The following is a 71,698-nucleotide window of genomic DNA, read 5'->3' as shown; positions in this document are numbered from 1 at the left end:
AAAATGGATTTGAATTATCTGCACTTTTCCAGACACTCAAAGGGCCTACAATGTGTCCATTATTCATTCACTCCTTATTCATACTTGGTGATGACAGACGCGTGGCTGCCAGTTCGCGCCTACTCCCCCTCTGACCATCACAGGGACATTCATGCACACTCACACACCAGTGGAGCCACACTGGAGGCAGGAAGGGTGAATTGTTGCCCAAGGACACAACAACGATTGAATGGGCGCAGCGGGGATCGAACCTTTGATAGACCTGCTCAACCACCTGAGCCACTGCCACCCTTTCCCTTTAACCCTTCCTCTGGGTCCGTACAGCCAATAATAAAGTTCAGCACTGGTCGCACGTATTTGGAGAATGAATGTCAATAGTTACTTTCTTTCTAGCATTTCATTTTATTTGCTGTGCAAGGTAATTTAACAATCTGCATGTGCTAGCATCACATCAGTTCTGAGCCACAGCCAGTGCTGCTTGCTGCTGCAATGTGGCCGAAATTCTAATGTAATTCAAAGCATTTTTCATGTTCTTAGTTCTTTTTGGTGTGTAATTTTATTAAACAGCAGGGTCTGGTACACACACGTGTTTTGTCATTCCACACATTGCTCAAAAAGTGTCAATTTGGAACCAAAATATAAAAGTTTTCACCTTTTCTTTATTGATAAAGAGAAACTTTGGAGAATCGAGACCGTCAGTCTGTGTCGTCTGTGTCCCCCCCCCTTGTGTCAAGCTCTTCACTCATTCTAGACGGAGCTTGCTTAAAAGGGGGGGTCAAGGACGGGGCTACTCAGCTCAGCACCAATGGCCAGCCCATGTAGAGAAGATTTTGGAAACAGAGGCTTCAGATAAACATGAAATATGGCTTTTTAGGACATTTAGGTTGTGGGATTTTGGTTTAAAATGTCATAATCATAATTAAAACACCAATGGTAACATTTTTATTAAACAAAATGGTCATAGGGGGAGTGTTAGCATTTTTGTCTATCTCTGCATTACATGTTCAAATACACAGCTTAGCCGGACTAAAGTGTTTTTTAGATGAAGTCACGATTATTTATTGAAAATATTTATTTTTATTGGATTTTAATGTTAAAGTTAAAACTGACAATAAAGCTGTGCAGTAAAAGAAAAAATACAATTCAATAGGAAAAAAAAAGATTTTATGTGAGCTTTATTAAAATCCAGTAAATGAAAAAGCATTCAGTCATCCGATGAAAAACCCTGCAGAATTTTCTGAGATAAAAATAAACTAAATTATGATGCTTTTGCTGTTAATGTGTGTTAAAAATTTGCACCACAACCCATCTTTGTCCAATATCCTTCACATATAGGCTAACCAGATTCACGTGGAAGGAGGACACCAAAGGGTTCAGGGCCGTGTTCCATTGTTCTAAGGTTTAAATTTTAAGATAAAACTGAAGTTAATTAAAAATGACTCCAGGTGTAAACTCACAGCAAAGCTCCAATGATCTAAATTTCAGGAGGTCGGATGAAAAGGTCAAAGAGCACATGTCCTTTACACAAGTGGACATGATGTCTGAGCATTTGAGGTGACAAACCAGTTCCAAGTGTGTGTCCAATTGAACGAACATGCCGTAGCATGTCTTCTTGCTTGTCAGACAAAGAGCGTGAGAGCCGATGTGCATGCAGCTCAGCCTGGCACTCTGTGGTATAAACTAGGGCACGCTCTTGCACAGATGTCTGCAAACCTCAAGAAACAGGATCTGAAGAATTTCAAGAATTACAGTGAAAATTTTGTTTTTTAGAGCTGCACAGTGGAGTAGTAGTGGTTGGCACTCTCTCCTCACATTGCGAATTTCCTGGTTCAAATCCCAACTGGGTCCTTTCCGTGTGAAGTTTGCATGTTCTCCTCATTCATGCGTGGGAGTCCTCTGGTTTCCTCCCACAGTTCAAAAACATGCTTCACAACTGTGTCTTTAGCAAAGAATCCTGTGCTAAGAATGCAAGTGTGTGGGCCTGCAACAGACTGGTGACCTGTTCAGTTTAAACTCTACCTTCACCCAACACTAGCTACGTTGGCTCCAGCAACCCCATGACCCTGAAAGGGATTCAGCGGTTGTGGAGATTTGTTTTGTTACAATGAAGTCAGCAAACTAAAGTCACCACTGAATCCTCAGAAGGACCTCCGGTGATGTTCAGAGGTCCTCTGTCGTCTCTGGCTGAACCTGTCTGCACCTGGTTCCAAATGGATTTAGCAATTGGACAAGGTCAGTTCCATCACTGCTGGCAGGTTACTCTGTTCCACCCTGAGAACTGAGATGGTTAACCCACCACCTCAAAGAGCAAAGAACCGCATCGGTTAACATTCCTGGTGTGTTAAAAACAGCAACAGGCTTCGCCTTTAATCCCAATAACCTGGACAGAAGCATCTGAAAATGAAACACATCAATCCAATAATATTCTAACTCACTGTAATCCAAATGAGTCAGGCTTGGTTGTGAAGCTTCCTGGTGTGTTGCTATGTGTGTGAGTGGCTTGAGAAACGCTGCCAGCACAGAAGATGGGCAGGAAAGAAACTCATCAGCTGCAGAGTTCAGACTTTTGAAAAGCCTTTGTGTGGTCCATGATAAATAAGCTCAGTCTACACTTCCTTCAAAAAGTCATAACAAAACGGAATTTCAAGAAATAAGTATATTTAATCATTTTTGTGTAAAGCACTACGCGTTACCATTGTACTTTTGACCCCGAACGATGGGCTGGAAGGATCACACGAAGGTGTTTATTAAAGGAAGAATCCATATGTTTCTTACACGCGAAACAATGCTGTGGGAGCATAGGACATTTGGAGGTGCCTTAAAATAAATATGGTGACATCTTCACACAATGAGACAAACAGTCAGAAGCCTTAATGTCTTCCTGCTGCAGTGTACGGTTTGTTTATTTTGCATTTAGTAGTTTCCCCGTATCTTCACTGAGGAGAAATGAGCGTCCACCACTAAGACATGACATTTAACTCTAAGACAAAGCGGTGAAAAACTACTGAGCTGGCATGCAAAAGCTGCAGCCATTGTTCTACGTCTTGGAAAGGCATCAGAGTTTTCCAGGGAAAGTCGTGCTCTGCTGTTCCATCAGGGAGGGGCAGAGGAAAAAAGCTATTAATGGCCAGTGATCCAGGTCAATTTTCAACAATCTAGGCTGGTTGTTCTGACGTAAAAACCAGCAGTGAGGCAGGGAGCTCATCACCACCAAAAAGAGGAAGTGGTTGAAAGAGGATAAAGAAAAAGATAGCATTATATTCAGCATCTCACAGCCTTTGAACAGACTTTCTAGGAAAACAGATCTTTCATGTTGTGTTTTTAGAAATTCACAGAAACCCCAGGTCTGGTACCACTGCCAGCTGAGCAAACTGGTTTTGCTGGTCTGTGTAGTTGCACTGGCTGGATACCGTCCCCTCCCAAAGCTGGACACAGATACTGTAGATCAAACAGGAATTAATCCATCACCAAGCGCTGCTCTCTCAGCAGTATTCATCGGTTCATCTGTCAATCCACAACTGTATCTTTAAACTAAGAAGCCTCCTGTGTTTCCAGCTGTATGGGCATCCCTATTGTGAAGCCCATTTTTCCCTGTAGTGAACTTCCAGACTAGTCATTGTAGAGGAGGTTTAATTAAAAAGAGAACTGGGTACCTCTGATCTAAAGTCAGAGCTGAACATTGGCCCAGTGTTTGGCTGTTCACCTTCAGCTTTGGTTAAAGTGGTTAAAGAGGTCAGGGCGGCCTCTGGGCCAGGGGAAATGAGCACTTCCCCTCCACAGCAGTGAGGTTTTGGGTATCACCAAAATACATCAAGCATTGTAGGATACATCACATCCCAAGTTCTTTCTTTGTGGTTCTGTGTTCACGTGTGTGAACAGACACTAGAGAGCTGTGTCCATTCCCCTTTGCCTTTGGCCTACCTAACACAGCTGCAGGGGCCTCCTGTTCCCAGAACTCCTGCTGTTTAACTATAAATGTCAGGTATATATTTAAGGAACCAGTCATGGCACTTGCTCTGAGAACGGCTGTACTAATGTGCTGATTCTGTCAAAACAATGGGCTCAGAATGTTTGTGAAAACCATTTTCACCTGAACACCTGAACTTTGCAAAGGGGTGCACTGGGTTCTTTCTGTCTGGAGTTTGTTCTCTCTGTACACGTGTGGCTTTGCGCCTGGATCTCCAGCATCCTCCCACAGTCCCAAAACATGCCTTGTAGATGTCTGAAAGTTTTCCCTAAGTGTGACTGTGAGTGTGTGTGTGTGTGTGTGGGTGGGTGGGGGGCTGCAACAGACTGGGATAGGCTCCAGCAACCATATGACCCTGAAAAGCATTGAGTGGCTTCTGATGGACTGAAGGATGGAAGGATGGATGGATGGATGGATAATCCATTTAAAAACTTCCCTTTTTAAATTTCTGAAAGTTTTTTGGAAAGAAGATCTTTTAGGTCCTGTGCAGCCTAACCTTCACCTGCGCAGCCTCACCTGCGCAGCCTCACCTGCGCAGCTTCACCTGCGCAGCCTAACCTGCGCAGCCTCACCTGTGCCGACAGGGAGGTGTCAAATCCTGATCCAGGTTTCCATCCGCGTTGACAGAGCCTTCTGTGTGTGAGGAACAGCCCAAATTTCAGGTTACTCCAAGCTAATTAGGAATGAAACTTCACTTTTTGTTATTATTCTTTTTAGTTTCAGTTATTCTTTTTTTTAATGGATTATACTTCGTTGCACTTTCATTTTTTATCCAGTGTCGTATTTTACTTACAATGTTTAGAATTATTCAGCACTGTTTCTGTTGTTAACTGTTTACTTCTCCTTATTCTGCTTTGACTTTGGACAGCTGTGTTCTTCTTTTATCAGGATAACTGTACAGAATTTTCATCAACTAAGGGGGATTTCAAAAACACCATATAAAATTGTAGTGAACTGATTGAAGATGCTGTGTTTGGATAGATTGGGTCTCAGGATTAGACTTCAAAGCTGTCCCTTTTGATAAATCTCCCATTAAGGACTCTAGGGACTGACCCAAAACCATCTCTTAAAAAAGCTGAAATGTTGTGGAGAGAAAACACTAAAAAGATTCTTTTCATGGCCTTGGATGTGGAGGTTGTCTTTCATGCATGTTTGTAGAACCTGTAAATGCAAAGATCCGGAGCATCATAATGAAGCAGTATCAGACATGCAAAAGCATCCGGCTACTTCCACTTATACTGAGTCCACTCTATGATAAGAAAATGGAGCAAACTACACAAAACAAAGAATGCAGACAGTCCAGACCAGTGATCTCAGATCAGAACCAAACCAGTGTGAGAAACAAACCAGACTGCGTCAGTATCACTTTATCACTGTCACTCTACTCACTGCACCAAAATGCCTTTCCTTTCCCATCTTCCTGTTTATTGCTGAGACTAGCAAGAGAACTGTATGGGCAAAGGGCCGAGCTGTCAGAGCGGGAGCATAGCTGCCAAATAAGACTGAGTGGACAAAGTTGAGAACATCTAAAGCTGGTTGGATGGAGATTCTACAATCCAACCTTTTTCAATCAAAACTGAATGAGTTTCTCTGAAAAAGATGTGACCCGCAGTTTTCAGTGACGTGCGGTGAGGTTGATTGCTGATGAGGCACTGACTCCTCTGGAGTCAGATTTACAATTGCAAGAACTGGATATTTTACTATTCATCCACTAGCAAGTAACAGCTTATTATGGAAGCAATGCTGTGGCATAATTAAAAATAAAAGTCAAAATCAGAAATGCTTTTTCATTTTCAAAATGAAGCTGGATTTTTTGACTCAAAATTAAAATGAAAATCAGTCCGTCAAAATGCTTTTTCCTTTTATACTTCAACACCGCTTATTCTGTCTCTTAATTAAAATGATAATGAAAATGGTATTTGATATTTCATTTTCAAAAAGTTCTCTGGTAACTGTGTAGCAAAATTCATTTAGAAATGTCTAATTTGAACATTAAAATGGATTAAAAGAAATGCCTTTTAATTTTTAAAATGAAGCTGCATCAGATGACTCAAAATTAAAATGAAAAATTAATACTTCAAAATGCTTTTTCCTTTTCTACTTAAAAACCGCTTATTCTGCGTCATAATTAAAACGAAAAAGCCAAGAGGGGATATCATTTTCATTTCAACATCCACCCTGCGAATAATGTTGCATATCTCAATTCGACTTAGCATTTTCAGAGGGGAGGCGGGGCGAGGACATCAGTGCTATCTCTGTGTGTCCGGCTGCTGGGAGAAAAATGCTAGGAGCAGTGTAGCTTTGTGTTAGCGGCAGAGAAGAGGGCTTTGTGATGGTTGTGAACTTCTGATGATTTTACGAAGCTTCTCAGGACAACATAGCAGCATTTACGCCTTCTGAGGTCCTCCTTCGAAAAACCAGAAATGAAAAAGCATTTCTGGTTTTGACTTTTATTTCTTATTATGCTACGGAATCGCTTCCATAGCTTATAAGATACACATGCAAGAAGATGTTTGTCCTACAGAGAATATTTCTTTTATACACATTAATAGAACACTCTTATAAATTATCCATATATAATGTAAACAAATTAAAGTATACAGATGTGTTCAGCACACATTTAATTTTGACCCTCAGTAACTATTTCTGGTATTTTTCCAACTTCAAATTCTGGTGCTTTAATCAGTGTTATCAAATGTATGTGAAAATGATCATTAAAAAAACTTATTTTAGGCCTAAAATTTGGTTTTCAAAAACTTACATTTTTTTCCACTAACTCCCATGTTATTTCTAAAAAACAAAAATTGAAAACCATGTTTGGCCTTACCTTTTAAATCCATTCTCCAATCTTTTCCCACATAAAGCTCTATGATCTGTTGTAAAAGTCTTCCTTATTTTCCTTTAGTTTAATGAGCATCTCCCTCTCAATGGAGAAAGACGTCCTTGGTCTGTTCTGTTTCTACTGCATCAGAACAGCTACAAAGCTAAAACATGACCCCAACCTTACATTGACGTGTTATCCCTACCTTGACAAAATTGGATAAAGGTGAAGATGATTTTTCATGTAATCCATGGACACCAGTGATGAACACAAATCATTGATGAAAAAAGGTTCAGCGCACTGTCTTGTGGGGTCCAGATGACCCCACTCCCAAAGTTAAAGTGCCTTGTTATATGGAGTGATATTTATGCCACCACATTACCCACCAAACTTCCTAAGTTGCAAATGAAAATATTAAATATTTGCTTTCAATTTTTTTTGCTGTCAATTTGTTTTTGCTTTCATTTTTTTTCCTCTCAATTTTTTTTGCTTTCAATTTTATTTACTTTTTTGCTTTTAAATTTTTTTATTTTTGCTTTAAAAAACATTTTTTCTTTAAAATATATTTTTGCGTTTGCTAAACAAATGTGTTGTGTGTCATCCTTCCTTTGTCCTATCTTTGATTTTGCTCTCATAAGTTTCAGTTTAGTGTGACAAAGCTGGCATCAAACAGCCTGCCGATTGTTCTAGATTCTAACCAATCAAATCGCCATATTTATCTAACACGGTATGCTACAGAGGCTCAGATGCTTGATTTGGTCTCTTTGGCTGAAAAATACTTCATATTTAATAATTTTAACAATAATTCATATTTTCTTTCTTTGTTTTTTTTCTCTTTTTAGCATTGGTTAATTTTTATTTAGTCAGATTTGTGAATTTATAGCTGAGGATCTCCTGAACCTGTAAAATATTTTTTTTAATTTTATCTACTGACATTATGGCAAATCAACAGGCCTGTGTGTAATCTGTGAATCCTGCAGAGCAAATTATTGGTAAAAAGTTGGATTTTCTTTAAGATCTGTTTGTTAATACAAAACAATAAAAGATTTAAAGCTTTTTAAGAACTCCCGTGCTTTTGTCCAAAGTAAAAAAAAAAAAAACAATTACTCATGAAAAAATGCTATTTTCTCTTTATATTTCAACATTTACTGATGAAAATAAAACAATAGTTTAGATACAATTCTAAATCGTAATAAAATGTAAAGTCCGTCTGGACGGAGTCAGAGCTCGGACGTTTTTTTCTGCTACAGACATATTAAACACGTTGGTCACTACATTAACATAAATAAATACAAAACCGTTTTATTTTAGTGGCTTTTGTGCTCCTGGGTTTTACTCTGAGAGAAACGCGCCAGAATGGTTGAAAACGGGAACCGACACAAAGACAAAGTCCATGTCTGCCTCCAAGCACCGTAACTATGAGACAGAGACACCTGATTGGTGATTGGTTAGAATCTAGACCAATCAGCAGGTTGTTTGATGGCAGCTTTGTCACAGTAAACTGAAACCTATGTGAGCAAAATCAAAGATAGGAAAAAAGCGAGACGACACACGACGCATGTGAAAACATTTGTTTTGCAAACGTAACAAATCTTTTTGAAAACAAAACAAAAAATTTTAGAGCAAAAACAAAATTTGGAAAGAAAAAGTTATTGAAAGCAAAAATAAAAATTTTTAAAGCAAAAATAAAAACATTTAAAGCAAAAAGGAAATTTTAAAGCAGAAAAAAAAATTGAAAGCAAAAAAGCAGATATTTAATATTTTCATTTGCAACTTAGAAAGTTTTGTGTGCAACGTGGTGGCATAAATATCACTCCATACACTTACAGTCAGCGCTCTGACTGCACGTCACTGTTAAAATTGAGACCCGCAGTCAGACATGAGGCGAAATGCGCCGGAGCCTCACCCGGAGCATTTCCCCTCCGTGTGTGATTGCACAATACTCAAATTCTGCAATTTAACCTCAGAAAATGTGGGAAACGTGTCAAGTCAACTGAAAATGTAACTTTAACACGGATCAGTGGAAAATAATACTTACTTAATGAACGTTTTCCTATTTTATCACAATGACAGGTGAGGCCGAGCCTCACTAGCTTCATCTGACTGCACGTCACTGGTAGTTTTCCCCTCCATTACCCACGCCCTGCTGAAGTTTTGTTTCACCTCATGTTGAATGCCAAGCAGCCCATATTCTTCCTGCCAACTTACTCCATCCTCCAGGCTGCTTCACAAAGCGGTCTGCGGCTTACCTCTGACCACACCCCCAAACATCACATAACCCCCCCAAGTTTTCTGTGACTGAGATCACTTTTGTCAACCAAAAAAGAAATGCAAGAAATGTCTCATTGCAGGGTTTCCATTAAAATCCATGCTATTTGTTTCTTTCTAAACATGTTTCCTACTCTTTCAAAAATGGATGCTGAAGTGATAAAGTGCAGGTGTATGCTCCCTAAACTGACCGAAACATGAGAGGAGGCCGCAAAGAAACAGAGAGCAACAGAGGACGCCGTGGAAGTACGCAGGACAAACCTCCAGGTGTCTGCAGGTGTGTGGGAACGGAGACACTGACTGGAAGAGCCAGGTGTCCTGTGGAGTTCTTTTCAGGTGAACTGCAGTACATCCCTGTCCTTTAGACAGAAACGGCTGAGTTCTTTCCAGATCAAAACACAGATAATCCATTTGTGATAATAATTTGATTTTATTTTATTTAACCTTTATTTACCCAGGAAATGTCCCATTGAGATTAAGAACTTCTTTTTCAAGGAAGTTCTGGCTGGGAGGAAACAATAAATTAAATTTACAATAAAAATGTAAACATTTAAAACGAGTCGAGGCCTAACAGTTTGTTACAAACCTCGAAACAGCATGATACACAGAATCAATCTTACTCAAACATTGAGCTGTAGCATTTATTCATAAAAGGTCTCCATAATCTAAAATGGGTAAAAAAGTTGTGGAGATAAATCGCTTTTTAATCCCAAAAGAAAAACAACATTTTTTTCGGAATAAAAAACCCAGTTTCAATTTCCGTTTTCTCACAAGATTTTCAATAGCCGCGGTTACATGGGCAAAATATCTTGATCGGATCAATGATCGGATTAAAATTCAATCGTGCACATTCGATCAGAAAAACGTTTTCCAATTAGAACAAATGTTCGCATGCGTCTCACTTTCGGTCGAATTAAATCATTTGGGCATGCGCAGTAGTGTTGAAAATACCGTAAGCGGAAATGAGTCCCACAGTAAACAAACCTTGCTGTATACATTTATGCAGCAGCTCGGTAATATACGAGACGATCTTCCAAACGTGCTTTTATTAATGTTATGAATATTATGAAGCGCCTGTTCGCTCATCATTTTATTTTTAAGAGATGTGTGCTGTACCATGTCAAAAGCTTTTTGCTGAGATTTAACAGCAGGGGCAGGGGATGGGACAAAGCAGTAAATAATTGTGTCATCGGCATAAAAATGCATATTTGCATCAGACGCGTTTTGACCTTATCAATAATATACATGACAAAAAGAAGGGGTCCTAATACAGAACCCTGTGGCACGCCCTTGTGTACATTTAAGAATGCAGAGCACAAACCATCATGTTTAACACATTGGGTTCTGTTACTCAAGTAAATTGTGAGCCAGGAGTCTACATCAGCGGTCTCCAACTCCTGGGTCGCAGACTGGTACCGGTCCGTGGGTCATTTGGTACCGGGTCGCACAGAAAGAACAAATGACTTTTATTACTTACGTTTTATTTATTTCGGAATCTGAAAGATGTTTTATTTTGAAAAATTGCCCGATTCTCTGTTACATCTTTCCATGTCACTCTTGACGCAGGCCAAGGCGCTTTTCTCAGTCACGTGATAGGTTACCGCTAAAAATAAACCCAGGAGCTAGCAAAATGAGTAAGTAACAAACGTCTTTGGAAAGTTTCTTTGCCAAGGGGAAACCGCCCAGCCAGGACAGTACTGCTTTTTGTCAAGAGCAACAAGAATGTCATTTATCACTTTTGTAGCAGCCGAAATGGTACTGTGCCTTTTCCTAAAGCCTGACTGCAATGTTGAGTATAAAATTTGAGTTTAAAAACTCGTTCAGTTGATCGCAAACAAGAGACTCAAGAATTTTTGACAAGACACACATTGGGGATTGGCCTGTGGTTGGTTAAAACCGCTGGATCACTTCCTTTTAGACAATAAAAAGTTTGAAAAACAACTAGAGCGTTTTAACACAAACTTCAGTCCACTCATCGATCCATACAAGCTCCAGCCACCTTACAACACTGAGGAAGAAAAAGATCTATGAAGGTTTATTTACCGGCTGTTTGCCTTTGAGATGACTGCCCATCTGTCTTGTTCAGAAGTGTTTCTTGTCTTCGTCATTAGTCGATGTGCGCAGATGTGCGTCGGAGGTCTCAGCCAACAGGTTTTTAATTGAATTTGGTTTTGACTTTTTTGGTCGGTTGAGAATTACACAGTTTATGCGTGTTTTACTTAGTTTATACGCAATTATTATGTCAATCTTACGCAATTGTGCGTGATTTTGCAAACAGCAAAACAAAGAAAACTAGATCACTTAAAATGTTAAAACATATCAGGAGTTTTTTTTCTATCAGCACAAATGAAGTGGTCCCATTTTCTCTCTGCAATGTGTTCCCCCGCTCATTACTATTAGTGCTATGAAAAAAATCAATATACTGGTGATATTTTATAGACTTTTTTTTTAAGTCAGTCAGTATTTATTTGTTTAATCAGTGTTTGAATCTAAATAAGTAACAATACAGTCTTCACAATAAACCCCAACAAGAAGCAGCAGAAAGGCTCATGTTTGGTGGTAGTTTTGCTGTACGACACTGATGTGAAACCTCTTTTTCTTCAGCGCCTTTCAGATGGAAAGCCTTCTCTCTGCACACTGACTGTTTTTAGGAGCTCATCTTGACCTATCCATCTTTCATCTCAGCAGAAGAACCTGAGTTTGCTGAAGAAACGTTGGTGATCAAAGCTGCTCTGAACTCTGTTTTGGGAGGACAAGCAGCCAGTAAAGGTGATGAAGTCATGGTGAAAGTGACTGGGGTGATTTGGCTCGGGGTTTCAGCAGGCAAAGCTCTGGGCAAACAACAGCCGGTGTCACTACTTTCAAACTAAGCAGAGGGTAAACACGTTTCATAATCGAGTGTGCAGGAACTAATCCTGCTGAGCCACAGACTCATTTTGACCTCATCTGTTTACAACAGATCCGGCAGGAGATGTGGTGATGACTCCTCCGTCAACGAGGAGCTGATGGCTCATTACTTTCTTTGTTTCTGTCATACTTGTTGGTCTGACGGTGGTTTTCCTGCCTCTCTCTCTCCCCCTCTGCAGCATGGTGATGTCTGCTGCTTTGCTGCTTCAGCCCTCCTCTCCCTCCTGCGTCACTTCCCCTTCTATCACATAAACACAAGTACACCCTTATTCATAGGCATGCTCTGACGTACACACACACACACACACCCAGACACACGAAAGATGCTAATTATGACCACATAAAACCAGCCGAAACACAACTTTTACAGCTGACTGCTCGAGCTTCTCTCATACTTACAGAATTCACATGCAGACAGATGCACCGCTTACCTTAATTATTCAGCAAACCCGACAAAAATTAAAGTAAAGGGTTAATTTTTTGCTCCAGTGCTGTGGCTGCAAATAGGAAGAGGTTATGCTGAGGGAGAGAAAAACCAGTCGCAGACTGAGTGAGAAAGATGGAGGTAGGACGCTGTGAAAAACTGGTTTAAGCTGTTCACACAAGAAAACAACACATTTATAGCCAAATGAAAGCCATCTATTTGCTGAAACAGCATAAACATCACGCACAGCCTGTGACGCAGAATGGAAAGTCTGCCTTCAGCTAGAAAAAGCACGTCCCAGATAAACAGAAGAGGTACAGGCAAACGGGTTTTCACCTCTGAACTCCTCTGACAGGCTCCTGCCATGCCAAGCAGCCTCCGAGCGTAGGATTAAGCTCACTAGTGAAATTCTGTACATCCAACGTGAACAAGTACGGCTCTTGTGAGCAGAACCACAGCTTAGAGCTGCTAACGTTTCTTCAACAGATTTGATTTAGTCAATAATACCAAAGATTTTTCAAGAGAAAGTCAAAGCTCCAGTTCAACACTGCCTGCATTTGTTAGGTTAGAGAATGAAACAAATAATTGTCAGTTTGCTGTAAAGTAAAAGTGTAGGAGCCGCGGCAGAGGGGCAAGTTCAGAGGGGATGGAAAGTTCTGAGGCAACAAATGATAAGATGGATCATCCAAGTTCCAGGGTAGTGTCCTCATGTCAATGAGTCAAATCACCGTCTCAGTCTACTGTAGAGTGTGTAACTGTAACACTGCTGTTGCTTCACGCTGCATCACGGAGCCTCTGTGTTGCTGTCATGCAACGCTGGTTCCAAAGCTCAGCCAGCAGATTTCCCTGTTCAAAAGACTTTTAGCTAAGTAGACACATTAGCACCAGCTGGAAACCTGCTGACTATGAATTCAAGCAAAGCTAACCTCACAGGTCCATTATACAGGAAGCCTGTTCCAACCAAAAGATTTCTTACATACATCATGCTCTTCAGTGACAGCACTCTGGGTGGGTGGTTGGCCCAAAATACCTACAAGTGAGCTGTTGACTCTGGAAGAGAAGAGCTACCTGAACCTATCACAGCAAAGAGGATCTCTCCAGCATATCCAGTCTGGCAACGGGTCTCACATGTGTTGGATATGTACATAGCAACCCACCATCCATGGAACATTATCACCAAGTTCAAACCACTTCCACTGGGTCCTCTTTATGAGGAGGAGTAGATCTCCTCTTCACACCTTATCTTTAAGGGAGACTGCAACCACCCTGTAATAGATGTTCATATCCACTGCCTGTTTCCATGATCTTACCTGACCAGCAAATTCCGGGCTTTGCCTCCTGACTCACCTTTCCATCTCCTCCAAATAGAATGGTGGTCATCATTCCCTACCTTTCCAAAAATTCCAGCATGATGTTATATTGGAAGTGAGGATTAAAAGTTTACCAGTCAATCAAACGGCTACGGCCCTCAGTAAGCAATGTATTCATCTTGAACAGAGAACAAAAGGATATAAAACAATCCTTTGATAATAAATGTAGCCAGAGAAGCAAGAAAGGCTTTTGAAACCAGACTGTGTGTTGGTGTTGTGAAGTAGTGCTGTTGTACATTGGCATAAATTGAGAACTCATGAATTAAATAGCAGGTAACAGATTACCTGGTTACCTCATGAACTGACCTGGGGGGGGTATTCCAGAAAGCAGGTTATGCTAGCTCCCACGGTAAGTTTGAGGCTAAAGAAGTTTTCAACCACTGCTTTCGGTTCCAAAAACAGAGGTATGTTTCAGGGTATGCTTAGTTCCCCTGGCAACTCATGCTCTGAACATAACCTGGTCTGGAGCAGGTTAAGTGGAAGGTTAGTTTGTTTTCAGAGAGGTGAAGCAGCATGGCGTGTCCATTTGAAGATGATTTAGTGGATGAAGAAGCTCAGATAATATTTTTTCCACCGTGAGAGGGTGATAAGAACACATATGAATGTTGAAAAGATAAACCTTTTTACTTTGATCTAACTTAATTATTTGCTTTAATTATTTGCTTTAGTTAAGATAAATTCTTTTTAGTTAAGTGGGCTTAAAAATAACATGTAGTAATCAGACATTTATTTTACTTTCATTTAAATTAATTCAATTAAGTAGGTGTAACTTTGGTGCTGCTGTTAGATCGGCACCGCAAGGAATTGTGGGATACCATTCCCTTTGTCTGTCTGGACGGATTTGGGTTTAAGTGTGGGTTTTTGACCAAATGTGTTTAGTTGTTTAGCTGTTTTACTGTGTTTTGCCAGGTTATTTGTCCTACTATGTTTAATTCCTTCTGCACCATGAGTGAGAGGCAGGGAGAGGATGACGAGTTTATTTAGCACCCCTTTTGTGCAGTGGTGTAAGGATAAATTCAGAGAAATGGTGTATGGTTATGTGATTCAAATCCATTTTTTTTCATTCATTTTATTGTTATAAAAATTAGTATATCTGCAGGCTCAAATTTAGACAAATGAGAGTTCAAGAATTACAATAAATTAAGATGGAAAAACTTTAATTGAATTGGAGTAATATGACATTTAGTTAGATAAATATGTAAATTTGAGATGTAAAAAAAACTGAGTTAGATAGACGTAAGAAATTAAGTTGAATAAATTTAACTCAATCACTTGTTAATTTAAGTTGGATAAGTTATATATATATATATATATATATATATATATAATAAAGTTATATATATATATATATGTGTGTGTCACAATGAAAATAAGATCAGAAACTCTTGCGTTTACTTTTTCTCCAAGCAGAAACTCTTTCTTTTGCTGATGATGCAGCCGTATTACTTTTTTGATGGACGTATAATCTTCATATGCCGTCATTAAAATCTCCGACTCCATCTCACTGAAGTATAGCGCTCTCTTTCTTTCTCCACGCGTTTCCATGGTGACTCCAGAAATCGGCGATCTATTGAGAATGTCTTTATGTAATTGCTGTGCCCGTGCATTAACCGTTGTGCTATCTTAGATGATCCCCACCCTTACATTGGCGTGTTCTCCCTACCATGACAAAGGTGGATAAAGGTGGAAAGATTTCATGTAATCCATGGACACCAGTGAAGATCACAAAGTAGTGGGTCTAGATGACCCAACTCCCAATGGTAAAGTGCCTAGGATAGCACAAGGGTTACCCTAGGGTTATCAAGTTGAGCGTAATCACGCTAACTTATATCCGGTCTTTTGGAACCGACATACCCAGAGTAAGCAAGTTCAGACAGATTTCAGCCAGAGTTCAGGATTAAAGTCGGGGTAGTTAAAACATGCTTCCTGGAATATCCCCCTGGTTCCTGCTACTTTTTGATTTCCAACCAGCCTCATGTGAGGACAGGACAGGGTTCCCCTTTGCTTCTGTTAGCTCTAACAACACAGTCAACTCTGTGTCGAAAACTTTGATTCCATCTGTTTTGTTTCAAATCTAACTAGTGCAGTGTGGCTAGGTATTGACTCACCTGTATTGTTTCCATTCCAACTGAAACTAAAAAACACAAGTCTGCTAGATATTTTACTATAAATACACAAACCTATGACAAGTGTCTTCACAGAAATGTGACTGTAAAGTACCAGAACAGAAGGCACACTGCCATCTAGTGTTTGGGAGTGTCGTGAAAAAATCTATGTAAACATCACAGGAGTCTGAAAGTCTACATAGGTGTGCACAGTCCAGGAACCAAAGCAAGCACCTTCCAGAGCTGTAACCCCTGGATTAGGCCCAAATACATCTGCTATCAAGGAGATATCATCAAACCTTCTTCCCACAAACAAAACAAAAGGACCAGAGCAGGGGCAGATGGTCCAACCAACAGAACCTACGGTTTCTCCAGACTTGTACGTTTCCCAAGACTCCTCCAAACAGATCAGACCAAACCTCTGTGCTATTCACCATAACCCAGGCTAAATACAAACACCTTCAGCAAGAGTGTTTTGTAGTTTCATGAATGTCTGGTTTTGAACACAGCAACCTTTCAGTCTGTTCTGTCGCTTTTGTGTAGCTCCTTGAGACAACTTCGTTATTGCTCCTTCATCAAATCTGAAGTGAGACTGCTTTCACGACATGAGACTGATTCCCACCCAAGTGCAGGTATTTACAGTTGATTGGGGAGAATCGGTCTGCAGTTGCGCCATGCAACTTTCCTGTCATGAATCAGCTAAATGCTGGCTGGTGTGTGCGTTGGCGCCACATCTGGAGTGACTGGCAGCCTGTTGGTGAGACAAAACTGAGGGAAACGCGCAGTCACTAGCGTCCTGCAGGAAAACGGGCACCAGTATTCTCAGCGTATTGATTGAACTTTAACCTCAAACAAGGAGAAGATAGGTGCTTTAAGGCTCTGACGTAGTTTTGATACTAAAAAAAAGGCCCAAAAATTTGGGGATCAAACGGCCCGAGATTAAAATTGAATTAGAAAGAGAAATGACATAAACACCCCCACCCCCCTCTGCGTGACATCCCGCGGAACTGCCATCATCGTCCTCCTGTGTTGCCAACAACTTCAAAAGGTCCTGTTGGCGATACGGGGGCTTCAGGTTGGTTCGTAAAGAGGGGCGGGATGTCCCAAAGCTCCTCCGGTTGTTTACTTCCAAGTTCTATTTCTATGTGCGCAACAGCACCTGGAATGCGGACACTAGCGACCACGGAGGGGGAGACAACACTCACGAGCACGGCTCCCCCCGGTTTGATGAAATAAAACAAACAGTTTGTTCTTCTCATCCTCCTCTCGCTGGGATGAGGCGCAAAGGCACCTGCGACACCGCCGATCGACACCAGCGAAATAACGAACTTCACTCACGCGGAGGGGCACTCCTCCTTTCTGATGCTCTTCTGCGAGGGGAAATTTGAGCACATCGTCTCCCTCCGGTACACCGCACTACAGCACGCAGGTGCAGCGCAGATGTCCCGTCCGGCTCGGCCCACCCTGGACCGGACCGACTCGGCGCCCCTGAAAATGACTGCGCGTCTCTCTCCATCAGGACTGTGCGCTCGCGCTTGGTGTTCCTGCTTTTTCATTCTATCATGTCCATGTGACACGCTGAGGCCTCCGTCAATGGAAACTTAAAGGGACCTACCATGTGATGGCTCCACGCGCGCGCGCTTAGAACAAGCGGCGCGCGCCCTCGGGAGCGAAGATGCTGCGTGAGCAGCGCTGGCTGCAACACACTTCTGTCAGGGCTTTTCCCGGAAAGATGATGCGCGCAGGGGGGTGGTCTTAAAGGACATTTGTAGAGGATGTTGTGATGACGATGGTCATTGATGAAGTAGCCCTGGAAATTCTATGTGTCACCATTTGTTTGTTAACAGGTCTCTAACATCAAACTCGTTTGTTTCCTAGGCCTTTCGTTTTTGTTTTTTTTTTGCTTATGCTTTGTTTAGAGTAAAAAGTGATCCCAAAACTTCAGAAACAATTTTAATGTCGTCAAATTAAAATCCATGGCTGTCTAGAAAGCAGGTTTCGGGTGTTTAAGTGACCAGTGAAGATGATCCTGCAGTAGCTTTTACCCTGAGGCTGACTTCATCACAGGATGACTCAGACTGTTGGGAAACACAGATGAGCTCAGATTAGAGAGGAAAGCACAAAACACCTTCTATCACACCCCATTTTAAAGGTCATTCTCCTCCACACTGAGACCCATTAGTCAAAATGATTCTGCATTTCCTGAAACTAAGTTTAAGCCTGCGTCTTCATGCCAAATTAATCTTAGTTGAGCTAATTTTTTACTTTAATGAGGAGGAGACACTGTCAAAATGTAATTTCATAAATCTGTTTTTTTCTCTCTCTGAACATGTCCCTACAAATTTGCCTGGGAATCAGTTTCAGTCTAAAACTTGAAGTTTTGTCTTGAAGTTTATTGTTACAGCAAAAGTGTTAAAGGAGATCAAATCTGAAGGAATAAACAATAACAAATAACCCCATCTTTAATGTGATCATGTATCATTTCACATTTCTGTGTTAGCTGTTTTCATTTTTTTTTCTTACTGCAAAGGTTTTTGCATTGCTGTCCCGCATTACCCAGAGGGGGTAAAAATGTTCTGATGAAGGAAGTCAAGTAGATCAGTGGGAGATTTTCCTGCAAAATCAGCAATGGTGTAAATTACAGTCAGCTGTTTTTAACTGAGACAGATCAAAAGTGCTACATGGCTCTGTGTCAAACTGAGTAGGGCTGCGTGTAGGAAATTTTTCCTGAAACTTCTGTCCAATCAGAAGGTCTGAATATGTTCCCTAAGCCTTCTAGAAGGTCCTGCTGTCACCAAGTCAAAATCTGATTGGTTGAAGGAAATGAATGTTTGACACTGATTTCGCATTAGAAGCCCTTCAGAACTGATAGTGAAGGCCTCTTTAGCTCCGACCCTGCCTGGCAACAAAGGACAGCTGAAATGCAATTGGTTTAATTTTCCAATATGAGAATCCGTCTGTCTGGAAGAAGCATAAACATCATAAACACAAAAAAAGGGAATGGACCGACCATTAGGAATGATTTGATGAATATGCATTAACAAAATATAATTAACACATGATTCAGATATTTTTTAGGAAATATGTATTTTAAAGGCGTTTAAGTTGCAGGATTTTGGTTAAAAACTTCATGATCATAATTAAGATACAACTGGGAACTTTTTTTTTTTAATTGTCATAGGGGGACTTAGCGACCTTTTTTTTTTCTTTCCCTAAAATGAAAAAAACGTCCAGCCTTTCAGTAAACTGAACACAGTCAGACAGAGGTCTAGTTACAGGTGTTCAGTCTTGCTTCATGTCAAAAGTGAAACAGGACTAATTTGATCATTCGCATTTTTTATGATAGGACACTGTCATGCTATCATTAATGTGCAATACCTTAAAAATCTTACCTGTGTTCTGTTATCAGGGTTTTCAACTGAACAATATCAGACTTTAGAGTGTTAATATGGAAAACGTTTTGGAATGAGTCCCAAAAAAAAAAAAAAACTGATTTTCCCAGTCTCTGTTTGGGTTTCCCTTTGCAGCATATGACAACTGAAACATGAAGTCTGGTTTTTCTGACATTTCTCACAGCTGAGACCATTTTCCCCACAGCTCTTTAAGTACAGTGTATAGACTGTCATAGATTTTCCTTGTTAACTATGACATTTGTAAATTAGTCAAATGTAAATATAAATTTTCCTTTAAAATCAGTAGATGGTCTGGCGACCTGTGCAGGATGTCTGCTGCCTCTCGTCTGATGACAGCTGGTGACTCTGGAATGGATAAAAGCTGTTTGGCAGAGAAACTTCCTGGATTTACAGTAAGTGAAAGCAATCCCAGCCAAGTGTTGGATGTGCATTTATGAGAAATGCAGTTGTTATGGTCCTCATGTCATCAGGCCAGAAAGTTCACTGGCAGATGATTCACTCAAAATAAGGTTGGAGTCATCATCCACCATCCAATCAAAGACTCAGTCATTCTGCTTTTAAACAGACAGCCTGGACTCAGGTTATCCTGCTGTCTCGTTAATAACTGTCTTGTAAACAGAGGATTTCTTTGGTACTCTGAGCTTGGTTATTTCTGTTTTCCTTCAAGGGAAACAGTTCTTCTTTATTTGTTGTAACTGCACTCAGCCAGGACACTGAATGGGGATGTGGTTGTTGGAGTTCATGATGTCATTACTCAGTCCATGCTTCAGTCTGAAGTCTTTCAAATGTTGTCGGAAGCGTGAAAAGACACTTGCTGGTTGTTCTGTTCAGAAGACAAATCAAGGCTGAATGAGAAATATGACAGAAGAATCTCTCCCGAAGTGAAGAAGAAACCTAAAAGATATCATTCCATCACCTAAAATGCTGATCATTTTTTAGCAAATGTATTGCTTTGCATATTGCTTCAAGTTAACCTGACCTCCTGTTTAAGTTTTGAAAAGCTGCTTTGATTAAACTGAGTGTAACTAAGGACTCCTCCTGGTGCTGACTGTTGTTTGTTGTTGAACGTCTCTGAACAGCCAACAACGCCGACTTCATCTGGCTGGTTACTAAACAAAAAACACAACAAAAAAAATGAAAATGGTTAACAATTGCCTGTTTTTTTATCACAAGCTCTTTCCTTTAACCCTTGTGCTATCCTAGGCACTTTACCATTGGGAGTTGGGTCATCTAGACCCTTTAAACAGTGCTCTGAACCTTTTTTCTTCAATGATTTGTGATCTTCTCTGGTGTCCATGGATTACATGAAATCTTTCCACCTTTATTCACCTTTGTCATGTCAGGGAGAACACGTCAATGTAAGGGTGGGGTCATCTAAGATAGCACAAGGGTTAAAGTAAGATCTTTAAAACCTTTTTTATAAAGCTTTTATCCAAGTAGCAGGTTCTGAAGCAGTCAACTGGACTCAGTTAATCTTTAAGATATTTCATCTGTTCTTAGTTGGCTTTCTCAGTTCTAGAACAGTGGTAAGAGCTGGTTTGTTTGGTCTTATTATTTAAAAAAACAGACTGGAAACCTGTCCTGGGTGCACCCTACCCTCACCAAAGAGAGGTCGGGATAGGCTCCGGCAGCCCTGTGACCCAGAAAGGGACAAAAACAAGTTTAGATGGTGTTATTTGTTATCTGCTGTTTGTATAGGGCTGTGGTAAATCTTTTTTCCCATTGTGTGATCAATAAAGTTCTATTCTAAATATGGAAACATTTAAATGGCTCAAACATGTAATCAAGGGTAAAATGTTGAAAGAAATGCAAAACATTTCCCAAAATGCTACTTCTACATAAGACTATGTTCTGCTTCTGAAAGATCTATGTATAATATGTTATAAAGTGTAATGCTGCATTCACACCAAATGTGATTTGCGCTAAAAATTCGCATTTGGTGCCTCTCTTTTCGACACCTGGCGATTTCGCTGCTTGATGACTGTCTTAAAATGTGTTCATAAAAGAGGCCCAGAGAGGTCCAATGAAAAAGCAAGTTCCCAAGAGTTACAGGGAAATTCCCGTACCTGAAGCACTAGAAACTGCCAAAAATGAAGCCAGGCAGATAAACAGGCTGTTCCCAACTCAACCTGCAACACACTCAGTGGAGGGGTCACAACAGCAGAGCAGACCCACCAAGGCTGGAAACTGAACAATACTGGAAAAGTATGTGGGAGAGAAAGCACACAACAGCAACGCTCAATGGCTGGTCTCAATGGCTGGATTCTCAGGTATGACAGCACCCGGGCCATGGGGTGGAATGGCTGTCGGGTATACTGATCACTGAAAGTGGGCCGATGTGATGTGGGGGCTGGTCAACAGGTTTTTGTCCGCTCTCCACATAATTGGTCACCCGGTCGATAACTTATTGTCCAGTTGTCAAACTGTCAGAAAAGCTAGGAACATCAAAAATCCTGCACAAAAACCTCTAGCTCCCATGCCTCTGATAGAGAGCCAAAATTGTGTAAGAAACCACCTGGCTGCAGAGGATGAAAAGAGATGGGTTTTTTTTAGTTTCTCATGTTCCTTCCTCCAGATATTGTCATTACTTGGTTATGCAGCATCAATTTTTTAAATTGTGATTACAATCAACATTTCAAAACTTTTATTTAAAAAAAAGTTACGTCTATACATACATACATACATACATACATACATACATACATACATACATACATACATACATACATACATACATACATACATGCATACATACATATATATATATACACATACATACATTTTTTTAATACAACATTGGTTTGGAAAATGCAACAGATTTTAGTATAATAAACATATCAAAATAAGAAAACAAGTGTACTGTCTCTTTAAGTCGCAGCTCGTTCCCTGTTAGCCTCCTGCTATCTGTTTTTTTCATGCATCAAAATGGCCGTCGCTCCTGAGAGCAGAATCCTCACTTACAGCCTTTTTAAATGGAGTTCCTACTCCTCGACATATTTACCAGAGTGAGTATTTGGCACGACCGTGCGCTGCAATATCTGTACTTGCAGGTGGCCTCAGTTTCCCTGTTGATGGTTTCGCCGACCCGCCTGGCCTGGCTCGTCTGGGGTCCGGCTCAGCTAGCTTAGCTGTCGTGGTGGTGGTGGGTTCGTTTGGTTTGAACGCGCTGGCACTCCGGCGACACTTAAACGCCCGAGCAGTTTGTCAGACAGAGTGGTATGAGGTATTAAGTAGTCCTTAAAAACCATCCTGGGAACTTTTTAGTCAACTTTGCACCTAAATTTGATGATGTTGTGTTGGTGGTCCAAAGAGACATGTGTAAATTAGAGGTTCGTCTCATAAAGTTAGCAAATGTTAACAAAACGATACATTTTTAATAGACAAACAGTATCAGTCAGCAATATGACTTTTCATGGGGTCCTATTTTGGAGGTTGTTTAAATTACCGGAGGGCAGAAATGTTAGAATTTTAAACATTTTGGTAGTTTGGTGCGGCCGTCCGCACACCGGCACCAAGCATACAAATATTTAACGCAGGCCGTCGGGACTCAGATGAAGGTAACTCCTGTTATCTAACCTCATAGCTGCTATGCTAATGAGCGGTTCCCTGAAACAAGACCTGACAAGCGAACTGCCAAACTTTTCAGCGCATTCATGCATTTAATTCTCATTAAACATTGAGATATCTAACATCAAGCAGTATAACTGATTACTGTGTCAGCTCTTGCGGCGGCGTGAAAGTCAAGCTAGCTTACCACAACAGCAGAATGTGGAAGCTAACAGTCTGTTGTGATGCTAAACATAAACATTACGAGTTTTTTTCTCCATCGTTTGTTTTATGTGAAATTCTGTTACATAAGAAGATAAAAGAGAATGCATTAAATTCCATTCGAACATACTTCAAGTTTTTGCTTTATCTATCACATGCTATTGTTAACCCCCTATCCTAAAAACATATGTGGGAAAATATTATAATTTTATAAGAAAATAAATGCTGTGCAGCCAAATTGTTTGACATGGTCGTTTTTAAAGGGCCCATATCATGCTAAATCAACGTTTTGAGTTTTTAAGTGTATTATGTTAATTCCTCACTAAACCCCAAAGCGGTATTTTGATCCATTCATTAATTTCTGAATTTTTATGGAGTGATATATTTATGCCACCACGTAGCACACAAAACTTCCTAAGCTGCAAACGAAAATCCTTTTTTTCTTTTTCCTTTAGTTTTTATTGCTTTCATTTTTTTTCTTTTTTCATTTAAAAAAATATTTTTGCATTTGCAACACAAATGTTTTCACATGCGTTGTGTCTCATCTTTTCCTATCTTTGATTTTGCTCTTATAAGTGTCAGTTTAGCTGACAAAGCTGCCATCAACCAGCCTGCTGATTGGTCTAGATCAGGGGTCTGCAACCTGAACCTCTCAAAGAGCCAATTGGATCAGTTTCCCACAGAAATGAAAGCACAGGGAGCCACAACACTGGGGCTGTTAGAAAAAAATCGTTCCACCGATATATCGCAATAGTTCATTTGGCGATACTTGTATTGATTAAAAATGCTGTCAGAATATTTATTTAATTATTCATTTTAATTTTTTATGAACGTGATGTTTCCTTTGATCTTTTTTTGTTTTCCCACAACCTTGAATAGACATTTCTGTCAAACACCCAGAGCTAAGATAAGTGAGATGATGGAAACATTTACTTTGATTCAGACTCGTTTCTATATTTGTTTTTTCTTTAAATCCAGTAAACCCAATAAAGTGTATTCATTTTATGGATGAAAATTATTTTTTATTAGGAAGCTTAGTTTGTTGCGGGTCTTTTCCCCTGCGTGCAACCCCCCCCCCCCAGCATGTTCTACACAGACAGCGCAAAATACGGTCATCATAGCAGACAGTTGACAGGATAGTAGGGGCGCCCTAATGCAAATTTAATAGATTTTACGCAGAAATGGGTGGTTCGAGTCTAGGGGGAAAAAAATGGCTTTTTTTTTCCGCCACTGACTGTCGTTTTAGAAAAACTTTCCATCCCATTACAGACTCTGGTCGGCGTTCACAGCTGCAGACACGCCAAATCCGCATGCTCACGGACCTCTCTTCCTCCTGCCCGCTTTGCACTACACGACCACGAAAATTTTAGAACATGATAGTTATTTTACAAAAACACAGAGAGCCGCAGCACAAGGATGAAAGAGCTGCATGGGGCTCCGGAGCCGCAGGTTGCTGACCCCTGGTCTAAATTCTAACAATCCAATCCCCATATTTATCCAACGTGGTCTCTGGTCTCAGTTCAGGTCTCTCTTTCCGAATTCTCACCCTAACCCCTGAATTTTAGAAGCAATTCGGACACCAAGCTCACTACTTTTTTTTACATGGATTTCACAAAGCTAAAATCTAATTGATATGAGCATTTTGCGACTATTATTTATGAGTCCCCTGTCTTAAAAACATTTAAAATAAATACATTGATGGTTTATTTAAAGAAAACATTTAAATAAATTTTTTTTGGCAAAAAGTGTTCCGATGCAATGCATTGTGGTCTATATACGCCTATCTAGTTTAAAATTTCCAGTGCACTCGATTTTGGAATTGTAGATTCGGACCGCACAACAAAATGGCGAACGCACTATATATATATATATATATATATATATATATATATATATAGTGCCTGCTACCGAAGCTCAGAAGCCGAATCAGCTCTTTTTACCCTTGATTTTGTCTCTGTGGCTGAAGAAAAATTAATTTTTAATCATTTTAAAATTCAATCATACTTTAGTTCTTTTTTTTTCTTTAGCATTGATTAATTTTTATTTAGTCAGATTTGTGAATTTATGGCTGAGGGTTAGGAAGGGTTAGTGAAACTGCTCCCAAAAACTGCTGACATTACGCTATATCAACAGGCCTGTGTGTAATGTGGGAATTCTTCGGAGCAAAATATTGGTAAAAAGTGTGATTTTCTTTAAGATCTGTATGAAAAATATAAAAAATTTGGGTTTGTGAAGTTCCAAATATTTTCCGTCAGTGATCTTCGGCCTGGTCAGTTTAACGTTCCAAATGCACCTGCTGTTCTATTCTGAAGCCATCTTTTTCTGATGGTTTATCTGCGTCTTTTACTTTCTGGAAGTTTCCTGACCTAGCTTTGCTTATTCTCTAGGAATATTTTGGTGGATAAACCGAACGATCAGTCTTCCAGGTGGTCTTCTGAGAGCAACTACCCTCCACAGGTAGGCTTGTCCGCTGAATTAATCAGATAGTGAAGCTGGTTATCTGTGAACTCTCAAGAAAAAAAGTCAACCTCAAAAAATCTGTAAATGTAGATAATTCTAATCATTTAAACTCCTTGTATTATATGAAGTGATTTTATGCGTGTAAACCTGTGTTTAAGATTTGTTTCTGAGTGCAGAGAGTTCAGGTAGCTGGCTTCACAACGTCGCCACATTCCTAACGGTTTGAGAGGAGACTGTTGTCACAGGTTATTCTTTTTGTTTGTTTGTTTTTACACATCTTCATGTAGGAATGTAAACCAAAGCAGAAACAAATGAGGCATATACCAAGCAACAAATGAATCCTTTTGAAGCAGCAACTTTTCACTTGTGCCTGTTTTTCTCCCAATAGTGTTCAGCTCCTCCAGTTGAAATGAAAAACCATGACAGTGTTCTGTTTTTCTGTCTGCACAACACAACACTTTGCTTTTGGTATTGTTGCTTAACAAGTTGTAGTTTTTGAAGGTCTAGCAAAATGAAACATAGGAAGCCCCCCAGGTGCCAGTGGTTGAAAAAACAAACAAAATCTGATAAAACGTTCCCACGGATTAATCAATTGTGCTCTTACTGTTGTGCAATCGTGCGCGCACACATTGCTCGGAGACTTCAATTGGGAGTTTGGATTCATACATGACCGGTGTTCGGCCTGCAATAAGTGTTCGAGGCCCTACGACTAATGATGACGTCACACTATTTGATTGGCTGTACGTTGGTCAGATGAGTTGTAAGACAGTGATTGGTCTGGACAAATGACGGTACGACAGTAGAAGAAGAAATTGTGAGTTCCTTTGTAAACAAACGAAGCTGCAGCATAGAGCGAGATGGTCTTCTAAACAGGCTTTTATTATTGTTATGATTATTATTAAGTGCTTGTTCGCTTATAGTTCTTTAAATCCGTGCGGCCAGTGCCTTATTCTTGGCCAACCTGACCCGGAAGAAGGGTTAGGTAAGGGTTAATGGCCGACGGAGTGCGCAATATCACTTTTTAACGCACGCCGTGGAAGCCTGACCCGTCCGACGCGAAGCAGGGGATAGTTGCTTCCACGGTTCAGGCTTCCACGGCGTGCGTTAAAAGTGATAATGCACACTTAAGGCCCGCTTCTACCATCTATCATTTACAAAAGCAATAATTATTAACCACTTTTTAGTCCTTAATTCTTGTTTTTTATCCCCGATTTGGATTGCTTTTTTCACGAAAGGCGAACTATTTGTTGGTGCGGCGCCATGTCATGGTAACGTTATATATATATATATGCATGCTGATCGTCCCGATGGGTTAAAAAAAAAAAAGCATCCGTTCAGAGCGTTCATCTCTTACCGCTTGTTTTTGTCCAGATGATGAAGCTAAAGGTTGTTTCAAAGAAGCTGGTGCAGTGATACAGAAGATTTGAGACAGGTGACCGGAACTTCTTTTTGGGGCTTGCGGTTATCACTTTTTAACGCACACCCAGCACCCAATCAGAATTGAGTATTCACCCGGACCATGGTATAAGATTAAGTTAATATGTGCTAACAACATTTAGCCGTGGATGAACTTAAACTGGAATAACATCAGTCATTATCTTGTCTGGACCCGACTGGTAACACAAATTTACATGATTGTTTGCACGGTTTCTCAGGACTGTTCATTCAAAAGCCACCTCTACCCGTCCCAAAGCCTCTCCTCTGCTTGAAGATACAAATCTCCCAGGCCACACTGTTCTGCGGTCAGAAGCCTCCTCCGTACCGTAATAAAGCACCCTCTCCTGCTCGCAAACACGAAGCTGTGCGTGTAGCTGCTCTGCTCAGGGACTATGCAACAGTACAAGCACAATTTATTAATCTGTGGGTATGGTTGGGCAATCCATAGGCACAGTTTAGCAATCCGTGGGCATGATTTATCAGATTTTTTCCTGATCCGATTCATAGTCAATGTTTACGTATTTTGAACGATCCTATAGGATCCGTTTCACTGACCTTAAATGGATCCAGGACATCTTTACCTGCACCTCTCTTTAATGGTTTGCTGCTCCTTCTGGGTTTTACTTTGAGAGAAATGGGCTAGAATGGTCCTGCAAATAATGTCAAATCCATTCACATTTTAGTTTTGTAAAGTTCAGCCCAACATTGTTTTTCCACATCCAAATAACCCAAAGGGGAACATTAGAACATTCTAGCACACTGTATTAAAAGGGTTTTTACAAATATTTACCTTGTGTGTCAAAAGATCACAATGACATCTGTCCAACATAGGACAAGTAAAAAAGAGAAGAAATGGAACATTGCAGAGGAAACGTATCTGCTCTGAATGAAAAAACTAGCTCGGCAGCGTGGAAAGCTACCTGTTGGACCAGTTTTCAGATCGATTAGATTAAGATTTGCTGTGCATGTCCCGCTTGATAGGAACTATAAATATGCCAGGAACACATAAACTACCAGTAGTTCATTTTCAAAAGAGCCAATCAGAGGTTAACAGTAGCATGCTTTACTGTCAGAATTCTTTTGTTTATTCAACAGTCTTCTAAACTACAGTTTGTAAACTATGGGAGATGGCTGGAATTCAGTTTTTGGTTTTTACTGTAAGCAGACTTTTTCTGTCTGAAAGAGATTCTATTTATTTATTTATTCTTCTGATTGGGCTGAGAGATGCTGCCGGAAAGATGTGGGTGAAGAAAGAAAAAAAAAAGAAAAATGTAGCCAAAGCCTCCTCAGAAAGAGCGGGGAAAATAGAAGAGAGTGAGAAGTTTTCCCAAAAACAAATACAGACATAATCACTGAACCAGTTCTGTTGTCTTGGTATTTAGAGGGAAAGTCCCAGGTTTGTAGTCTCGACAGGACAGAGGACAGGCTCTGCTCCTGTCGTGTCTACAAATAAAACAAAGCTTGGGCCAAATGACAGAGAATCTGATATCCTTTAACATAAGCGGAGCATCTGGGCTGATCAGTCACAGGTTTGCTCCAATGAGCTCCTTTTATTATTAATTTTACTGACCATAAAAACTCAGGTAACGATTCTTCAGCATGTCAGTGGAAGGAAATTTTTTTTTTTTTCTTCTCTTTTGACTGATATCAGCTGATGATAAGATGTTGTCTGCTGGCTTTGATATCAGTCCTCGGACCGCTGGCATCAGCTGTCAGACATAATGGCTGCAGCAGATTTGTCATTAGATGTCCTGACTCTAGAGAGCACGGCTGTCATGCAGATCCAGTCCTCAATTATATGTGATGTTCCTTGGTTCAGGATATTTACCGCAATGTGCTAATGGAATTGCCAAGCAAAGCCTCACACAGACTGCATTAAAAGCAACTGTCGGTATCAGCACAGTGTGAAAACACTGTCACTCTGACCTCCAATCTTCTGCTTGTTTTTTTTTTCCACCAGTTTTTAATCTTAAAATTGGAAAGGCCTGCAATAGTTCAGAGCATCACCTTTGGGAAATATGAGAAGACCCATGTCTGCAACCTGAAGAAATTTAAAGTATTTGGTGGAATGAGTGAGGAGAACATGACAGAGCTTCTGTCCAGGTGAGGACCTATCAGTTTTTTTTTTCCCTTTCTAGTTCCAGCAGAGCTTCATATTTGTGACAAATGTTGGGAACTCTGCAGTGAGTATTTTTAGAGGACTCAATCGGAAGATCTACCCATATACAGATACCGAGCCTGTGAATCAGATATTGGATGTTGAACGTCCAAATCTTTCTGACTGGAGTGGCCTGCTATTCAGTGCTAAAATGATGCTTCTTGAATGATCCATAGCTCTGAATCAGCATGTAACTACATTTACTGCCCATATATACACATCTTATTAAAAAAAGACTAACTTTTATTGAAGGAAAAAAAAGAGAAATTGAGCGGGTTGAAGTTCATTTCAGTTCATCAGAAAATGCTCATAGTTTTGGAAACTAAAAACCTTTACCAACAATCAATGTTTGTCCTGGACATAAGAGGAACAAAACAAAGAATTGAACATTCAGATATACTTCATTATTTTGTTGCTTTTAAAAGATGTGTTAGAGTAAATGTGACGCATTTTCCTACAGAAATAAAGAATCAAAAGGATAATCCTGAAATGGTTTACTCCTTTCTGAAATGCATCAAGTGATGGATCAACTGCCATCACTTCTTTGGTAATTTATGTCATGTTGTCTGTTTCTGTGCCTCTGACAGTGGCCTTAAGAATGATTACAACAAGGAGACATTTACGTTAAAGCACAAGATTGACGAGCAGATGTTCCCCTGCAGATTTGTCAAAATAGGTAAAAGAAGTGTTTCTAAAGTCTGCAGAAACTTGTTTACCATGATCTCACATTTACCACGCTTTTCCCTGCAGTGCCTCTGATGTCTTGGGGTCCAAGTTTTAACTTTAGCATTTGGTACATTGAACTGCACGGCATAGAAGACCCAGATGTGGTGCAGCCCTGCCTTAACTGGTACAGCAAGGTAAGAACTGGAAGGCGTACCTGTGCACCAAGCATCCTTATATGGTACCTCTGGGATTTGGGCCAAGCAGAGGAGCTAACGGGAGCCTTCTGTGTCCTGTGAGCTCCGCTGGTCCACAGCCTCCCTGTCTGACTGTGATCAGTCACAGTGAGCTGTGAACATTGTGGTTCACAGCCAGCAAGAATGCAAACTTTCCCACATACTAGTGGAGCCACAAGGTTTGCATGTGTTATGTGTAATAATCTTTTATGGTATCATTCAGTTTGAGTGATTTGAACAGAAGGCAAAATTTGTAGACAAGGCAGTTTCCATGGCAGAGACATCTTGGAATAAGTGAAACTTAGAAAGTTTCAGATTTCCTGTCACAGATCACAGCAGAAAACCCCTCTGGTCACTGAAAAAGTCCCCTTTGATGTGAGTTTTCACTCGCACAAGAGAAGCAAGGCTGGTCATTCTGTGATTTTGTGACCTTTCCTCAGGTTTGACCTTTAGGCTTTCATAACTCTGCCACTTTGACTGCAAAGACGGAGAGTCGAGCTAAACTCCGGCTGAAGCACTGTGCTGGGTCTCGTTCCCGTCTCTGTTCAAACGGTACCTTGTCGTTTATAACATTCAGGCACAGCACTGGCAGCATTGCAGTCTAACACAAGATCTTCAGGTGTTTAGGGCCGCAATGACTTTAGCGAGATCATGGTACTTCAGGGCAATCACCCACTGGCGCCCCCACAGTCATGAAAGGGTGCAGCATATCATGCTCTGAGTGTTTATATACCGTGGGTACAGAACGGATTCAGAACCCTTTGAAAGTGTTGCTCTTTGAATCATTACAACCATTTGCCAAAATCAGGAAAGTTTGATACTCCAGTAATGTTCACGGAGTGAACCATCTTAACAGAAAAAAAGAGCTGTTGAAATCTCTGGAAATTCACAAAAAAAAGTAAAACTGAAAAATCCCATTGCCACAACAGCCTTTGCTGTGTTTCATACTGAACTCACAGGCTGTTTTATTCTGATCTTCCTTGAGATGATTCTATATCTTCATTGAAGTCCAGCTGTGTTTAATCAAACCGGCTGGACTTGCTGTCTATAGAAGACCTCCCAGCTCGCTGTGGTTGCAATTGAAGGAAAGATGAACGCGGCTAAGTACAGAGATATGTTGGAAGAAAACCACTCCAAGAGTGAACAGGACCTTCGACTGAAGGTTTGACTTCCAACAAAATATTGGCCCAAAGCACAAAGGAGGGGCTTAAGAACAAATCTGTGACTGTTCTTGACTGATCCAGCCAAACCCTTACCTATTCCTAATTGAGCATCTCTGGAGGGACCGGAAAACGGCTGTGCACCAACATTCACAATCCAACCTGAGGGAGCTGGAGAGGATCTGTAAGGAAGAATGGCAGTGGATCCCCAAATCCAGCTGTGACAAATGTGTTGTATCATTTCCATGAAGACTGGTGGCTGTACCAGCTCAAAATGATGCATCTATTCAATACTGAGCAAAGGCTCTGAATACTTGTGACCATGGGATTTTTTCTTTTTTGTAAATATGCAGGAATTTCTACACCTCAGATTTTTTCTTCATCATTGAGAAAAAAATAATTTTCCTGATTTTGGCAAATGGCTGTAATGATACAAAGGGTGACACTGGGCTCTGAATACTTTCCCTCACTAGATACTTTTACTTTTTAGTGGATTTTTTTTAAAAATCAATAAGATTGATCAAACTCCTATAAGATAGTGTGGGTCTGTCAAAGCAAACATACATGACAAATTACAACGTTGAGACATGAGGTCCAGACAGTCTCATTGTTTTTCCTTCAGGGTTAAGGTAGGGTTGACCTGTGCAAACACTTTTCTGACTGCAGGGAGGGAGCTTCATCTCAGTTTCAACTTGACAAGCAGTCAAATTGTTTTATTTGTTTGTACAATGGTGTCAGTCATGTAAAAACTGGAGCTGAATTTTTATGGCAGTTTGCTGTTGCATTTGTTTACTCGCTCGTTTGTCAGAAGCTGGGGTCATCCAGGATCTCAGAAAAACATGTGGGTCACCAAACCTTGTTCTGTTTTTGCAGTACAGAGAACAGGAAGCGATCCGCCTCTGCCTGAAACACTTCCGACAGCATAACTACACCGAGGCCTTTGAGTCTCTGCAGAAGAAGACTCGGATAGCGCTGGAGCACCCCATGCTGACCCACCTCCACGACCGCCTGGTGCTGCAGGGGGATTTTGATGCTTGTGAGGAGTTCATAGACAAAGCTGTCAAAGGTATTGGGCACAGATTTTGAATGCTGTTCATTTCCAAATGTTATTACATTTGCAGATGACTACATAGACCTGTGAGTTGTTTTTTCCCTAGTTTCCATTTGTGTGCCACAACTTTTGATCTTGTTTCCTTGCTAGATGGTTTGTTTAACCAGTATATCAGCCAGCAGGAGTACAAGCCCAGGTGGAGTCAGATCATCCCCAAATGTAACAAAGGTACAAGCAGCCAAGAAATCAGCAGAGACGACGTAAACAGTGAGACTGCTTATTTACACAGCAAAGATTCTGTCATTGACACATTTCTCTGTTCACTTTGCAACTAAACTCACTCCATTTCTACCCCCTCCCTTCCATCTGTCATCATTACTGTGCACTCTTTCCACACCTCCCTTCTCCATTCATTCCCCTCATGTTTGTGTCCCCCCTCCTCTCTTCTTTTCAGGTGATGGCGAAGACAACAGGCCAGGAATGAGGGGGGGGCACCAAATGGTCATTGATGTGCAGACTGGTAAGACTTATGCAGCCAGAGTTATGTCTTTACACAAACTCCATATGCAAAGCTGTACTGCTGTTTAGTCTCCAGACTTCCTTCTTTAAAAGAGGTCGTCTCTTAGTGCGCGTGTCACAGTCTGTGACGATGTGCATGTGTAACAGTGTGAGTGAGTTTATTTCTGGTACCAGGTCTGGTTTTCTGAGTTTTTCCAAGACAAATGTATTTCTATGTCATTATGACCTGTATAATTTGGAAAAAGGACAGCAGTCCAATAAATGGCCCTTTTGACACACAGACCTGTTCCCACCGTGTTTGTCGGAATCCCAGAAATGACGCATTCTTCGTCTTTATTCAGCAGATTATTGTCCAGTAAACCCCCCCCTGACTGAATAATCCACTTTGTTGAAAATTCATCCTCATACTCAAACAAATGAAGCTACAAGTTGTTTGTTGTAACAAACTGCTTCCACTGTTGCTTGTATAAAAATGAGAACCAAATCTGCTGCACTTTACAGACGAAGAGACACTTCAAGAGTGTCTAGATTTATCTAAGAAGTTGCTTCTTTAAAGCAGCAAAGCAGACACACGACGCACCTAGTTGACTTTTGATGGAGAGCCCCCTCCCCCGCAGAGATAGTCATTTTAGGGTTAGCAGCCACAGTCCGATTCAGAATTGATTCATTTAGATTTCGGACATGTATCAATTTAGATCTTTAACTTGTGGATGCTGTTTGCTTTAAAAAAAAAAAAGAAATGATCTTATTTATAAAAAAAATTAGAAAGCAATCATAATAGTAATAGAGTCATTACTGCCGGGACCGCTTTTTGGAGATCTTTTCTAAACCCACAGCAATAACTTTTCCAAATTTTCTAGTTACATGTTCTTTTTTGTTTTTTAAATCAAAGTTAGCATCTTTGGTGGTCATGATAGGTTAAATAAAGCTTTAGTTCAGAGAGAAAGTTCACTTCTAGCTTGTTTTTAGCCAGATGAGGAAGCAAAAGTTTGTTTTAAAGAAGCTAGCTTAGTGATATAAAACATTTAAGCTATGTGATCGGAACTTCTTTTTTAGGTGTGCATTATCACTGTGAATGATCACTTTTTAATCCACACCCAGCAGCCAATCAGAATCAAGTATTCACCCGGAAACAGGTATAAATTTAGATAATTAGGGACTGTTCTGGGTTTATTTATCCACGATGCTTGGAGCCTGCTGATGAAATCCACCGTGAAGGCTCTGAGGTCGTTTAAATAATCACAGTGGTCTTCTGTTTGCCTGTGCACCACAGCTTCCTCTTTCTAGACCATGAAAGAATGGAATAAATGCTACAAGTGTTAAAAGTTGCTGCAATCAAAGCAGTTCATTTCAGTTTGGATCCAAAGGGAACTTTTTTATGTCTGAGATTGTTTTACTGGATTTCCCATGTAACCATGCATTGAATTAACAGATACTTTATACTCAAACACTTAAAAGTTTACATTTGCCAACGTTTTCATGCAATCGGTCTTTCCAAAAATTTTTTTAAAACAGGCCGATCAGTAAATGTTCTGGTTTCCTCACGTTTTGAGGGTTCTGCAGGTATGCAGGTTTCTAAACAATGTTTGTCCTGCAGAAACGGTGTATCTGTTTGGGGGCTGGGATGGCACTCAGGATCTGGCAGACTTCTGGGCTTACAGTGTTCTGGAGAACCAGTGGGCCTGCATCTCCAGGGACACAGAAAAAGAAGTAAGAAGGAAGTCAAAAAAAAAAAAAAAAGAAGCTCGTGATTAATTATTTCCTCCGGGGACTCTGCTTAACTTTGGCAGTTGAATGTTATTGTTGGTTTTCTAAAAGAGCTTGTCTTCTTTGTTCCAATCAGAGTGGTCCAAGTGCTCGCTCATGCCACAAGATGTGCATCGACTCACAGAGACGGCAGATCTACACTCTGGGCCGTTACCTGGACTCCAGCGTCAGGAACAGCAAGTCTTTGAAGAGTGACTTTTATCGTTACGACATTGACGCCAACACCTGGACGCTGCTTAGCGAGGACACTTCAGCAGACGGGGGACCGAAGCTGGTGTTCGACCATCAGGTACAGGCAGTGCCCGCCGTCCAGCACCTTTCCTGCTTATTGGCTGAAACATGATCTGATCTGAACAGACAGTTTGAAGTCTAATGAAGAAAAAATAATATATTGTCACATCAGAGAGACTCGTTACTAATCAGTCAGTCAGAAAACAAAGAATTCCATTTACCAAATCCAAATTAGGACAATAAGAAGAGATGTCTGCCTGAAGGTGCTGAAGTACAGATCTCAACATGACCAGACTGACATCCCTGAGAGATCAAAGCTTTTGTCTTCTTTCATATGTGAGTAAAACACATATAGTTGGGCCTTTTATTACACAGGATTTGATTATTTTTTTCCTTCACCCAGTGCTTCAGACCGTGCTGTTGTTAATAAAGTTACATTTTAATTCCCTTGTGTATAATTTCAACAATTTATTTAGAGCTTTGGCTTAGGTAAAAAAAAGTTGATCATGACATCAGTCGTCTTTTACTCAGTGGTTACTCACATCTTATTCCAGATCAGAAAAGACTTGGCCATGAAAATGTTCTTATTTCCTGACAAAACCGTTTTTTTTAGTCCCCCTAACAGTCTGAGTGTGAAAAGGTGGCTTCATGGATCCACTTATAAACTAGAAAAACATCCAAAATAATCCAGTCACTTTATCTGTGCTTTTTTCTGTGGCTGAGAAGACTGTTGGCAGGAAGCTTCTCATGGGTTGATGAAATCAATTAATCAATCGGATTCAATCCAAGCTTAATAAATTAATAATCAATCCATAAACGTAAAGATTGATCTTTTATGCGTTTCCTTTTACCGTGACCTAATGCATAACCGCAGTAAAGCCAAAATCTATTAGCTTGATGCTAACGTATAATGGAATTTCCCATAGGACGGCTAATGCTAACACTCCTTTGACCTAAATGAACTGCTTTATATAATCACAGGCATGAATTTTCCAAACTCTTTTTTTTTTTAGGAAACATTTTTTTAAAGTACCGTAACCATTTGTGGGTAGAGCACCGTTTTTTACTCAAATCTTTTGGAATTAAGCTATAGCGAGAGCTCCACCTAGTGGCCATACTAAAACGTAGGTTTCTTTACAATCTGCACATTTTTGTTGGAGCTTCTCCGTTTGAGAAACCATGTAATGCTGCATGTTGTTAACAATCAATTGGTTTATTATTTCACGAATACATTTACTGTATATGTACTGTATCAGATCAATACAAGACGACCTGGTTACAGACAACATGGCGGGAAGACATCATTAGCCGGAACCGGGGTCTACGTTCACCCCAACCCAAATTTCTGTGGGAATATACTTTTATTTTGTTACTTTTTTTGTTCCAAATCATAATAATAATTTAACTGGCGACCCCAAGATTTACTGTTGTTTTTCCAGCTTTAAGCGTTAAAACTTTAGCACTGTAGATGTCTCTGTCAAAGCCCGCTTTGCTCTGAACGTAACTCCGTACGTGAATCAGCTGATCAGCTTTGCATCTGTAAGCAACAATTCAAAGCGAATTTTTGCAAATTGCTTATAAAGTGTTACATACCGGCGCAAAGCCGCTTTCCTCCGCAGTTACACTGTTTAATGTTGATAAGTTAAAAAGTTACGGTGAAGGAATGTAAACACTGGTGCTAAAGCTCCGGTGGGTTTACAAATCTAAACACATTTACTTATACACTTTTTGAAAGGAATAAAACAAATACCGTTTTTGCCCTGTTTTAATCTCACGTTGCACTCTGAACCATAAAGTCACATGATAGTTTTTAATAAACGGGGCTACAATTTTGAAAACTTGTAGCATTTCAGATTCCAGCAAATGATGTTTTGCCGCCATTCTGGACCTGCTGCCATCTTGGACTTGAGACCAGGTCCCCCTCGATTAATATGAATATCTTCAAAACATATATAGATTAATATTGTATTTCTATAAAAATATGTCTAAATGTGTAAACCATTTAAATTCAAAATTGAATCAAATTGTGGATCGAAACAATCAAAAATGAATCGATCCGGGTTCTGGCGAATCAAATCGATTCTGGGAATTATTGGTGATACTCAGCCCTACTCATCAATTGACAATATTACTGTTGCTGTTACATCATTATGTTGAATAGGATCTGTATGCTAAATAGTTTGTAAAAAATAAAAGAGCATTACTGTTTAGTAGAGGTGCAACAACTAACCAATTAATCGAGGAATTGATTTCAATTCCTCTGATCCAACCAGGTCGATCTGATCTGTCTGAGGCAAGTTGTTAATGGTATTGACTTAAACCATTAAAAAATGACTTTGAAATTAGATGAATCAAAAATGGATATTGGAAAATACCATTTGGATTGAGGTACAGTAGGTTTATTTGAATATAAGGTAAATACAACCGTTGCATCACAGCGGACAACACACACGTCATGCAGCAAAAACTGATCAGTCCATCAATCCAGTCCAATGTGTGGAAACACTTTGAATATAGCAAAAACATGTGACCAGACTGTGTGCTAGAATGTTCTAATAATGTTCCCTTTGCACTCTTTGGATGTGGAAAACAACAGTGGGCTGAACTTTAGGAAACTAAAATGTGGATGGATTTGACATCCATTCTTGTTTATTTGTTTGTTTGTTTACACTTCATTATCTTATAAGAAATACATGAAATCTGGAAATTTCCCCTGCACTGTTAGTACCCAGGTATTTCTCTTTGAGTCACATTGGTTGACGTTTGGCTAAAGATGTCCTATTTCCATTTTAGGTCAGTCAATTGTTCATTGTTCAGAACGACTATGACTACTAAATCGACTATGAATCGTGTCATCAATTGCAGAATATGATAAGAATAGAATCGTTGTTATCATATTCACTAGTTTTAGTGTCTCCAGAGTATTAAGGTCGGATTAGGCAGCCAGAAAAAAGCAGAAGACACTCCTACAGTATTCTGAAGTACTTTATGACAGGAGTGTTATTTTCTCAGCATTTTCTCTTCGCTTTGAGGTGTAATTTCATCTTACTGTGTTGAGTTCCAGAGTTTTTTTTCTTCTGCTGAAGTTTCCAGAACAGGCAAAGGAAAACTGTTTATAAAGCTTTCAATTTGGGATGTTGTTGCTACAGTTGTTGACAGTTTGTTTACTCTTGCTGCAGATGTGCATGGACTCAGAGAAGCACATGATCTATACGTTTGGTGGTCGTATCCTCACGTGTAACGGCAGCGTGGAGGACAGCCGCACGTCAGAGCCACAGTTCAGTGGCCTGTACGCCTTCCAGTGCCAGGTGGGGTCGTGGAGCCTGCTGAGGGAAGACTCCTGCAACGCTGGCCCAGAGGATATTCAGTCTCGCATTGGACACTGCATGCTCTTCCACACTGTAAGTCTGCACAGAATCGACCTTGTATCAGAACATTTTCACAAAAGACTCATTTAGGATCATCTTTTACTGCAGAGAAACCGCTGCCTCTATGTCTTTGGAGGTCAGAGGTCTAAGACTTACCTCAATGATTTCTTCAGTTATGATGTGGACGGAGACCACGTCGAGATCATTTCTGATGGCACCAAGAAGGACTCTGGCATGGGTAAGAACTAGCTCCTATTACTAACACTGCCTTAAGAAATAATGACTTAGAAAACTGAAAATGATCAATCATTATTTTATTCTTCTAGTTGGCAAAAAAACTACTTTATGTTAGTTTTCATTGTAATTTATTGGTATTTATAGTATAGGTTTAGCTAGGTCGGAATTTGACAAATAGACAAATATTTCAAGGAAAATCTCAAGAAAGTGATTTGAAATCAGATAGATGAACTATTTTGACAGCAACACAGCCTTATTAAATTCAGCAAACAGTTGGAATTTTTTAAAGCTTTGCGTCATTTATGTTGAAATTAGCGCATTTTAAAACTGTCTGTAGGTTTTATAAAAGGATGAGAACAAGGGCAAATTTAAATTACCTCCCTGCAGCTTCTACCTACCCCTACATTTAGCCCTCAAAGCGAAGAGATATGGAAAAACATTGTTGGAGGTTACTACCGAAAAATAATTCAATCAATAGATAATATTCAATGTAACTTGATCTGAAACATTAACACAGCAGCACCAATATATTTAAAGGTTTTAGTCTGAAGAAATAGGTAAAAACATTGCGCTGAATTTATTTCTAAATGATGGATAGTTTATTTATGATCTCAAAAGTGCAGCTGTTTTCCTGCATAACCTGCTGTCTTTATGTCAAATAGTGACACCAACTAAACAACAGGCAGACAAAGAATACATTGATGGAAAATAAAGACACATCATCGAAATGTCTACAATAATTGATGATCCAGGTGTCGCGCAAAAGAGGCTGCTCGCGTGCACGTCCCACCTCGCAGCCTGGGCCCACTACCCCCCCCCCCCCCTTTGATGCAGAGAAAGGGGCAGCTGCAGGGACGGCAGTTCACAGTTTCAGGCTGTTACAAACTCTGTGATATAACGGATAAGCCGTTAACCGCTACTACTGCACGCCCCCCCTGGCATCGCATCCGGGGGCGCGCCCCACTATTTGAGAAGACTTACAGTAAATCTTTTATAGTATACTATATCCCAGTCTGCCTCGGCAGTGTGTCTGCGTTTCGCCCACCAAAACAAACAACATCCAAACTTTTGCAAAGATGGATGTGCACATTGTGAATATAAAAGGAAATCGTTAAGCTGATCACCGCTAGCTCCACTGAGAAAGTGTGTTTGTGTGTGTTAGCTTGGGGGCGGGACTGGCAGCGCAGACTCTTCCTGGAAGGGGCTGTTCTCACTGGCCTACATCAGCTCGTAACCCGCTCGTTCTCAGAGAGCAGGTTTTTTGAGGAATAATCAGAGATGCGTGAACATAGCAAAATACCACTTTGGGGATGTATTTTGTGAGGAATGAACATTATAATACACTTAAAAGCTCAAAAAGTTGATTTTGCATGGTATAGGCCCTTTAATGAGTTGACATAAAAAGCTGGATTTGTGTTTAGAGTCGGTTCATACCTGGATTTTCTGTGAACCTCGAAGATCTGAATACAGAGTAATAAAGGACAGGAGATCTAAGCTGAAACCTGCCCATCTGTTTGGACCACCAATAACCAACCTGTCAAATCATAATCAGCGTTTCTTTCTTCTTTTTAAAGGTTTTTCTTAAAACTTGATTTTAACTCTATCAATACTAAATCAATGAAGCTTGTTTAGGAGAAAATCCTGGTTTTTGTGGTTGTCATTTTGACAGAACCTGATTTCATTTTGATGTCAAAGTATTGAAAGGATCCAACACTAGTACTCTGTAAGTTTTTGTAAAAGCTAAATGTATCCACAGGCAAGAAACAGCTGACAGCAGCAGGCTGTGAAGTGAACTTTGAGATCCACTGTGAGTCCATGGAAAACACCTTCAGGAAATGCACCGCTGTCTTAGTCTGCAGCTGTCTGTCAGCTGGAGCACAGCTTTGTGCCTGAGCCTCACAGCTCTGCAGATGGTGTAAAGGGGCTGAAATCCCTTTGAAGGTTGGTTTAGTCAGTGGTGGACTGAAAATAAGGTATTCTGGAAAAAACGAGCCTCTTTAGAGGAAGACAATTCGGACATTTCCTTTCATCTGTCATTCCTGATGAGTTTTATCTTAGTGTTGTCTCGATGTGAAAGGTGTCAAAGCTTTTGTATTTTATTGAAAACAGTTGGTTCTTAATGAATGCAGGTCCATACATTCTATTTATAGAACCCTTTTTAAAAGTAACTCAGACAAAAAATCAGCAAAGCAAAGTGAAGCAGATGACTGAACAGCAAAAGGGGCCTTTAAAGACACTGCAGTCAGCTGTGAGGGCTGGATGGGTGCGGGGTTGGATGGATGCAGGGCTGGATGTGTGCAGGGCTGGATGGACGCAGGGCTGGATGGACGCAGGGCTGGATGGACGCAGGGCTGGATGGACGCAGGGCTGGATGGACGCAGGGCTGGATGTGTGCAGGGCTGGATGTGTGCAGGGCTGGATGTGTGCAGGGCTGGATGTGTGCAGGGCTGGATGTGTGCAGGGCTGGATGTGTGCAGGGCTGGATGTGTGCAGGGCTGGATGTGTGCAGGGCTGGATGTGTGCAGGGCTGGATGTGTGCAGGGCTGGATGTGTGCAGGGCTGGATGTGTGCAGGGCTGGATGGACGCAGGGCTGGATGGACGCAGGGCTGGATGGACGCAGGGCTGGATGGACGCAGGGCTGGATGGACGCAGGGCTGGATGGACGCAGGGCTGGATGGACGCAGGGCTGGATGGACGCAGGGCTGGATGGACGCAGGGCTGGATGGACGCAGGGCTGGATGTGTGCAGGGCTGGATGTGTGCAGGGCTGGATGTGTGCAGGGCTGGATGTGTGCAGGGCTGGATGGGCGCAGGGCTGGATGGGCGCAGGGCTGGATGGACGCAGGGCTGGATGGGCGCAGGGCTGGATGGACGCAGGGCTGGATGGGCGCAGGGCTGGATGGGCGCAGGGCTGGATGGGCGCAGGGCTGTGTGCTGTCATCGTTGTGCTGCATGACGCACAAGCTTTCTCATGTGGAGATGGAGATACTGTTATGGGACATACATTTACAACCCTCCCTAACTGGCATTGTTTCACCTTTATCTCATGACAATAATGCATCTTCTCTGAGGCCTTTTTTTAAATTATTCTTGGAGGAATTGTGTAGTCTTCTGTTTTTCTTATTTGTCTCTTCAAATCCTAATTTTCTATCTGAAAAGGTTCCAGTAACATTTAGACTTCAGATGCCGTTTAGGAAATGGGAAACATGGGGCCTCAGTGTAACTGGAACTCATCTCAGTCTAAGATACTCTGGATGAAATGAAAATAAAGAAAAGGAAAGCAGGGATTCATTGGCGAGTGATAACAGAGAGAAAGACCAGAATGTGTTTTGGCAGCAAGAACCCAGCAAGTTCAAACAGGAGAAGGGCTTTCAGGTCTGCTGATGTCGGCCGGACCCTTTTCTTCTTTTCTCTGGACTCTTTCAGGACTTGTTACTGAGGAAAAAATGTGCTTCAGTGGGATCCTTATACCAATTTTCCTGTTTTATGATCATTTTTAAACTTGTTAGATGACCTCCTTTGACAGTAAGATTTAGTTTTTTTTTCCATTATTGGGTTTGTTTTAAGTGGGTCTAAAATGAATCTTTCCCTTTTTTATTGTTTAATATTTTTGTTGGTCTACATCAGATCCTCCTATAGAACCCATCACATTCTTAAATGTCCGTGGTGTTCCTGAGAAAGTCCAGCCTTAGATTGACTTTGTGGTGTCCTGTCCCGGACTCACGGTTCTGTTTTTGACTGGAGCTTCGACAGTCAGAGGAGAAGAAGATTTAGACCTTATTTGTATGAAACGTTATTTGTTCTTCTCATTCTCATCTTTACAATATTATCCGACAGAATATAGGGGCCACCTGAAAAAGAAATAAATGTACGAGAATAAAGTCGCAGAATTATGAGCGAAGAAGTCAGTACTTTAAAAAAATTAAGTTATAATTTTATAAGTGGAGAATTTACGAGATTAAAGTAAGAAATGTATGAGTCAACAGGCTGTTTACTAAAAGAAATGGAGTTTTAGTGTGAGAGACGTGGAGCTCATAATAAACAGTTACTTCAGCTTTGTTTTTACAAATAAGGTAACAGTCAACGTTGTATCATCATGAGAATCTGCAGGAAACCCTTCAAAAGAAGATTCTTGACTTCCGGCGGGTGCGTTGTTTACGCCGTCAGCAGTACAGAGCTCAAAATGCATTATGGGACATGGATTCTTATGATGAACTAAAGCCTTACGGCATCACCATACATGGCTGCATTGATGGAGTTAGTTAGCATTGTAATGTAGATGGAGGCTTCCACAACCAACTTTATTTCCAAATAACATGGCTCTTACCTGGAAAACTAAGACGTTTTTCATACTTTACGACTTTAATCTTGTAATTTCGTGTAATTTTTTTCTGTCATGGTTGCCCTAATACTCAGTTGGATTATTATGACAGCATTATCAAAGCTGTCTTTATTATTAATGTTTGTTTTTTCTACTTTATGTCAAGCATGTTGATTGATGCACAAAAAGGCTTAGCAGTAATAAAAATATGATTATTGGAATGTGTTTGGAGTTTTGCCCATGCTTTAACACATAAAGGAAAGTCGTAATTCAGCTTTTTTCATCCTTTGCTCTGCTCATTTTCTGTCTCGTTCTTCGTTGCTATGGCAATGTGTGTCCACGCTTCTTTTTTTAACTTCTGCAAGTTTATGCTTCCTTTACTGTTTTCTTTTTTATAAAAACTAATCTCTGCTGAGTAGACGTGCTGGAAATGTCACCTCGCCGCTGTTTTTACTTTTTTGGGTGCAGTTCCGATGACGGGCTTCACCCAGAGGGCCACCATCGACCCTGAGCTCAATGAGATCCACGTCCTCTCCGGACTCAGCAAAGATAAGGACAAGCGGGAGGAAAACGTGCGCAACTCCTTCTGGATTTATGACATCGCCCGTAATAACTGGTAAGACACACTGACCCTTCCGTTTCTGGCATGTCAGCATATCAGCGTGGTCATGCCCTCAGCAGCACTTGCAGGAAGTTGACTGACATGTACCAGCCTGTCGCTGAAGAGATCTTCACCACAACAGACGATCTGTGTGCAGCAAGCACTCATGCACGCACCTCAGCATGTTCGTACACATGTGGGCACGCCACAGTCCTCCTCACACACACAGCTGCCGTGTCTCACGTGGCGTGTCTGGTTTGAATGATGAGTGCAGTCCTATCAGAAACAGGATGCGTTCTTGTTCTCAGCATGCAGTCATCACTGATAAACCTTTATGCTGTGCTGGTGCATTTGTGAGCCAGCGTCCGAGTCCGCAGTCAGGTTTCCTCACTCCCTAGTGTTTCTGTTGCTTTGGAGGAGGGGTGCCCAAATCCAGGCCTCAAGATCTGGCCTCCTGCTAGCTTTTCCAGAAATCCTGCCGTATCTGCTGTTGATGACCTGGTTCAGGTTTGTTTAGCCAGTAAGGAGCTTCAATGCCAGGATGGTTGGAAAAACATGGAAGACACCGGCCCTCAAGGCCTGGATTCTAACACCCCTGCTATAGAGCTTTCAGCTGTAGACATTGCTCCTGATCCCGCATGTGTTTTTGTTTCTGCTCAGGTCATGCGTGTACAAGAATGACCAGGCAGTGAAGGAAAACCCAAACAAGACTCTGCAGGAGGAGGAGCCTTGTCCTCGCTTCGCACACCAGCTGGTCTACGACGAGATGCACAAAGTAACAGACTGGCACACTCTCAGCTTTCCTGCTTGAACTCCTATGCAGGAACTTTTTCTACCCTCTTTCTTTCTGTGCTTTGTCCTGCTGCTCCATCATGCTGTCCTCCTCTTGTGCTCAGTATGCATCCTGCACTCAGCTCTTCCATCTGCAATAAAACCTTCACTTCATCACGGTTTATCTTTCACATTTTAAAGTGCAATATTGCACGTTTTTGTTGTTTTTTTACAGCATGCTGAGTTCTACATCCTGATTGGCTATTAACCTTGTCAATCTACTCCGTGCTGTTTCCTCTGCAGAATGCGTTTAGAGTTCCATAAATCTTCGATCAGGATCAGATTTTTGTTTTTATTTTATAATCCTGACTTAAGTTTTCTATGAAGGTCAATTTCCTATTTGTCTAAGAAAAGTGTAAAAATAGTTCTGAGGAGTTCATTAGCCTGAAACATCTTAATCCTACTTTTACTTTTTCACCTATCAGTGGCTATTTTTAGAATGTAAGCCCCGCCTTAAACGAGGAAGTGCTGTACATACAAGGTTATTGATGTTTTTTTGTTTTAGTCAGAAAAGATTTATTTTGATTTTCATGCACTGTAGATGGAAATGACATTGACGCAGCTCTATGTGATGTAAACAAAATGATCAAGAACAGAGAAATGAAAAACTAGTATGATTTTCTTAAACCAATATTCTGCCTCTTTGTCTCAATAACTTACATCATCCATGTGATGGAACATGCACACTTGTGCATTTCTGTGCAGGTTTAACCCCTTTAAAAGTGGAGATGTTGCCCCTAAATAACTCCTGTTACTACTGTAAAACTGGTTATGCTCTGTTGGCATGAACACACGTCTCTGTTAGACTATTTGTAAATTGCTGATTACTGAATGTTCCAGATCATAGGATGGTTTCACTTTTAGGGGCGTGACTTTCTTTTGGTTTGGATAATGGCGTGTACAAAAGCAATATCGCATTTTCATTGCCTTTCTTGCTTTTAGGTACATTATCTGTTTGGAGGAAACCCTGGAAAGTCTTGCTCTCCTAAAATGCGCCTCGATGACTTCTGGTCCCTTAGACTGTGTCGGCCCTCTAAGGAGTACCTGCTCCGCCACTGCAGATACCTCATCAGAAAATACAGGCCTGTAGCTTTCATCTTCTGCTGACAAACTTGGTGACTTCTTAAGTTGGGGCGCCCAACTGACAATCTTAAGACATTTCCAGAATCTGTCAATAGGAAGTTCTTCACAGATTCAATGGAATAAACATGGAATCTAAAGGATTCTGAGGACATTATACTAAAATGTGTTCATTTAGATGACTTTCACAGAAATGTGATCTGTGTCGTTTCAGCTAAATATTATAATATAATATTATAATATTAATCTGCAAAGAGAGGCTTCTCTCCCAGTTGAAGTACATTACTGGAAATGATAAAAAATATGGTAAAAAAACTAGTATATTTTTACATTTTTTATATTGTTAAGCATCAAATGCAACATTTCAGATAATGATAGAAATGTATTAAAATTTTCTGCTTTACCAATGCAGGCCAGCAGGTTCTTTGCTTCTATCGCCATCTAGTGGTTAGCAGCTGTATCAGCAGCCGGTTCTTCTGTTTTTACCCTCCGTTTCTTTTGACTCTGCAGATTTGAAGAAAAAGCCCAGTCAGAGCCGCTGAGCGCTCTGAAGTACCTGCAGAATGACCTGTCACTCACCGTTGACCACACAGACCCCGACGAGACCAAAGAGGTGCGTTTGTTTGTCACAGACACTCCTTTTCTCCCATAGGAAGTGCAAATGAACTTTATTGCAAATTCATTCAGTGCAGCTGGGTGTTGACATGACGCTAGATGTTTGGTCCTTGTTTCAGTTCCAGCTCCTGCCATCAGCTCTGTTCAAGTCCGGCTCGGATTTCATTCCTCTGGGTAAGAGTTTTTAGAGTTTATATCTTCTGTTTGGGCTGTGAAGTGTTCGTTATCTCAGCCTTTAAATACATTCAATTGTTGAAAAATTCTGCATGTTAGTTCTAAGTGAATGTTTTTCTCTGAAGTCTGTTAGTTAAATTCATTTCACGTTATAGAGGTTTTGTCATGTTGCCATCCACTAAAACTTCACAACAATGTGCAGTTGTTTAGTGCTTAAAGACTTACCCAAGTCCCTTCCCATCTAAAACAAGCTGTTTGCTCTGAAGCCCCTCCCCCAAGGTCAGCAGGGCTGATTGTATGATGTGCTGGCTGTTGGGTTCTAATGATGGTTTCCAAGTAGAGAAACACAGACAGGTGGAAGGAGATTTAGGTTTCACTGTAAATGATAACGATTGTAGTTTTGTTAATAATAATAATAATAATAATGGATTGGATTTATCTGCGCTTTTCAAGACACCCAAAGCCATTGCATTGTGTCCATTATTCATTCACTCCTCATTCATACTTGGTGATGGTAAGCTACGGTTGTAGCCACAGCTACACATCGACATACAAAAGTTAGATCACAGTAGAGCAAAATAAGGAAGTTAGCTGTTTCTTTTTTTTTTGGGGGGGGGGGGGGGGGGGGGGCATAGTCTGCATTGCACTTTATGTCTGTAAGCGTCTGTGTTCATTTAGAATAGAAAACAGGTTTCAGGTCATCTAGACCCACTACACAGACAAACCTCTTTTCTTCAATGATTTGTGATCTACACTGGTGTCCATGGATTACATGAAATCCTCTTCACCTTTATCCACCTTTGTCATGGTAGGAAAAACACATCAATGTAAGGATCGGGTCATCTGGACCCCATAGGATAGCACAAGGGCTAAGGTGGGCTACGGTCACAAAGCCGCTATTTACATTTTACGCATATTGAACGGATGAAAATCGGTCATACGCGAATATACCTGGAAAAAGTGTGAAACGTCGTGGTCTTTACATGAAACTTCACGGATGTATCATTAACGAACCACGTTAAAACCACGGAAGAGGTACGAATAAACCATGCAATGAACACGTAGAGCTACGACTACGTAGAATATGAACCGTGCGTGATTATTACGCTGTTTATATGCAATACGTTACTGATTTCTGCGTCAATTATGTCATTTTAATATGATATGTGCGTCGTATACGCGATATAAAAGTCATACATAAGTGGTACATGCGTGAAATATCTGTTAGACATATGTGGAACGGTCATGGAAAGACCCACATTTTCATATGCATCTTGCAAAAATCACGCACAATTGCATAAGATTTACGTAATGATTGCATATAAACTATTTAAAATATGCGTAGACTGCGTAATTTCAACCAAGCAAAAATTTTGAATAGCTCAAAACCGAAGCCACGCAAAGACCTATTGGCTGAAACCCTTGACTGACATCTACGCATATTAACAAATGACAAATGCAAGAAACACTACATGTCACGTATGTATCATGCTGTGTCCTGGTTGTTGAGGCAGAAACCCTTCACCACAGCACCACAGTTTCACGGTAAAGGCTGTTACTGCCCACCCTGCTGCTTTACATTATGTCAGTCATAGGGCTGCACGATATGAAGAAAACTCGCGATATTAGTAATTAATATTGCGATAACGATATAATTTGCGGTATATAAACAATTAGCAAAACAACCAAAAATATTATTCCCATTCCATTACAACAGTTTAAAAAATTATACTACAAATTACCCTTGTTGACATAGGAGGCGAACATACAACATAATAGGGCGCCATCCGATTAGTTAACAACGTGAAGGGGTCCATCTGATTGGTCAAATGCAGAAAGGGATTCTTTCAATCCATTAAACACTTCAAGCTGCCATAAGATTGTTTGGCCACATCTAAGGTAACCATTTATTGCAAATTTGCTGTCTTTTGCTGTATGTATATTGCACAGCTTGATATTGCGATAACGATAAATTTGCGGTATATTGTGCAGGCCTAGTCAGTCAAGATTTCCTGACATCAGGGGTTCACAAGGTCACTATGGAGGGACCGGCCATATCCAAACCAGGTCATTTCTGGGAGTGGGGGCTGTGTACCTTCTGCAAAAACATTCAGTGACATCACATAAGTGATGACTTCTGCTTTATAATACACCACACACATGTCGCGTTTCTGTGTTCAAGAGGCTTGATGCAGCTGGAGGCAAATGAAAATGTTTGCTCACGTTTCTCTCCGTCAGTCAAGGAAAAATCTTGTTTTATTGTTTGCTAATGTTGCTTTGATCTCCTTCTTGTAGGTTTCTCCGACGTTGACCAGACGTACGCTCAGAGGACGCAGCTCTTTGACACACTGGTCAACTTCTTTCCAGACAGCATGACGCCTCCAAAGGGCAATCTGGTAGACCTCATCACCCTCTAGCATCTCACCCTAGAACACCTGACCCAATAAACTGGTTGGACTCCCTCATGTGTACGAATGTGAGACAGGAACCAGGTATTTTTGTAATCACAAATTCCACTGGTTGGATTGCACTCTGCCCACCTCCATCACACCGAGCTGCTTCTGAGCGGGCCATGTACCGGCCACGCCCACGGGAGACGCATTCAGAGACGCCGCACTTGTTGGACATGACTGAAGACGTTCTGGAGCATGTTCAACCCACTCAAGTCTGCCAAAAGTAACATTTGGGATTTTCCATGTAGATTTTTCTTCTTTAAGCCAAAAACATACATTTGTTTGTAGATCTTTTTTTTTCTCTAAATGCTGGATTTTTACACACAAAGTTTATGACAGCCTTACAGGTGCACCTGGAAGGAGCAAAGCAGCGATGAAAGTCATGATCACCTGCAAGAAAATGTTATTTATTTATGTGAAGAGGAGAGTTTTTTTTCCTCGTCTCTCCTGGTGTTATTTTCGCTGACATTTTTTATTTGGATATTTGACTCATCTTCATTGTAACAGCGATTACCTGCAGTCATGACCATGCTGATGTATAAGAAAGCCCCTCATCTGTCCTAGCTTTGAAGTTTACCATGAGAGCCGGAAACATGAGTGTATTTATAAAGATGGATGATCTCTGCTGGACTGGCAACTCAACCTAAATCTCCTCCAAGCTGTTCCTCCTTGTTAGTTAAAGAGACTCCATAGCAGCTTTTCCTTCCAAGTCTTTTTTTTTCCTCATTGGTTTTTGTTTGTTCTGCAGATAACAGCAGTTCAGCTGCACTTAACAAATGGAAGAAAAAAGAAAAACCTTTAACACCCCAACAGCCCAGTGATGAGGCGGTATGCAAAGACCGTACTGGATAATTCACTGCAGGCAGGCCCTCTCCCAGCAGAAAACCCCTGAAATGATGCTTGTGTTCATTTGAAGTGCTAACACATTTACTTTTCAAACCTATGAACATGTTCAAACTATCAGTCTCAGAGTTTCAATTAGAAACTAAAAACATTTGAGGGAAACAGCATAAAGAAACACGAGCACACGTATGCACACATATGCACACGTGTGCATAAAAACACACAGGTATGCTCAGAAACACACACGTGCTTCACACCAATGATATTTCCTCTGGACCCACATTTATGTGTGTGGCCTGTTTGGTGGATTTTTTTAGGGAGTGCTGCACTGCTGCAGGTAGAGAGGGAGTGCTGCACTGCTGCAGGTAGAGAGGGAGTGCTGCACTGCTGCAGGTGAGGGAGTGCTGCACTGCTGCAGGTGAGGGAGTGCTGCACTGCTGTAAAACTCTAAACTTTCCCAAATATACTTCAAACCAGAGTTTGTTCACAATATGTGAAGGAAATGACTCTAGTATTATTTATAAAGTCAGTTTTGGGGAAAGTTTTTGTCCCTAAATTTTTTTTCTCCAGTAAATCAAAACCGTCTTTACATTCCCCCCCAAAAAGGTGAAACTGAAATATAATTCTAACAAATACCTTTAAGTTTGCTCTTCTGACATCTTTTCTCTTTATCGTGCACAGTTGAAATTTGAAGGAAATCCTCAAACCCTTTTAACTGAGTTTTAGCTGCACGGTAATCAGAGTACAGATTAAAACTGAAACCTATTTAAAGATGTCAAGTTTTTCTTGAATCACCCCCCCACCCCCCACTCCCAGCTGTCTGAAGAGGTTCTGGCCTCCATTGCAGAACTCACACAGACCAGCGTGTGGCGCTGCACTGCTCCTCACGTCTGTAGCCCCCGTCTTACATGCTCTGTCTTTGGCTATGGGGAAAGGAGTAAAGCATGGAAAGCCCCCCTGCTTTTGCAGCAGGTGCATAAAAAGGATGTGGGGGTCTAAAGGGAGGGTCTGTGAGCCAACAAAAGGAGGTGACATCACTGCAGAGTGAGCTGTGATGATTCAGGCCTCCGCATTGGAGGTGTGTGTGTGTGGGGGGGGGGTCATAGATGGAGTAGAAGCTGCAGGAGAACACTCAACATCTGGTAGGGTTTGATTTTCTCAGATGCAGAGTAAACACGAGTTGTTGAAAGGATTATTGTGAACTTGTAAAGGAAGAAGGGCGGTGTGGTTTGGTGGTGATCTTCAAGCAGCTCCAGTTCCTGCATTAAACTTAATTTCAAGCACCTTTGTACAAATCAAACACACAACACCATGAAAATCCTCTCCACAACATTTGCTCTGTTGTTTCACATTCATGGGGGGGGGAGTTGAAAGACTGGTGACCTGAGGAAGCACTACTCTGTAGGTTCAGCGAATGTGTAGAAAACAGTATAGTATTGTATTGCATTGTATGTACTGTATATACTGAATAAAGATTGTATTTTGTTCAAGTTTTCCTCAGTGCAGTCTGAGTTTCTGCTCCCTGGTGGCATCTCGAACCATTAACATCTTCTAAAAGGAAGTGTTTTATTATCAAATCTGAAAAGGTACAAGAACAGGTCAAAACTGTACATTCTCCAGTGTGTCAGACTCCTGTTCTTCTGCTTCATTAGCAAACAAACCTTAAATACAGAGAAACACTGATACCATGATTATGTCAACAGAAGAGCAGTGAAATAATAACAGACATTTCAGAGACATGCAGCATTGGAATACCCTTTCACACAGAAAAAAGTACATATACATGTAATGTTTTACTGAAAACCTTATGTTTATTGTCTAAAAATGGAAGGACCCACACTTTAAAATGTTCAGGACCTGCAGCTGTTTGCAGTATTCACTTGATGTTACTAGCTGACCGGTTTCTGTATCTGCTACCCAAAATGAGCTGAAGGGTGTTCAGATCAGGCGAAGCTGAAGATCTGCTGTCCCAGTAGAACCATGTGATGTCTGTGCAGAACCAACACATTGCAGATGAAAAACTCCTGTCCAGACCTCTTCAAAGCACTGACACTCTGCAGCGCTGCAAACAGGATTGGAACTGTGGACTCGGATGACTCAACAGAATCCATAATTTTGCTGAAATGATTTTAAGGTAAGAAAAAAAGGCTGATCATCTGCTCAGATCCTCCATTTTCACTGTGGTGAGACGCTAAAGTCCCTGTGAGAAGGTAAAAGCTTAAATATGATTATTTTCTGTGACAGTGTTTGGTTCCCATGTGACTGGTGATCCGGTTCTGAGGTATGTAGCTCAAGTTCAGGACTTGCTGTTCTTCATCCAGCTTTAAATGCCCACCATCTCCTCTGAACATTTTCACACCTCAGTTCTACACCATCCTTTACTCTGAAGGAGCAGAGCTGCTATGGAACATCCTGAATCCTGACTTCCATTTTCTGTTTATCTACTCTGATGATGAACCCGAATCCCAAAGACCCACTCTGATGAAAATGTTGTTTTTGCTGTTTTTCACCTGATCTTCTGGCATTTTTCTGATGATGGAGGAAAAAGATTAAAACTTCATTTCTGAGTGTTTCAGGAGTGAATCAGAGGCAGACGATTTTTTTTTAAACATAATATGCTGGGTGGGGCCAAAGTCTTCATTCGGATGGATCTACCTGCAGGCAAATAGATCCATGAACGTCTCTGTTTTCCTTGTCTGAGCTAGAATCTGGAATCTAAACTGTACAGCTGGATAGCTCTGATATCGCTCCCCGTTTTTTATGCACCGCTGATGTTAGGTTGGGGTGGGAGGGCTGGTTAGCTAGCAGGAGAGCATGTAAATAGATGCTAAGTGGGGGTGGGCTTACAGTCCCGCCCACAACTCGGAGGTGAATTTCTGTTGAACTCCTGCCGCTCTGCAGAAACTAAGTCCTAGAAAATGAGAGAGGTTTTTGATTTTAGCTAAAAACGGCATCATCGTCATTAACTAGGGACACTTAAAATAGATCAGAAGATAATGGGACTGGGACTTAAATGAGCAAAGCCTTTTGGATACAAAGTGAGCATGAAGGTTGATGATGCTTTAAAAAACTTGCCTGGATAAGAATCCAGGCAAGTTTTTCGTCAAAAAATTCAGTAAATATAATAGTTGACGGTCTCAACTAGTTTACCTGCTTTGCAGCAGAAAAACATCAATTCCTCTGGAAAATTAGGAATTTGTCTCCTGACTAGAGAACTTGATTTGTCCAGAAGCTTCTACAACCTCCACGCAGCGGCTTTCTCATCAATGACACTAAACTCCTTAGTTTTGTTGGGTGGGACCTGCATTTCCTTTAACATTTGAATTGTTGGATTCATATTTATTTGTAAAAACAATTCATAGGATCAGAGCAAGATCTTTGTGACAGATGAACTGAGTTTGAAGAAGGCCTTTTGGCCCAAAATAAAGAATTGATTGCCTTTATAATTTTTGACTGCAGTCAGCACCCTCTGTTTCTTACATAATAAGCCTTTGAGGTGCTACTATTGGCCTCAGTCTTCTGATGTAGGTCAGTTTGGGCTTTAAAAAGACAAGGATGCTGTCAGGTGTCTGAGCCTCAGTCTGACAGCTACACACTCCTGCATTCAACTTGTTAATGACCATGTCTGTCCTGCTCTTAGTGCAGAAAGGGAGAACATGCACCCCTTTTTACAAAGCAGACCCAGAATTAATATAAACAAAAAAAAAGAAGAAAAAAACCTCAAAAAATTCACACAGATTGTTTCTGAGCCTCCTCTGACGGAGAGCAGAGCGGCTTTATGTCCTCTTGGTTTATGTCTACATGACAGAATGCAAGGGCGGGGCATCCTGCCGCAGTGGCGACTGTGTCCCGGTGTGGTCCTCACAGGTGGGTGTCCTCCTCGTCAAGGATCTCCTCCTTCAACAGGTTGTCAATGGGGACGATCCAGCTGTCGTTGAACTCGCCGTTCAATGCCACTTTCTTCTCCTGCATCTCTGGTTGCACCTCCATCACTTCCAAAGTGGGGTTGTCATGGTAACCGTTCTCCACCGTCTGCAGCTCCTCAGTCAGATGTTGCTGCAGAGAGAAGAAAGTAGAACAAACAGTAGAATAAAGGAGAACAAAGTCAAACCCTCCTGGACTGATTGAAAGAAATCTTTAACTTGACTCAGATTTTGGGTTTTCCTGCTCAGATGTTTTAAACTCTGACTCTTGTTTTTTTGTACTCCTCTTATCTGACGTTTAGTCTGCGGCTTTCAGTGGTGAAGTTAGCAGCAACTTTGAAACATGTTCTAGTTAATGTTCACCCTAACATGTTACGTCTTTCAACACAGCATGGATGTGGATAATGGACCGGAAATCCAGGTTCTATATGTCAATAAACCAAAGCAGCAGCTTCTCAGAGGAAATTTCAAACCCTCCTAAAATGCCGCTGTAGCAGGTAGACTGAATCCTTAACCTTCGGCTCACCTGGTTCTCACTGTAAGGTCTGCGGTGGTGTGAGGCGCACACCGCCAGGATGATGATCATGATGAGCAGGGAGCCACAGGAGGCCAAGATGGCGATAAGTGTTTTGTTGTCTCTGGGCTTTTATAAGGAGAAAGAACAGAATGACGCGAGGTGCTCGTGCACAAACTCAGGTGTCCGTGCAGCTGCCCTCACCTTGGTGATCTCCTCATAGTAGTTGGCTGCGAGGCTGCTGTTCACTGGAAGAGAAGTCATTGTTTGCAGAAGCTTCAACCTGTGAGTATGACTGCACCTAAGAGGAAGCGCTTTCACCTACCGATAATTTCGATCCTGTCGAACACTATGCCGCCGTTTTGTTGGCGCCACTTGAAACTACAGGTTCCACTCCTCCAGTCTGGGAACAGCCGCTTGCACACCTCTCCCAGAACTTTCTGCTCCTTTTTCTGAAAGAGAAATGTCCACCTTAAGAAATCCCAGGACAGAAGGATCAGGGGCTGAGGTCAGACCTTCCTGTGGGGTGTGGGTTCATTTCTGAGGGGCTATGGAGGGACGGCTTGTGTGGCTGGCCTCAGAAAAGTAGTGTGGGAATAAAAGGAACAAGAGAAAGACAGGAAGAGGTCCTAGATACATTTTCCACTGTATTTCCTGTACTTTTTAACTATTTGTTGTAGAAATTCAGGTCACGCATGTGTGTATTTATCACACATTTATGAAAATGTTTGATATTCTTTTGCTTATAGACAGGTAAAATAAAATTGAAAAACTCAAGTTTACATCCTGTCACACAAGTGTGCTCATACATTCAGATTTGAAATTCTAAGTTTCATTTTTTTGTGTCACAACTGGACAAATGTCGCGGCCGTCTAAAAAACATGGTTTGAATTCAGATTCTTTAATAATGTTAGAACGGCAGAAACATGAATATTTGTTAGTCAGCTGTCTCATCATCGTCTTTATGTGAGGACTGTGTTCAAATCATTTTCTCTGATCTGTGGTCTGTCTTTTCTCTGGAATCCGTCTGATGGGAACAAAAAAGGCTCATTTTAAAAATCTGGTCCTTGTTTGTGAGAAGAAAACAATGTTTGATCAATAAGGTTGACTTTCAAATCTAGGACAGATGGGAGTAGATGCTTTGGGTTGGCGGGGTAAAAAGGTAGGTTAGGGGGAAGGAGAGCTAAAAGCATTCAGAAGGTGGGCTCTGTGGAAAGTCGGATTGTGGTGCAGAAAGCACCCGGTGCTCCCAGATTCTTCCATATTCAGGGGTCACACAGGGTCATGGAGCGGGGGGCTGCTGGCCCAGCTCAAAGGCAGGGTGGTGTAAAGCTTTAAATCCAAATGAGGTGCAGTCTTACCTCCAGCTGCCCGCTTGGTGGAGGAAACTGCAAAACATGAGAAAATGTTCAGTGAAAGAGGGGGGGTCCCGGTTTGCTGTCTGCCGTCATGCCTTTGCTCACATCAAACGTGTGGGACGAGGCTGGTGCCGTGGTGCCCGGGCCGACGCTCGGCAGAGGCTCGGTGTCAGCTAGGGTGTGTGACGCCTGTGTTTTGGCTGGTTCTGTCTTTGCCAGACTGGTGGTGGTGGTGGTGGAGGGTGTGGTCACAGGTGGGGGTGGGGCTTCAGATGGTGGTGCTGTAGGGGCTGTTGTTGTGGCTGGTGCTGTTACAGGATGGAGATGAGAGGAGATTCAGACAGAGTAGTCACCGTCTGGATTTGAAGGGGTTTAGCTGATCAGAAGGTGTCAGCTGTTAGTGGTCACAGCCCCCACCGCTCCCATTTTTATGCTGTCAGTGTGTTTCACATCCTAAAAAACACAGACTCTCCATCACATAAAACGACGGTCTTCCCGTCTAGCTCCTTACCTCTGCTGCCTTCTGTGTGGTTCTCTCCTGAACGGTTGGAGTATTCAGGTCTGAGGGTCGTTGTGATCATGGTGGTGGGCTTTGTGTTGAATCCTCCAGTCACTCCAGCTGTCACTCCAGCTGTCACTTCGGCCTCACCGCGCCCTGTGGTCATGTTCTCCTGTTGGCTGGTCGTTTGTACTGAAGGAAATGTGGGGGGTGGCCGAGTAGATGCGGCTTCAGTGGTAGGAAGGCCTGAGGTCACCGCAGGAGGAAGAGTGGCACTTCCAGGAGTCGGTGTCAGGACATCTGTGACAGCCGGAGCTGTAGTTACAGCTGCTTTGATGGATGTAACCGTGTCAACAGTGTCAGTTGGTTTCTGTGTCGTCGCGGGAACGGTTGTATTCAGTGGTGCTTCTGTGCTTCCTGGAGCTTTGCTGAGAACAGCAGCTGATTCAAAAGAGTCAATGGTCGACGATGTTGTAAAGTTTGAACTTTCATCTGAACAGATGCTGGAAAACAGAGAACCTGAAAAGACAAATATCTGTTTTAATCAAACAAATGGTAAATGAAACAACAAAAACACTGTATTATTATAGTAGCAAAGATTACTGATGCCGTCTCAGGTCCGAATATTTATAGTTGCTTGGTGTAGGAAGACGCAGGAGCAAGAAGGTCTGAAGCTAATCCAGAGATTAAAAGATTTAATGAAAAAAGACAACCATGAACCAACAGCTAAACCCCGACAGCTACCAAATACGCACCGACACAGAAAACAGAAAAGCAAAAACCAAACTAGTAGTTAGAGGCAGCTGTGACGGTCTCAAGGATGTAGGGGTGGGGGGCATCCAGGAGAACACACAGCCAAACTGCACAGAAACAAAACTGATGGGAACCAAAAAAAACTAAACCTAAGGGCCAATACACAACAGAGGGGTCAGCTCAAGTTCTCAGCCTCTTGAGGCAGTCTTGTTCACCTAATCAGACTTGAGCCCAGAACAGAGCAATCCCAGCAGCCAAACCAACCCAGCTCTGGGGTCATACGTCACCTCAGGTGGATCTCCTTCAATGATCCATCTTATTCTGTTTCTCTAATAATAGTGACCAGAAGAGGAAACAGCACAATGACTGTGAATGCACCACACCCTCACGTCCACCAACAACAATGATCCGGCGTGTCTATTTTTAAACAGCCTTTTCACTGCATCAGAAGAATCAGATGTTCTACTGCAGACTTTCAGAAAGGATTCAGAAAGAACTGTAGAACTTCTTTTTGAGCACTGCCTTTCTATAGAAGCGTATTTAAAAACAGGTGTTCTTTGTTCTAAGGTTTTGTGATTTCGGTTCTTTTACGGAACTACATAAACTAAGACCTCCAAACAGTCTGGGCTCTAACCTCGTCTGCTCAGGAAGAGCAATTTAAAGTTGAAAAGCCACAATATGTTCTTGTCATAGACATGATCTGTGTCTGTTCATGTCACAGTATCGCAAGTTTGTTTTGTTCTTATGCATTTATTTATTTTTTACTTTAAAACCGATCAGAGCTGAAGGCCTCTTACTTGTGCTCCATTAAGTGTTCATATTCTACTGGATGATGGAAACTTGAAAGAGGGGGAGCGCCAGGTCATCCCCATACGGAAGGTGAGGCAGCAGTGATATTTTGGGACCCCCAGACAACCACATGGGAAAGCAAGTCAAGGAAATCTCCCCGCCACATAACCCAACGTCAGCCAGCCAGACCAGGGTCAGAAGGACTGCCACAGGGGATCCCCTCTGGCACACAGAGAGCCCAAGGCCTAGCCTGGCCAGAGACCAGACCTACCTCCCCCCACCCCCAACCCCGTCAAGCAGCCCACCAACATCCAGGAGTTCTGAGCATTCCCCCACCTCAACGCCAGGCATGAACTAAAGTCCCTGCCCCAAGGGAGACACGCCCCATGCTGCTGGCAGCCACCCGCCCAAACCATGGGAAGTCTAGAAGAGAGCGGCCAGCTTGACTAAAACTGTTGTAGTCCTTAAAAATAGATAGAACAAAAAACAAAAGAAATAGTATCCATCTGCGGACACCAGTTCTAGTTGCTCAGGTGGATTTAGAGAAGTGCTTACTTATCACTTATCAGCCTGGAGTCCTCAACACCAAGTAAACTACCTAAGAAGCATTCCTAACTAAGTGCACATGTGTTGCCAGCAGCTGATGATCCTCCTGTACTTGGCAGAGGGACCCCCTCAAAAGGGCAGGTTTGCAGAGTGAAGATCAGGCAGCAGAAACGCCTGCATGGCTCCACCTGATCTGCTGCCTCCTCGAGCTGGAAGAATTTAGCTTTGAGGATTCAACTAAGGAGTTTCCATCCTCAAACCTGGACTACCGAGACCTGGAGAAAGAAGATCTTGGTTTTATCTGATGTCCTTCAGTATCACACTAAAACCTGCAGACCTTAGAGATTACTAATCTCCTGGCCCACAGCATCTGAGATAATCTGGAAGCATTTAACCCTTTGAGATCAAAATAGTTTTCATTCTGTGTGTGTTGTATGTAAAGTTAGAAACCAGCATGAATCTACAAAGACACAAGCATTCTTCAGGAATCAGACCTTTCCTCAGAGCCATCTCCGGATCCTCCTTTCATGGTTCCTGTTCTTCAGCTGCTTCTGGCTCATGCCATCTCGTCTGACACGACCTGAGCTGTCAGTGATGAAGCTGTTTTGTACCCAATGGCAGCTGGGGTTATCAACTTGGAGGCTGTTTTTACCGCACCCGTGCATTCCTGACCGCTCAGCCGCCAGAAAAACACCTCCAGACGTAAATACACCACCTGCTGCCCATCAGCAATGCCCTCCTGATGTTGCTGTTCTTTTTCCTGTGACCCTCACACATGAAGCTGGTGTCTTATGACTTAGCTTTAGTTTACTGCAGCACCACAGTAACAAAACGTTCCCATGAGACCTTGGCTTACGGATTCTTCTCTTCAAACGAATAAAAAGGACTAACCTCACTGTAGCGTTGAATCATCCTGTTTATGTCAACATTTTTTTGTGTTTCTGCATCAAACTCTTTAGTACCAAATTCCACCAGAAATGTCGACTACTACTAAACTAAAGAGGTAGCCTCCTTTTTCTCTCTCTTTTTTTTTTTTTTTTCCAAAAAGCATCTCGTCTCTTACCATCTTTTCATTTATGTATGCAATTTTTAAGAAAGTGAACCCCAGGAATGTCTGGTTAATGCACTTTGTCCCCACAGGCTTAGAAAGCAGAAGAAAGGCATGTTTTCCGTCCTTTATGCTGCACAGCTTTTAAATGAAAGCTGCTCTGAACAAACCCCCGCCTCGCCAGGACTGGGACAGTCACAGGACACCGACTAGGTGCTTGTTTCGTCAGACAGCGACAGGCAGGTTGACTGACTCACTCATGCTTCTGAGATGAACAGGTCTTTTCATTTCCTGTCTTACAAAGTGAGGAAATGAGGACGTTTCTGTTCTCTTTCCTTTTTGAAAGGGACGATGCAAATGGATGAATATGTCTAGTGACACATGTAAATATTATTTCATCCACAGTCCACATCCACAATTCAATTTCAATTTATTTATTCGAAGGATAAGCCCCTTGAGATGTGTCATCTCGTTTTCAAGGGGGTCCTCAACATACAACAAAAGATAACCCAAGAACATGAGACAATAGACCCCAAAAAAAGCCAAAAAGATATTTCAACAGTAGAGGCTTAAAAATCAATATTTACAGGAGTTTTATCGTTTTTCTTTAGGACTTTAGATTCTTCTGTATGAAGTATGTGGGGTCCGTGGTGCTGCTCTGGTCCAGTCAGCAGGCGGCTCTCTTTTCCCCATCTCCTTTCTTTATCACTTGGCTAATAGTAGGTCAGGAAACAGCCCCGACGCAATTTGGGAATTTGACTTTCCAGCTTCGATGGGCGTCATAGGTTGGTGTTGGAGAAAAGCCAGAGCAGAAGAACTCTACCAAATAACAAGTGCTGCTGCTCAGTCCCCAAAGTGACAAAATCACGAACAATTTCAGATTAGAAATGTCCTTAAACGGTTTTCTTCTCTGTGTGATGCTTGTTTGAGGTTTTCCTGGCTCTGTACATGTGAGTGGATGATCTGGGACAGTGCTATAGAAGCATCTGGGCTGAAAGCTGCTTTGCTGCTTTTCTACAATTTTTGGTAAAAAGGGAAAGTCCTGCCACAAACAGAAAAGCTTTTGTCTGGCAGCATTGGGGAAGGCCGGTGTTAACATTCACTGCGCACTCTGCTGTTTGTTTGCGTGAAAAAGGTTTAGAAGTCTGAATGCTGACTCGTCTCCTACTGCTCCTCAAACAGCACAAATCAAGCTACCAGAAAGCCAGACACGAGACGATGGGCTGAATACTGTCAGCAGTGGTTCACATGACATGAGATCCGTTTAAGATCAACCAACCACAACCCAGCTCTTGCAGGTAACTGTAGGAAAAGTGGGATTTAAACTGCAGCCCTTATTTTCACCTGAAAACTCCACGGGACGTGGAACAAGAGCTTCACTACAGCAGTCACACATCTTTTCTTTTCTAAATCTGCTAGTCTCCAGGCCTTTTCTTCCTTGAAGACAAACATGTTTGTGCGGTTGAGTGTGATAAGGAGCTGCATCTCACACAACACGATCATCTGCTCTTCCTCTGCTCGCTCCAAAGCTATCAAAAACCAAAACGTTTCCTGTGCAGCTAAATTCCTCGTTCACACATTTGACCTCATTGAGTTCAGGTCTCCTCGTCCCACAGAAAGACGGTCCACCAGGGACCCAGTACAGTTTCTTTTGTCTTTACTCTCTGCTGATCTGAAATGTAGTTTGGTCACATGCGTCCTCTGAGATGTTTCATCATATGTGATGACACGGGTGATAGCTGTCATCAGTGTTAGGAGTCTGAAGCTTCATGCAGGACAGTAAATGGTCCTATCATCCCACTGGTCTAGAGCAGCTTTGATTTAGAATCACAGGCCACACTTTTCAACAGTCAAGCCCACAACCCTGCAACCATAGGCTGCCCGCTCTACCTCTGTGCCCCTAAGAAGTACATGCGGGCCTGTTGGGTCAAAACTGCACATGCAGCCACACAAGAATGTGGCCTCCCCTCTGTGCAGACCTCCAGTGAAGCTGGGGTGTGGGGGGGGGCTGCCCCCCTACGCACGTATTTCAGCTCTTAATGGGACTGCGGACCAAAGACTACAAGACGGAGGCCATCCCTTCTTTGCTTTGTGTGCTTGTTTGAATGTTCACGCCCTCCGCCTGAATAAGACTGAGGTAAGGGGGGAAGCGGGGGGAGAGAAGTGAAGAGTAGTTGTTGTAAATCTGACGACCACATACAGATGACCGCAGTCACACGCATCACAGGCAAACAACCCCTCCCAGCAGGGTGGTGTTTATGGTCTTCATCTGCCACTAGAACGTCCATCAGGAGAACCTGCTGTGTGTCTCCCAGGACAGAGCCGCTGCTTCTGCCTGCACGGCGTCAGCAGCCTCCGAGCTGAGGGTCCGTTTGAAGAGTTACGGCCTTTGAGGTGTGCATATGACCTCCTTCACATGCACACCTCAAAGGGAGGAAGCTGCTGGTTTTATATTAATGCATGTTAGCCTTTGTTTTTTTAAACATCACTGAACATCAGCTGACCCAGCATGGGAGACTCAAAGCTTTGAAGACCCCGAACACGCGTCTCCACAAACAAAACTTGATGACCTCTACCTGAAGGTAAGATGAATGCAGAAGATGTTTAGAGAATGAGGAAGACCCACTTTCCTTCTACACACATCAGCACTTTAGTGTTTCTCCAGACAGCTGAGGAGTGAGGAGGCAGTGCTGAGACAGTCAAAGGGTGAGAAAGAATGAGGGGGAGGAAGTGTAGGTCCATGGTGGTACCAGCCTCAGCCCTGAGTAATGGATACCTGATGATGTACTGTTGCTTTCTGGGTAAAGGGAGGGAGTACCGGGTCAAAACCGAGGTGAAGGCGAGCGGCATGATCTGCAGAGCTGGACCCTGATGAAATATTTAGAGTTCCTCCCAGCAGGAAGCGCTATGTGCCGCCTTCAGGAACAGAATTCATCAAACATTGCTCCCATGACCCTCGTCATAGCTCTTAGTGGGAGTTAACCTTGTTCTGGCCTTAATTTTAAGTTTCATTAAGAACAGGATTTCTTTGGAAGGTGGTTTGATTTCACTACGTTTCAATGCCACAACGCTTTCTTGATGTTTCTATCTTCGATACCTATAGAGTCCCAACGGAACCAAACTTTCGTGCTTTCCATGAAACCCTTCCAGAATGATATCCCACTGTCTCATTTCAAGACAAATAGTGAGGCAATGGCTCAAATCCCACCTACTCAGAAGCCACATGCCTGGATACATGACTCGGCCCATTTTTAACTTTTCTTTTTTTCTCCGGTTTGTGATAGATTTTCGTGTCATGTGACTGTGATGAGGATGGGTGTTTCACAGATCCAGGCAGTCGTGTTACAATTGCAACTGGTTTATTTTTCTCCACAATTCCCCAAGTGCAATAATCCTCAGTGAAATTTTACATAGTTTGAACAGCATTACACAGGAGAGGAGCACATCCATGTCTTCCCTCATTGCCCGCCCGCGGCAACTAACCTCTCCCTCTTATATACGCTACGCCCCTCCCATTAGGCTGGATTCTGCATATTCCTCTGATTAGTCCTTTGCTTGTCATTCTGGCAATTTCTGCCACCTATTTACAAAGAAAATAAAATTAAAAAAAACATAGAATAATTCCAAACCATTTAGGAATAAATCCCTCCATCCCAAAATGCTACAAACAATAATAAATAATATATTTACATGAATAATTTGTTTTTCCCCCCCATTTGTGTGATGACGTCATTTCCGCCCACTGCTGCCGGTCGCGTCTTAACACAGCTGATCAGGTGTCGCCTCCGTTTGAAACTCGCGGTCCTTAACGGCTCCCGGTAAAGCGCATTGAGTGTGCACCCTCAACACAACCCACCCAAGGAGCGCCTGCCTCGTGACACAGCGTCTGAAAATGCGGTGAGAGGTTAATATGTGTGTAAAAACTGCGTGTGTATGCTTTTGTGTTTGTGTGTGCGTGTGCGCAGGTGACTGCATCTATAGGCGCTCCGTCACAGTGACTAAAATCAAAAACGCAAACCAAACCTGAATTTAACAGCTGTATGATTGGTTTTACGTTCAGTGATTAGTTTTACGTTGAGCTCTACGATCAGTTTTACGTTAGGCTCGATCAGTTTTACGTTCAGCTCTACAATAATTTATGTTAGGCTCTATGATCAGTTTTACGTTCAGCTCTACAATCAATTCCACGTTCGGCTCTACAATCAGTTTTATGTTCAGCTCTACAATCGGTTTTACGTTCGGCTCTATGATTGGTTTTACGTTTAGTGATCAGTTTTACGTTCATCTCTATGATCAGTTTTACATTCAGCTCTACGATAAGTTTTACGTTTGGCTCTACGATTGGTTTTTATGATCAGTGATTGGTTTTACGTTGAGCTCTACGATCAGTTTTACGTTAGGCTCTACAATATTTTACAATAGGCTCTATGATCAGTTTTACGTTCAGCTCTACAATCAATTTCACGTTCGGCTCTATGATCGGTTTTAGGTTCAGCTCTACAATCGGTTTTACTTTAGGCTCTACAATATTTTACAATAGGCACTATGATCAGTTTTACGTTAAGCTCTACAATCAATTTCACGTTCGGCTCTATGATCGGTTTTACGTTCAGCTCTACAATTGATTTTACGTTAGGCTCTACAATATTTTACGTCAGGCTCTATGATCAGTTTTACGTTCATCTCTAAAATATTTTACATTAGGCTCAATGATCAGTTTTACGTTCAGCTCTACAATCAATTCCACGTTCGGCTCTATGATCGGTTTTAAGTTCAGCTCTACAATCAGTTTTATGTTCAGCTCTACAATCGGTTTTACGTTCGGCTCTATGATTGGTTTTACGTTTAGTGATCAGTTTTACGTTCATCTCTACAATCAGTTTTAAGTTAGGCTCTATGATCAGTTTTACATTCAGCTCTACGATAAGTTTTACGTTCGGCTCTATGATCGGTTTTACGTTCAGTGATTAGTTTTACGTTGAGCTCTAAGGTCAGTTTTATGTTAGGCTCTATGATCGGTTTTACGTTCAGCTCTACAATCCGTTTTACGTTCGGCTCTATGATTGGTTTTACGTTAGGCTCTATGATCAGTATTACTTTCAGCTCTACAATCAATTTCATGTTCGGCTCTATGATCGGTTTTACGTTCAGTTATTAGTTTTACGTTCAGCTCTACAATCAATTTCATGTTCAGCTCCACAATCGGTTTTACGTTCGGCTCTATGATCGGTTTTACATTCAGCGATCAGTTGTAGGTTAGGTTCCATGATCAGTTTTACGTTCGGCTCTACAATCGGTTTTTCGTTCAGCGATCGGAGTTACGTTTAGGCATTGGTTTTGCAGAGGATGTATAATGTCAGTTATTTTTATTGAAAGAAAGACATTAACGAACTTCCGTGTAACTCGTGTCTTTTCATGATGAAGTTCATGTGGTTTTGGTTTTTATCAGCTCCTATCACAACACAAACCACATTTAGACAAATCACTGTGATTAAAATCTCAAAAGTTTGACAATTTTCCTAACAAATGTTGTTTTGGCTTTCCAACCCTTAAGACTGTTTCAGAGGTTACTCTTTTCAGTAAAAACTGGATTTATTTTAGTTTTTAGATGTCAATCCAGTACTATTTCCACTGTCCTGTGTTCCTATTCTTGAAACTGTGTGCTGGTCTTGTTGAACTTAGTCTGAGGCTAAACTGGGTCCTCAAGGTCATCTCCTGCCGGCACTCCCTTCTTGGGAGCCAGGATGTTGATGAAGTTTACCCCCCCACCACCACCTATTGTTTCTCCTCTCTCATGTGCTGCTCAGTGAAGGCGGCAGACGTGAGTGCCACCCCCACCCTCCCCACGGTCCAGAACTGCCAACAGCCCCAAAGGCCTGTTATCTTTGAGAAAATGGCCGCGTTACCCAGCTGCAGCAAAGCGAAGAGGGACAGTTGGTGTCGAGCGGAGGAAGTCCTGGAAGGAGCTGATAAGTGATGCTGCAGCTTCTTCCTGAACTCCAGACTGAGAACTAGTGTGGCTTTATCCGCTCAGACGTCTCTCTCCAAATAACTTTCATCTCTTTCAGTTCGTTTTTGAAGAAAATCTAATTTCTCAAATCACATTTTTTAGTGTCTTGTCAACAAAGTTGTCCCAAATCAAACTCAAAAGCATCTTCTAAGAACAGTAAGTTTTCTTCAGTGTGGCGGTAAGGTCCTCAAAAAAACGCAATTCAATTATTAAAACACACATTTTTAGGATTTTTACTACTTTAAAGGTTTCACTGAGGAACACAGATCTGGATTTAGAAGCAGCCGAAAGCTAAAAACAGAAGTAAATGTTCTCAGTTTGATAACAGATGGACACGCAGACAGACGGGCAGACAGGCAGGCAGACAGGCAGCGGTGCGACTGGGTGTCAGTGTACCATCACAGAGAACGGATGGATACTTCCTGATCTGGTTTTGGATCGGTTTGAATCTTGAGTCAGGAGTTCATTTTCTGAACCTCTGCAAGTTAATCACTGAATATAAGTGTGAACCCTTGCCCTCCAGAGGTGCTGCAGTCCAGACGGTAACAGTTAGTTCACCTGAACCTCTACTTGGTGAGCCGGATCTGAGCTTAAAGCCGTCACTCACTAAAGATTAGGAGAAACTGCAGAAGTTCTCTGGGTTTTCGCTCCTCCAGTGGTCAGCACCCTGCAGGTGTGAAAACTGTCAAACATTGACAGGCGGAATGGTGTCAGGACTGTTTCTTTGGGCAGAAGTGCTGACGACCAGAATGTGGAGTTTGCTGCCTGTGTTTGTTCACACGCTCAGAAAACAACCACCCCCTCTTCCCTTTGGTGATGTGTGGTTAAAAAAAAAAAACTTTTGAGTGTGTGTGTGGCGGGGGGTGTGTGTGTGTCAGGCTTCATTCTTTAGTCTCTGCTGCTTCTATCAATAAAATGTCAGGATTCTGTTTGGAGCAACAGTACTTTAGATTTCATCTACAGACGCCATCCAGCAGCTTCTTCAGCCTCTGAGGAGGACTCAGGTTCTTCAGGAGCTGACTGCTCCACTGCTAAGAAACGCTTTAACCCCTAATGATGATGAAATCAAAATGAACTGCGGTCCTTCTTTTAACTGAAAAACAGAAAGTCTATCATTCTTTGTCAAAAGGAGAAGAAGAAGAACTCTTCAGGAAAATGGTGAGAAAAAGTTTACAAAAACCAAAATCTAAACCTTTTTCGGCTCAAATGTTCAGGTCGCCTCTAGTTTTCATCTCTGTCACCCCCAGATCCTACCGGAAAATTGTTTCTTTGGCAGCAGAACCGTTATGGGTCTGAAATACTAGGCTGAACTTTGGAGGTTTTCTGTATCAAAATATTCATTTCTGTGGTTCAGAAATTAGTTGATGTTCAGAAGGAGAAGTTTGAATTTTGTATTACTGTCATTTTTTATGTCGATTTTAAGTGTTTTTGGTGTTTGTTGTTGGCCAACTCACAACTTGTCCAGTAAAAAAATTAGCTTTGCAGCCAGCATTGTCTCATTAACAGAAATGTTCATTAAAGTGCTCTGTCCCTGTTCACATATATAAATAAAAAAAGATCTACTGGTAAAAGTGAAACATTTAAGCCATGAAGTCTGACATGACAATTTAAACACAAAGCATCTTGTCTTTAACAAAAATGTAACCTTTTTTTTTTTTTAAAGAAAAGTTCTTGCTTGGCTAAGGCGCTGAGAAAACGTCCCACGTCAGGTTAGGTCAGAGCGTAACGTTATAGTGGGAACACCTGCAGCTGCAGATATAGATCCAGACCTTCAAACACTGGTGTTTAGTTTGGAGAGTTTTGTGTCATTTTACTTACTCAGAACTAGAAGCCCTGTGATCCTCAGAGTCGCTCTCATCCTGCTTCTTGTGGACCCAGCTGGATGGATCCTTCATGCAGCTCTACAACACTTCAGATGAGCTGGAAGAAGCTGCACTGATTTTCTTGCAGCGCTTTCACGCCTTTCTCCTTCAATTTCTGCTCCAAAGTGAATGATCCAGCCCCGCTTATTGTTAGCTTTTTCTTTTGCTTTTCGGCTGAAAGCAAAGAATGCTTTTGTTGCTTCTGTGCTCTCCTTCTCTGCAGTGGCGGGATTTGAAGGAGAGTGTTTCAGCCGTCTCCTTGGCTGCACCGTTGTTCCTGAGTCTGTCTCCCACAGTGTCTCTGTCCTTATTGTGCTCGCTCACTGCTGGCTCTCCTGCAAAGTGTTCAGCTGTTTGTGGACCTGCTCGGCCCTCCCCAATCACGACAAAGCAGGGGCAGACCCACACCAGTCCCATCCCAGTCCCCCTGACTCTGAATAACAGAGGAAGTGAATTCTGGTTCGTTTCTGAGAGGGTCTGTGACTCCAGGGCACAGGGGGAAACCGAAGCGGCACACAAATGGTTTGATGTCAGGAAGAGTCTGTTTGATCTGACGGCCTTCATGTGGGACCGCAGACCCTTTGTAGCTTGACAGAAACAGGACAAAGTTTCAAGCAACACATGTTTGGTCAAGTAGAGACACTGAATGACTGCTCCTCATCACTATGCTGGGCTGGACCACAGCCCGGGAGGTCTTCGCTTTTTGATTGATGTAAACATTTGGAATATGTCAAATGAATCAAAAATCCCATCATGCTGTAAGTAAACTCTGTTTTTAATCAGTTGTTCTGATTTTGAAAACTTCCATTCATGGGATCATCCCATGGGACAACAAAGAAGAACCAGGAGGAACCCAGCACAAGCAGGAGGGATTGGTGCTCATTTGCACCGGCAGCTTTCACGGTTCTTCTTTGGACGCAAGCTTTGGCAGGTGGGAGAGCTCACCTGGACTCTGGTTCCGAGCAAACGGGTCCCCTTCAGAACATCGGTCAGCTGTGTAAAGACGAAACTAGAGACAAACTCTGGAACCAGGTTCCACACATTCAGGCATACCGTTGGTGGTTAAAAAAGGCCTATATCCTGCTTTTCTTAAGCCTTTCAGGGTAAACTTTATCCACATATATGATCATTTACTACATTTGGCACACTAAAGAACCATTTTTTATTGAAATGTGAGTTATTTTGACAGCTCCATCTCTGAGGGTCCTCCTTTTACTCCTTTTGTGTGCCGCCCATTTCATGATGTCATGACGTTAAGTATATTATAATGTTCATTCCTCATGAAAAGAAACCCTAAGCGGTAATTTGATCCAGTCACATATTTCCGAGTATTCCTCTAAAAACCCGCTCTGTGAGCACCAGCCCCTCCCAACCCACAAAAATGAGTAGGTCCTCACATTATGACCTCACAAAGTGAGGAACAGTCCCTTCAAGGAAAAGTCTGCGTTGCAAGCACCGCCCCCAGGCAACAGATACACCCACTTTCTCAGTGGAGCTAGCAGTGATCGGCTAAATGCTTCCATTTTATATTAACAATATGAACGTCCATCTTTGAAAATATTCGAACGTTGTTTGTTTTGTGGGCGAAATGCAGACACACTGCCGAGGCCAACTCTAGGTTGACGTCATGAAATGGGTTGCTCCCACAAGGAGTGAAAGGTGGAGCCTCAGAGATCGAGTCGTCTTTCTTCTGGGTTGGAAAATGAACTGAGAAAATAACACATATTTCTTTTCTTTTTTTAACTCAAGTTTTATTTTTCATTTTTTTAAACAAGATATAGCACAAATGTACATGACATCAATCAAAATAAGTCTTACAAACAAAGAGAAGAAGAATAAAAAAACAAGTGAGGAGGGGGGAAGAAAATAGACATGACAGCCGCCGTTCCAGACATGAAACAGGTTATGCAATGGAAGAAAAGAGAAACACATTGATCTATATTGAGCAATTTTGACAACAGACAAAAGTGAAAACATAGAACTTATACAGAATACTACAGCACAAATTGGAAATATGCAGAGAGAAAAAAAGATTTAAAAAAAAAAAACACCACAGTTTAACGGACCTGAGGGATAGTTTTAAGTGATAGTACAAGTCTGGTTAGTTTCTACCCATTGTTTTAAATGGTAAATGGTAAATGGCGTATACTTATATAGCGCCTTTCTTCCTACAAGGACAAAGCGCTTTACAGTCACAGACCCATTCACCCAGTCACACACACATTCACACACACAGTCACACACTGGTGGTTGCTCTGCTGCCAAACACAGGCGCCCGCCTACCACCAGAGGCAAGGTGGGGTTCAGTGTCTTGCCCAAGGACGCTTCGACTCATGGGCGTGCAAGGCGGGAATCGAACCTGCAACCTTACGATCATGGGACGACCGCCCTACCGCTGCACCACGGCCGCCCCGTAAACTTTTACAACTGTTTTGAACGTTGCGTAATGTTCACAGTTTCTGATGTAAACGGGCAGTGTATTGTAAAATGTGGTGCCTCTGACGGACACCACCATTTGGCTGGATTTGGTCCTGCGTCTTTGCACTTCACAGTTGTCAGAAGTAAGAGCTTTGTCTCCCCCTCTGGTCACAGGCAGAAAACGTCTCCAGAACTCTAACCACACTACAACTCCCAGCAACCCCAGCACACACTTACTGGATGCCACACACCTGACTCTCATTCATTCATCAACCACAGCATGCTTAAGCTCTGCACTGAGTGAAGCTCAGTGTGTAATATTGTAGGTGCCACTCTGCCTTCCTTACTGAGTGGTATAGTTGGACCTGATCTGTCTCCTGACCCTGTGTCGGACTTTGTTTGACTGCTGCCTCTGAAGATCTTATACAAGCATGCCTGCCTGTCTGCCTGCCTGCCTGTCTGCCTGCCTGTCCCTGATTTAGCTTTGTGAACCTTTAGCTTGGATAATAAACCTGCTGCATTTGGATCCAGCCATCTGCCTGTTCTTGTGACAAGTCTCCTCTCTGGTTAGGGGTGTGGTGTAAATCCCTAGATTCTTTTTCTTCTGGACAAAATTATTTAGAGGTGGAGGAAGCCTATATAAAACTTAAAACATTATACAGGAAGAAGAAAACTGAATTTACAAAAAATCTTACAGTATATTTATTGAGAATGCTGCAATGGTGATACTACAAAGGCTTCCTATCAAGAGTTTTCAATTCTTTTTTTTTTTTTTAAAGAGGAATTGAAGTGGCTTTAAAATTATTGCATTTGTATGGGACCAAGTAGAGAGGCAATAGTTTAAATGACTGACCAACATTGAGGGCAAATATACTTTCGGTGCCTCAGTCGTTAAATGAGATTGTATGTTTTTAAAATTGGATAACTTGAATTTTAGAAACTTTTTTTGCATGATCTTTAAAAGTTAGGTTAGAATCAAAATGAAAATTTGAACTTTTCAACCACCTGTGTTTACTCCTCATTGATCAAGACAGTTGGCTGGTCACAGCTTAATGTCTGGCAAAAGAAAAACATGCAGTCTGTTTTTTTATGTTGAGATGAAGGCATTAGTTGATTTCAGATAGAATAGCAGCAGCTTTATCTTTTGAACATAACTGGAGAGGCCCCAATTTTGAGCCTTGAGGAACTCCCAGTGTACATGAATGAAAATTACCTATTTGTACTGCCTGTGTTGTCCGTAAGATATTATCTAAACAGAGAGCACATTCTGAGATGTTTAACCCTTGTGCTATCTTAGATGACCCCACCCTTACTTTGACGTGTTATCCCTACCATGACAAAGGTGGATAAAGGTGAAGAGGATTTCATGTAATCCATGGACACCAGTGAAGATCACAAATCATTGAAGAAAAAAGGTTCAGAGCACTGTCTAGTGGGTCTAGATGACCCAACTCGCAATGTTAAAGTGCCTAGGATAGCACAAGGGTTACGTGAATAAGTGTGTCAAGAAAGACATTGTGGCTACCTGTGTCGAAGGCATGTTTCAGGTCAAGAAAAACAGCATCCAAAAAGCCACTTTGGTTAAGTTGATATTTAACTTTTCTAGAAAGTAATTAATGGCAGTATAAGTGGAGTGACGCTTCCTCAAACCAAAGTGCATTGGGTGGAGAGGCGTTGCGCCATTGTTTAGATGTGAAATAAGACATGTTGCCACTCATTTTTCAATTACTTTTGAGATACTTGGTAAAATGCTTATTGGTCTGTGATTTTCTGGTTTTGTTCTGTCTCTTGCTTTAAATATTGGTGTAACTCTAGCAGTTTTTTGGAACTACATTGTGTTTAAGTGATAGGTTAAATAAATCTGCAATTGGGCTCAAAAGGGCACCTTCATGGATTTTAAGAAAATGTTAAGAGAGACCAAATGTATCTATAGCTTTTGAACTTTTAAAGGAAGTTATTATTTTTAACAATTAAGTTGTAATATTTCCGTTACAGTAAATAAAGAAACTTCACCCCTTGTCAAAAGCTGGGTAAATCCACTGAAAAACAGGGACAGGGGCTGTGATCCGGAAGACAGAATGAAGAATGACTAGAAGTTCTGAGCACACGATGCACAGCCATCACACTCTACAAAAGCGAAAATCCTCCAACTGAGTTTTTTAGTGATCCTCTTCATTCCATTAACGCCAGATTATTTTTAATACATTACAACCCATAGAAGTAGTGAAAGCACTGCAGGTTACTTCTATGGGTTGAAACCCCTGGACTGAGACAAAAAACGCCACGGGGGGGCTTTGATTACTGTGAGGATCATCTGTTCATTAGCATTTTTAGTCTAAATGACATTTCATTTTCTCTCTAAAAAAAGAAAAGGCAGAAGAATACAGCTTTCAACTTTAACTTCCTGAGAAGTTCAAGGAAACCACAGCAGATAGGATCAGGGGTGTGGACGTTTGTTGGGCATTTCCCACCACTGGAACAGATGAATAAAAATCTTTAGAGACCTCTCTTCAAAGACATGACGGTGAAGTCAGGAGTCATGCTTCAGATGCAGATCTGTCCGATCACACTCAGTAATCTCAGGATTACAGTGTAATGATGTGTCCGTGTGCTTTCTGGTCATTCATGTTGCTGCTCTGGGTGTGCACGTGTTCTCTGAGCTGCTGAATGAACGCTGTTCTCACTTTTTTTTGTTTGTTTTATGCTTAGGCTACTGTGTATCTACAGAAC

At 41.6% G+C, this 71,698-nt stretch overlaps 2 protein-coding genes and 1 long non-coding RNA gene across 5 annotated transcripts; 1 reads left to right on the top strand and 2 right to left on the bottom strand.

Moving 5' to 3' along the window:
- Nucleotides 1–19,916: 19,916 nt before the first annotated feature.
- LOC110017622 lies at nt 19,917–23,354 on the bottom strand. 2 transcript variants are annotated; one of them, XR_002293075.2, is made up of 3 exons: nt 22,277–23,353; nt 20,255–20,384; nt 19,917–20,169 (listed from the first exon to the last, which is right to left on the bottom strand). It is a non-coding gene; the product is annotated as an uncharacterized LOC110017622 (long non-coding RNA). The 2 variants fall into 2 exon arrangements; XR_002872832.1 differs by having other exon boundaries at nt 19,917–20,384; nt 22,277–23,354.
- On the top strand, nt 22,150–50,741 carry mkln1 (muskelin 1). 2 transcript variants are annotated; one of them, XM_023952619.1, is made up of 18 exons: nt 22,150–22,280; nt 25,431–25,500; nt 28,901–29,043; nt 29,686–29,774; nt 29,849–29,958; nt 32,031–32,223; nt 32,359–32,436; nt 32,663–32,728; nt 34,325–34,437; nt 34,571–34,783; nt 37,905–38,126; nt 38,202–38,331; nt 43,120–43,267; nt 43,913–44,027; nt 45,026–45,165; nt 45,674–45,776; nt 45,898–45,952; nt 48,248–50,741. In XM_023952619.1, exons 1-18 carry the CDS (start codon nt 22,201–22,203, stop codon nt 48,367–48,369), a joined length of 2,190 nt encoding a protein of 729 aa, XP_023808387.1. In that variant the 5' UTR covers nt 22,150–22,200; the 3' UTR covers nt 48,370–50,741. The 2 variants fall into 2 exon arrangements, with proteins under 2 accessions (XP_023808387.1, XP_023808386.1); XM_023952618.1 differs by having other exon boundaries at nt 32,359–32,475.
- Nucleotides 50,742–50,800: 59 nt separating this feature from the next.
- Nucleotides 50,801–66,909, bottom strand: LOC101165777 (podocalyxin). The gene is made up of 8 exons (XM_004082963.4): nt 66,507–66,909; nt 55,555–56,061; nt 55,149–55,351; nt 55,047–55,073; nt 54,011–54,137; nt 53,890–53,933; nt 53,698–53,814; nt 50,801–53,304 (listed from the first exon to the last, which is right to left on the bottom strand). The coding sequence occupies exons 1-8, from the start codon at nt 66,544–66,546 to the stop codon at nt 53,110–53,112; spliced, it is 1,260 nt and encodes a 419-aa protein (XP_004083011.1). The 5' UTR covers nt 66,547–66,909; the 3' UTR covers nt 50,801–53,109.
- Between the last annotated feature and the right edge of the window lie 4,789 nt (nt 66,910–71,698).

This window comes from Oryzias latipes, chromosome 23 (assembly GCF_002234675.1).
Source record: "Oryzias latipes chromosome 23, ASM223467v1".
Taxonomy (NCBI): domain Eukaryota; kingdom Metazoa; phylum Chordata; class Actinopteri; order Beloniformes; family Adrianichthyidae; genus Oryzias; species Oryzias latipes.
The sequence above is the reverse complement of the archived record's forward strand: the minus strand, read 5'-3'. Positions and strand labels throughout refer to the sequence as shown.

Bases quoted from the DNA above. Each gene is read 5' to 3' on its own strand.
- mkln1 (XM_023952618.1), top strand. From the start codon at position 22,201: ATGGCCGTCGCTCCTGAGAGCAGAATCCTCACTTACAGCCTTTTTAAA. The intron at 45,777-45,897 runs GTGCGTTTGTTT...TCCTTGTTTCAG, and splicing joins ACCCCGACGAGACCAAAGAG to TTCCAGCTCCTGCCATCAGC. The intron at 45,953-48,247 runs GTAAGAGTTTTT...TCCTTCTTGTAG, and splicing joins CTCGGATTTCATTCCTCTGG to GTTTCTCCGACGTTGACCAG.
- LOC101165777 (XM_004082963.4), bottom strand. From the start codon at position 66,546: ATGAGAGCGACTCTGAGGATCACAGGGCTTCTAGTTCTGA. The intron at 56,062-66,506 runs GTAAGTAAAATG...TTGTCTTTTCAG, and splicing joins CACAGGGCTTCTAGTTCTGA to GTTCTCTGTTTTCCAGCATC. The intron at 53,815-53,889 runs GTGAGGGCAGCT...TCCTTATAAAAG, and splicing joins ACTATGAGGAGATCACCAAG to CCCAGAGACAACAAAACACT.